The sequence below is a fragment of the Crassostrea angulata genome, chromosome 3, assembly GCF_025612915.1.
Source record: "Crassostrea angulata isolate pt1a10 chromosome 3, ASM2561291v2, whole genome shotgun sequence".
Taxonomy (NCBI): Eukaryota; Metazoa; Mollusca; class Bivalvia; order Ostreida; family Ostreidae; genus Magallana; species Magallana angulata.
The window spans coordinates 34,216,224-34,284,713 of NC_069113.1; the positions used below are offsets into that span (position 1 = coordinate 34,216,224).

Consider the following 68,490-nt stretch of genomic DNA (forward strand, 5'->3'; position numbering starts at 1 on the left):
ACTGTGAGTGGTGTGTGGAATGCATAAAAGATGGCGGCAAATTATCTCAAATAATCAGTGCAAAAACCCACAAATAGGCTGTTATTTGTTACATATCCTGCAAAAACATTGATAAAAAATGTTATCGTCCCATAACATAGCCGATTAAGTTAATGTGTACATATGGTCAACGTACATGTAATTCTAATATACAAGAAGGCGGACGTATCAGGCGGGGATCCAGAAAATTAAATTTCAAAAATGATCGGTTGAATTACATTACAGCGAATTACAGAATACCGGTAGAGTTTTCAATAGCTTGCTAGATTGATCAATAGGGTATTCAATTTGGTCAGCAAGGTATCACATTAGGTTTAAATCTAGGTCATGTGATTACTCAGGTATGACAGCAATAGAGTGAGTTAATCTGGTTAACATTTGCACGTTTGGGGCCTTTTTGTTTCTCTCTGTTATCCTACATTACTGCTATAAAAGTCTGAACTAATTAAGCAGTCAGCACAAAAAAACCTATTAGTGCTGTAAGATGCACCAGGAATCAGGGAACCAAAATGTTTAATGATTTTTTGCAGGGAAAAATATCTCCTTTTTAAAGTTATTCTTTTCTCTTTTGTTTGTTTCTTCAGAACTGCCTTTTGAATTACATTTTTTGTAAAACAAAATTCAAATTACTCCAAGCAGAATTGATGCTCTATAGAGTCCAGTGCTGTCCTGGTGAACATTCTTTTTAAAAGTCTATGAATAGAATAGCTAACAATAGGAGAGAGTGTTCTAGAGGTTTTCTTTGTGTAAAATGAATGGGTTGAGTGCAAAATAATACACTTGAGTAACCACAGGACCTAGATTTAAACCTGATGTGATACCTTGCTGACCAAATTGAATACCCTATTGAGCAATCCAACAAGCTATTGAAAACTCTACCGGTATTCTGTAATTCGCTGTAAATGCTTTGAAAATTGTTTTAAACTATCGCACGGGTCAAAATGCGTGATAGAAGCTATGTACAGTGTAATTGGAAACTTTCATTTTATGTAATATTACCTATTATAACAAATGAGAGTATAGCACAACTGCCACAAGCAATACATGTCCTTTACCGGCACCACCTCCCTACCCTTAAAAAAATGAAACAATTGCCGTTTTATTTGCTAAAATGTGTGTGGTTCAAGATTTTTCTAAAGGACATACCCGATTAGAATTGAAAAGGAGTCGTACGTTTAAAACTAATTTTGTCAAAATTTTTAGATTCATTTGGTTATATTTTGGTCCATTTGGGTAAATATATGCACCAGCGCAGCTCTAATTTATATATAATCAGGCCATAAATTCAAAATATTTTCAAAAATTAATAGCTTTAAATCCAGTGGATGAAAGAAAAGGAAAGAAAGTCGAACTCGATGAGTGCTAATACCTGTGTTGAATGAATGGTACAGTAGGATATGCGCAAAAAAGTCCCGTCTACTCTTTCCTACCCTATAATTATTGGAATATTAAATCCGATTATTAGAGTCAAATTAAAAATCAAGTACGGATATGTACCTGTTTATCAAAAGTAAAACTACTCATAATTTATCTACAGTTCATCGTTATGGAGCTACACAGAAAGTTTTATATTAATTTGCCGAGCCAAATAAAAAAAACCTGGAAAACGAAGAGAAAACAAAGTGGGGACAGAATAACTGACAAATTAATTAGGACTATATAGCCCCCCCTTCCCCCTCTTGAAATGTATATACTGAAAACAGATTATTGGCGTACAACATCCACACACAATTTAAAGAAAATTTCATGGTTTTTTTTTATCATTTTCGCTAGCCAATGTAAGACATCACAAATACCCCAAACCCCCTCACGGAAAAGGAAATGCTAGGTGATGAGAGAGAGAGAGAGAGAGAGAGAGAGAGAGAGAGAGAGAGAGAGAGAGAGAGAGAGAGAGTCGATGTCAATCACAGGTGCGCTAACACCGTTAAAATTAAAGCTTGCTAGTTGGTCTGCCGTACCCTAGCTACCTCCTCTCTTTTCTCGTTTTAAAGGCTTAATTATTGTCTATATATGCTTGTAACAAATCAATTTCAAATTCTAAATCAAACTGAATTTGACTCTACAAAACTCTCTCTGTGTCTGTCTGCCTCTCTCTTTCTCTTTCTCTTCTCTCTCTCTCTCTCTCTCTCTCTCTCTCTCTCTCTCTCTCTCTCTCATATCGACAATGGCATTGCCATACCCTACAATACACTATTCTTATCTGGATTTTTGTCTTTGAGGTTGTAAATCATTTTATCTTCAATGGTTTAAAACTTTATCATAACCTATATTTTGACATGTCGATTATTTCATTGAGTTTCGTTTCATAGCTAAAACATTTAGATTAAACAGATCTTTCTTCGCGAGCCGATTTTTACACAGTTGGGGCGAATACACTTCGGGTTAAAATTGTTCGGGGGGAAATACATACAGGGCAAACAAAACCACTTAGATTCGCAAAGCCAACAGTGTTATTTCTAATTTAATTGTTTATACTGTGTGGGGTTAATTCATCAATGTTGATTTAAACATTTTATAACCACTATATAAGAGCTATTAAGACATTTATTTGTAGGAAAGAGCATGTACGAATGATCTTTATTTAGAACAGTTTGATGTTGCTAGGATACAGGTTTCAGATCCATGATTTGATTGGTTAATTTAGATATTGAATCTCGAATTTCGAATCTCGAATCTCGTATTTCGAATCTCGTATTTCGAATCTCGAATCTCGAATGATCCTTCTCGGCTTTCGTATAAATTTACCTATCCCGCTTTTTTCATTTTTTATCCGTTGTAATAGTTGATGTTGGAGTTGGAAATTGCTGTGAATAAAACGGTTAAAAAAAAAAACAATTAAAAAATCTTATTGTACTTTTATGTTTTATTTGTATTTTGTATGTGTCATACATATCCCCTTTTCACATGTTTAAATGGGTGATCTTTTGTTTGTGTTTTATATCTATTTGTTTTTAATTCTTTTTTTATTGGTTTTGGTTGTTAGTAGTTTTATCGTTTGTAAATACACGTATTATTTAGCAATTTTAAAATATGATTACTTAAGAAATAAAGAATAATAATTTTTTTTTCATCTTTGAAAAGGTTAGCTTATGTTCTTATTCCTTTCACTCAAACGAACATAAAATATCTAGAAATAAACACAAACTCGTGAGTAGGATATGAAAAGTGCTGAAAGTTCTGAAAGTTCTGAAAGTGCAGTTTTAATTACAATCAATATAACAATAATTTTTTTTTCAAAACCCCATCATCCACATCTAAAAAATAAAATTACAAATTTTAGACAGTGCACACACCTATCATAATGCATTGTACAAGAAGAAGAAAAGGTCATTCATAACCCGTGCTATGAATATCAATGTCACCTGACTAGGTGAAAATAATAACAACCAATAGATTTAAAGAATAAACACTACCAAGTGGTTAAGTAACATCTTTGGTTGCCAGGGGCCCGTTTCACAAAGCACACTTAGGACTAAGTTGTATCTTAGGAAAGAAAGAAAGAAAAAAAGAAAGAAAGTTCATTACTTATTCCAATCTTATCTTATGAATTTCCTAAGTTATGTCTTCACTTTAAGACAGGTAAATCGATGTCTTAGGAACAAATTTAACATGGCGACTGTCTATCTTAATCAATTATATGCATATTAAAGTTGAACAAAAATACTAGAATACACGAATTATTAAAGGGCTATTATCAAGATTTTAAATCTTTTCAAAAAGACGCAATATATGTTCCTTATAATGGAAAAATTAATGACGGGCCCTAAAAATGCGAGATTTATATGGTCCAAATTATTCTTTTCAGAGCTCCGGCGATAGAGATACATGTACATTACTCTAAACTGAAAACTTAAAAATTATCAAAATATACCTATATTTCTTCATGATCAGTTAACTTTTTGGTGTAGACTTCCAATTTTTACATTTTTTAGATTATCTGATCACACACGCAGATTGATAGCGGGTATAGTTATAGCTAGTGCACTGATGTTAATTAAATTATTCACGCCCGGAAATCACTGATCTTTTAAATAGTTTGAGAAAATCAGGAATAAATGCTAAATAAATACTCAGTTACAGATTAACTGGATGAATTGTCCTATCCGTCCAAGAAATAAGCTTTTTTTACGGGAGAAAATTTAGGTGGTAGATGTGTGTGGTTTTTTTTTTGTTGGGGGGGGGGGGTGTTAATTGATTTTTTTGTTGGGGGATTGGGTAAGAATGACAGGGAAGTGTTTTAGGAATGTCGACGCTAAATCCTCCATAGGAACGCTGTTTTATACAGTCACTGAAAATCTTGCCTTATATCCTTGTTTCTTCTATCAGCCGAGATGCATTTATTTGCGAATTTCGATTTTTTCTTTTTGTAAAAACAAAACAAAACACACCATTTTTATATCAATCATTACAAGAAAACTAGCGTTATAAAAAAAACTTAGATTAAAAGTTCCACATCTGTCCATTCCAAATCCTACTTGCCACTGCATATGAGCATATGATTATTGTATTCCATTTGGAACATACCTTGTGAAACGGTAAAATCATCTGGATATTTTAACGATCGTTTTTAGATTTAGGAATAAGCATATCAGTTTACGTTAACACATGCTATTTAAAATGGACCAACTAGACAAAAAAAAAAACCACACTCGAACATTTATAAAAATAACAGAAATTATAGCAGTGACCAATGGTTCCCATTAATTTATGCAGTCCAAAAAAATATTAAAATATAAATAACGAAATATACATAGCTAAAAATATATATAGTACGATCTATCCATTCTCTCAAATTAAAAAAAATCACGTGATTTATTACGTAATTTTGATCTACTCTTGTATGCATGTGAATGTAAATATATCATACAAAATTTTAGTACATGTACATAGACACTTACTATTTACACTCTATTTACAGGTTTTACTTTTTTTCTAAGATGTTCCAAGGTGAATAAGGGAATAAATTTTTACATTCATTAAAAAAGTTTACATTCGTGTCATAATGAAATTTCAACCCCTGACTCAAAACGCCACCCCCCCCCCCCCCAAAAAAAAAACAAAAAACGATGGGCATAATGTAATTAAACTCGATTTGAATACTTCTTTAAGATGATAAGGACTTATTCATTTTTACATCATTTATTCCTTTTATTCTGTTCAGACTTTTTCAAAGTTATTTTGCGGGGGTAAAATTGAAAACATGATACTAAACACATAAGTTATAGACCTAGTTTGAATGTTCTGACAATAAAGCAATTTCTGAAAAATCTCGGTTCATTGTTGTTTTGATACACATCATCAGCACTCTAGATCTCATCTTCTGTGGTCTTTTTCGAATTGCTAATTTTGTTATTTGAAAAGCTTCCTCCCTTTACTTTTAAACCATGCGTACAAAACTAACACAGCAAAGCAATAATTATAACTAAAGTAAAATCTTTTTAATAGAAGTCGTGCCCTTTTAAACCTGAAGAGATAGAGGGGCGTTTTAAACAGTGATCTATGATTCTTTCCTTCGTAGATAGTGATTGAATAAAATTTGAACACCGAGGCACCTTGGAAAAACAAATGATTAATTAAAAAAAAAACCATATAAAGGAAACTTGTTTATTTTTTGTAACTGAAGATAATAAATTATAATATCAACAGTATTTAGGGATCAAAAAAATAATTCTTTGATGTTTATGTGGATATTAATACGGTCGAGCATGTGATCATATGCAATCAATGGGCCTTATTAACATTTTTAAATCACGTTGCGACTGTAGTGATATTCACATAAAATTCAAAAATGATTTCTTGTTTCTTATATTAACATTATTTTTGTACAATTAGAATCAAAAGTGATTTTTTTAACATTATTTTAACTGTCCTTGATTATGCAAACACCACTTTGGCCAAAACAACGTACACAGTCGGAGACCCACCATGTCAATTTTGACATGGGTTAACAGAATGTGGTATTGCCACGAAGTGCGTGATGTTATTAAACACTCCCATTTCAGACCACTGGCCAATTATTGTTTTATTGAGCATATGTGTAGAGATGAATTCACAGTTTAGGTTTTCGTGACAAAAGATCAATAATTTACATCACTTTGAGCATTAGCTTATAAACACTACATCATTATTTTGCTTGAAAAAAAAATTACGATAAAACTAATTTAAAAAAAATTATTCCAAAAGGAATCCTTTTCTAAGATGACACGAGTCTAGTTAGCGAGGAACAAAGAAGAATCGCGTAAGGGTCATGTTTCTTTATCATTAAGGAGTAGTATTTTAATGCTATTGACATTATTACCTTTATTACCTTTATACATGTAGGTAAGACTCTTAATAAGCATTAAAAGCCCTGATTAATCTTACCTCTTACCTTACGATTTCACTTTTTTAATCCTTTATCCCTTGCTGTACTGTTTAGTGAATTTTTTAATGTAATTGAATATTTTATACCTTTTGATGCATGGTTTTGATGCCAATTTAAGAAGACCGCGGCTCTTTGTTGTTTAGACGGCATCTACATATCATATCTCATCACATATATAATTTACCGTATTTACCCCCCCCCCCCTCCCCCCCCCAACCCCACTCTGCGGTTCGTTAATCCTCTCTGCGTTACACCATCGCGGTTTATTTTAAATTTGCAAACATTGACTTCGTTACATTAACCATACAAAAATGTTTATCAAAAATTTTAACACCCCCCCCCCCCCCCCCATAAAAGCGAAGTATACGGTGTATGGTAGTGGTAATGTTTGCAGTAAACTGAGATTTCCAAGAGCTCAAATTTTTTTTATAGAATTTTGCACTTCATTTCAGAAAAAAACACATTAACACATTAACAACAAGAGATGATTTACGCGTACCATTCACTTTTAAGAAGAGAAGGCTTGAAGAAGTTCACAGGGATACAATTATCAACGCAATAGACCTAGTAAACAAAACGTGTCAGCAAGAATACTATTCTCCATCCAAACAGCGATATCGATTTAAAGTAAAGACAGTTCAAATTTATAGCATTTCATGGACGATGTACGGCTTAACATTTTAATGACACATTAATTGTCTGGTAGAGCAAAAGAAAGCTAAAAACTGTAGTATCATTTTTATTCGTGGGGGTCAATGTTCGTGGGTAGCCAACATTTTCTTGGTTCGTGGGGACGTACTTTCGTTGGTAGCAAGTTCGGGGTAATTTTAATAAATATTAAGCAAATGACTGTAAACACCTTCGTAGGGGAAAAAATTTCGGGGGCAAGGGCTACCAACGAAAGGCACGAACATTGGTCCCCCACGAACAATGATGATTCCACAGTACTAGTATATACCGATGGCGTGTGTTAGTACACATGTAATTGTCTCGGAATCAAAGAATCCAATAAATAACATAACAATCTGATAACAATTATTATTTATTGAAAAAAGGTACATTGTGATATCATATTTAACAGGGACCCAAGCCAAAAATTTGCAAAAGTTTGTAAGTAAGTAAGTAAGTAAGTAAGTAAGTAAGTAAGTAAATATTTTATTATAGTGACATGTGTATGTCATGAGTATAGTACAATACAATGTTGTACATTATCAAATTACACCCGGCCCAATGGACCTATATGTCACATTGAAATCTTATAATGTACAAATATACATTTCTGAGCGCACGAGTTTACTTTGATTTGTACAGATAACTATGTCTAGCTGAATAAATCAAATTGAGATATTTGGCAGTTTGTCTTTGATTTTTTTCCATAATGACTACACAGAACACAATAACGTTCTTGAAGAGGTTCATTTCGATAACGACCAGTTTCGACTCTGAGAGGAAGGATTCCACATCTAAATTGTGCCATCAAAGACCGTTCCTGTTTGGTTATGTTCATCGTTACATAGGGTTCTAATTGGACGTTTTGTTTAAACGTTACGTATGTCCTAAGTTTCGGTAGAGACCTTGTTTTCGATTTCCATTCGTCTTCATAGAATTTAAATAATTTAGATTTCACTTCGTTTATATCACAAATACGGATAAAATCAAAATAGGAACACAAATCTAATTTATATAGAATTTCTTTCACTTGTGAGCACAAAGTGCTGTTGTTACGATAACTCCACAGGAAAACTTTTTTGGTAAGACGGTCATCATCCATTTGGATTACTCTGTTCCATCTCTTTGACATGCATATCCAGCGCTTCTGTGTCGGTGCTAACCATCCTACTTCACTATATAATGTAATTGCCGGCGCGTATCTGTGTAAACCTATGAAGTATCGGATAACACGGTTTTGGACTATTTCTATGGAGTGGTATGTTTTGAATCCCCAAACTCCGGAACAATAATCTAAAATGGGTACAACACAAGAATGAAATAGTTTTTCATAGGTATTAAATCCAACATCTTTATAGTTATGAATTTTGGAAATCATCACCCCTAATGCTCGCCCTCCGGATTTACCTAAAACCTCCGCCGTTGTATTGAAGTCCATCTTCTCGTGGAAAATAACACCAAGATATCGATACTGATTAACGTACTGTAACTCTTCATTTCCTATTCTAAAATTGAATTTACTTCGGGGAATGTTTCGTTTTCTAAAATGCATTATATTTGATTTGGCACAGTTCACATTTAACCTCCATCGCATACACCAATCTGTAAGAATATCGAGACATCTTTGCATTTCAAGTTCATTTTCACTAAGAATGGCAATGTTGCGGCATATAACAGAAGACCAATTTTTTCGTCACCAATAGGAATTCCAAAATTTAGTTGTGAAATTTCAGATGCTAAATCATTGATAAATAAAGAAAATAAGGTAGGAGATAGGTTGTCTCCTTGGCGTACACCATTTGAACAAAGAAACCAATTAGTACGGAGGTCGTTTACACATACACACGAGAATGTATCTTCATACAAACTGGAGATGGCATCATATATTGGACCATTGATTCCATTAAGTTGAAGTTTGTACTGTAGAAGGTCTCTGTTAACAAGATCAAAGGCTTTTTGGAGATCAACAAATGTAACAAATGTAGACTTGCGATTTTGAATAAGGTTTGTAAGGGTAAATATATGGTCCTCACATGATCTATCACGCCGGAATCCATTCTGTGCATCCGAGAGTATTTCATTTTCTTCTAGGTATTGTTGAACTCTATTATTAAAAACCGAACTATAACATTTTGCAACGATAGATAACAAGCTGATTCCTCTGTAATTTAAAGGTATTCTTGTGTCAATTGTAGCACCTTTTGGAATTGGACGAATTAAGGCTTTCCTCCATATGGTAGGAATTTTTCCTGTTTCAAAACAAAACATAAATAACACATGTAGAACTTCAATAACAGGGTTATTTCTTAGGACTTCGTTATATATAAGGTCGATTCCGGGGCTCTTTCCGTTCTTTAAATTGGAGATAACTTTACGCACCTCTTCTATGGAAATAGATTTGTTTAACGTATCGTTTGGCATAAATAAAGGATCCATTGAATTGTTTTCCAGGATTTTCTTATGAAGGATAACTTGATTATAGAAAACGTCATCAAAGTTTCCATTTGGATTGGTATACAAATTCTTGAAAGCAGACTCCCAATTCTGTAAAATTTTATCTTCATCGTAAATAATATTTCCGTCATCATCTTTATGCTCCATAGGAATGTTAACATTTCGTCTAGGTCCTAGTTTCTGCAGTTCCTTCCAGAAGGCGCTTGGATTCTCTGTGTTCAATGTTTCAATGTTTAAGACTGAATCACGTCTGTATTTCCTCTCATAGAATCTAAGCTGTTTATCAAAATGTCTCTGTGTAGCTAGAAATTGTATTCGTGTTTCTTGTCTTTCCTTTCACAGAAACGGAAGTGAATTTATTTGAGTTTTCCCCATATCGCCCATTCAAAACACAGAATTTAGAGTCCAATAAAAATTCAGAAAATGATTGTCCACGTAGATTTTGCGTATGGTCAGTTATGTCCCTTGATCTGATGTTGTCAATATCAACACAAAAATCTCTCAGTGAGCCCAGACGAGAATTGAAATCACCTAGCAAGAATATTGCATCTGTTTCGCTGTTGAGATAGATTTGTGATAGTGAGTGCGAAAAAAATGCAAGTGCATCTCTACCCCATGGCGAGTTTTCTGGTGGTAGATAACAAACAACTGCAATAAATTTAAAATCTGTGAATTTGTCGTTAAACTGAATTCCCAATATACCATTAATGCATTTGTCCATAATGTTCACATTGTACTGCTTCATTATATCAGTTCTGATAAGAAAACCCACACCCCCAGACGCTTTGGGGGCGTCTTTGTGAATGTGTGTTCGGTTAAACCCATACCATTCATAGCCAAAGTCCTTTAAATCAAGTCCTGTAACTCCTGACAAATGCGTCTCGCAAATACTTACAATATCTGCCCGCATAGATCTGATCAACTCACGCCTTAGATCATGATTGTTTATAGTCCATCCACCCACATTCAAATGACAAAAGGATAGTGAATGTTCAATGAACCGGCGCGAGTCCTATCCATCACTGTTGTCGCGATGCTCCGACTGTGGTCTCTCTTGTGTTTTCTTTACAATCCGCCCGTTTGACGTAATGCGAAAGTCTTTTCCATGCGGCAATTCATTCAGCATAGTACGCGCATTAAGCTCCAACAATCGTTCTGTGCGAGTTTTACTTCCACGCAAAAACACATTTTTGTATTTTTCCACCATTTTCAGTCGTTTTTTCTCTCTCAGAATCTTTATTTTATCCTGCACTGACGCAAAACTAATTTTAACTAAAGCTGGCTTTCCAAATTTCCGATTTCTAAGTCTAGCAGCAGCAACCACATCCACAGATTCGCTTAAGGTATTAATAAGTTCCTTAGATATTTCCAGTATGTTTTCTTCAGGTTCCTGTGGGATATTTGAAGCAATGATTGTTATATCCGCGTTGTTCAGAGGGTTCATATTGTCTTCAAAGAACGTGTTCGATTGGTCTGGTGACCTATATATTGAATGTAGGTGTTCTCCATTTTCAACAACCTGTAGCCTTTCGAGTATGGACGCAACAGACTGTGACAATGACTCAATTTGCGATTGTTGTTTTCCTATTTCAAGGTCAAGGTCAGTGCGGATGGCTTTCAGTTTTTCGTCAATGGACGACATGAACTCGTTTCGAAACTTGTCTAGTTTGCTGTTAAACGCTGATTTTAACTGATTCTGTCCATCTTGAAGGTTTTCTATTGCTTTTGCAATTATAGTCATTTGGTCAATCATTTTAATTTCAAAACTTTCGGACTCACTGTTTGATGCAACAGAGTCGGCCATTTTGAACATTTTGCTCGGTGGCTTGGGTGTTTGACCATCAGACGAAAGTCTTCTCCTCTCCGACTCGGACATGTTGAATCCTTAGAATAACACATACGCCAAAGAAAATCCACACAATACAGTTTTCACAACATTATTACTGCTAGTTCACAAATATTTTCACAAACTTCATCTGTTTTTCGAGAGCTCAAATTTCGTGACCACCTTTGTTCACGCATGCGCAAAAGTTTGTAAGAAGGTCAAATTGAATCTCAGGTATATATCTCGTTTAGAAGGTCACGATGCAGTTTTAGCAAAGATTAAAAGACAAAACAAAAACAAAAAAACCCAAAAACAAAAACAAAACAAAAACAACGTAGAACAAATAAAAAAAATCTTAAGAATTACATGTAGAATTATAGTACAAGAAGTGTTAAAACATAACTTTGTTCAAAGAGTGGAGGAGGGGGTCCTTATTATATACATGTATATATACTTGTGTAAGTTTGATTGTGCCGAAAATAATATGCATTAATTTCAGATTCTAAACAAGTCGAAAGGCCTTGTGTGTCTGTGTGTGTGTGTGGGGGGGGGGGGGGGGGGGGGGGGGTCATAGCCCTATTGAATTTCCTCTACAAATAACAATGGTATACATGAATTTAACATTTACTTCTCAGTATCAGATTCAAAGTTTGACTCATTTTCAGGACAAAAATCAGGATCAGAAACAATTATAATTGGAATGACGCGGAGAAAGCAAACCTGTCTAAGGCATACTGCATCAATCATATAGTCCAAGAGGTTTAGACATTTTTATGACTTTTTCGCCACTTAATTTGATTGAACAGTGTAATTTTCGTGTAAAGATTTCTAAGTGTGAAAGAATAATTATTTGTACGTTAATAGAAACTGTGTCAGAACTGGTGAATGACGTATAATTTATTTTCCCCCTCTTTCTCTGGATAAAACACCAAAGGTATGTAAATTCTGGAGAATAAAAATATATTTAATTGTATAACTTCGCAAAAAAATCCTTTTCCTTTTTTTATTCACAGATTTTTTTTCATTCACAGAAAATAAATCTTGTTAAATACTAAAACGCTTTTGTGCGTCAATCTGCACAACCGCAATCTTATAAAAAAAAGCATTTTAATAAATTAAGACTTGTCTATAAAACAAGTTTTAAATGTTTTTGATAGTATCATATTATGTTATCAAAATGCTTGTTTAATATTGTTTTCTTACACTCGCTTTTTTAATTGCATACCTGATTCTGCACCACTGAATCACATTTTAAGAGTAGTTAAAAATTAGAGAATAATGTATTTGTAAATTCTTAATATAAGGCACTAATATTAAATAAGACAGAGTTAAAATGTCTGTAATTGACCAAGGTTAATTAGTTACAAAACTTTTTTCATTTTATATACATGTATACATTAATTATGTAAATATTTCGAATCAAGATAACTGAATTGAATGAAAAATGCATTACACCTAGACCCAATGCGGACTTATTGTAAAGGTCATACAGCAATGTCTATTTCATTGTTGGTCGGCTTTTGAGCCAAGACTACGCAATCTATGCATATTTCATTCGAAACCAGCGTCATTTTGAACTTGTTTTGATTCAGGAAATAGTTGCGTCCTACCGAAAGTCCAAGGTCTAAGACTTGTCAAAATGGTTCTAAATTAAATGTGTGCATATTTTGCTTTGGACCAGCGTCATTTTTCAATTGTTTCCTTTGATGCAAGAAATTATAACACTGTATATATACATGTAGATGCACCAACCCAAAAGTTCAACTGGGTGTCTTGTTAAAATCATTATAATGGCTTTAAACGATACTAAGGACTTGATACATAATTGATATAGTATTCTCCTGCTTTCGTAGAGAGGAAAGTTTCATAGAATTGAACGATCTACGATAAACGGCGTAAAATTAAGAGGGCTAAATTGTCAAGCCCCCCCCCCCTTTCTTTTTTAGATCGTCTTGATCTCTTTAAGAAGAAGAACTCTATATATTTAGCTTGATCTATTACTTTTTGCGTCTGTATATAACAAAAATAAAAATGGAACAGCTGACAAAAGATGTCTTTGATTAATGCAAGCGACTTACTTTTGAACTTCTAGGGATTCCTTTTTCAAAAAAGAGTCTAGCCATGTGCATTATCCTTAGAAATGTAAGAATTCCATACGTCAAGATGCTTAGGATATTATTTCATCATATGATTATATAAGAATATGATTAACGATACATGAACTTCTCAGAATCAGAGAATGTTCAGTATTTAGATGTCATTATTAAGTTTGAAGTTTACCTTCCATATAATTAAGGAACCTTCAACATACGCTATTTTTTACATGTGCATGTATATATTACTATTTATAAATATCATTGCACGTAATGTATTATACTTCTGCATCCATGTGCGGATCCAGAAAATGTGTCCGGACCCCACCCCCTTCGATCTGCGCATGTGCATGGAATGATATGGATTACATAGAGAGTGCATGAAAAGAAAAAAAAATAAACGTACAGGATATACCTCGCCTGCATTCCATTAAAACTTGTACCCACGGATATTAACATTGGTTTAAACGATCCTTTATGGAGACAAAATGCAGCGAATTGTTTGTTGGTTTCTATTCTATATAATTCTTTTATCATGTTAAGACAGACTTTAAAAAAAAAATGATTGCTCAGCAAGTAAAACTGCGTACATCTATCAGAAATTATACTCAAATTCAATCACAACATGTTTATTAGGCACTCACTAAACCTGACAAAAAAGCAATGATTCTCTGCCACAAAAACCATAAAAAAAATCTACATGTGCGTCTATCTTAATGCATGATGCAATTAAGTAGCATTCAAAGGTTCATATAAACTGTTATAATTTGACACTCGCTTGTCCATATTGCGCAAATGATGTTTCAGTGTGACGTCCAGGTCCCAACAGGTAACCAAACAACAAGCATCGCCATGTTAATATCGCCAAGACGATCTTTTTAGCCTTTTTCTAAACATTGCAATAACTTTTCATTGACAAATTTTAGAAAGGTTTTGGACGTCAGCGGGAGAGATGAACCCCAAAATGAATTAATACTCCGTATAATTAATAGTCCGACTCGTTCTAATTAGTCTTGGCGTATAATTTTAGAATTTTGGTTACGCACGAGGGAGCGAGTGGACTGTCTTTTATATAAAGGGATGACGCTGTATAATTGTCACTATTAATTCGGTCGTTTGTCACCTGTAGGTTCTGTTTGTTTATAATTGTTGCTGAAGGGTCTGGATCTGTTAGGTGCACTGAAAATTTAGACATGTTTCTGTAAGAAGTGTTTGCAAAACGTTTCTCTAAAGAAAACTAGAAGTTCCAGAAGGAACGATGAGCGAAAACATCGCAAAGGAAGAGACTGCAGACAGGGACGCCTCTTCAATGGATGGTGACTCCAGCGAAGATGTTAGGATAGAGATCACCCCGCCTGAAGGAGAGGAAGAAAGAGGACCTACGCGTAAATTGGTCGTGTTCCCAATTAAAGAAAAGAGAGTGTCGTATGCTGGACTATCGTCGCTGGACAACATCTCGGAGGACGGGTCGACCACTTCCTCCCGGCACGACCGGAGCCGGAAGACGTCCATGTTCTCCAATCAGCTGACCCAACAGCAGCAGCGAAAGCTTTCTTGTGACCCGTTCCTGCTTGTGAACCAGAGGAAATATTCGGATATTTTAGCACCTACCAGAAAGTTTTCTGGCGTGAACATTCCCCCACCCCTTGTTATACCCAGTCGGAAGGTTTCCATCGAACCGCTTAATTTACCGGGAGTAGCAAAGAAGTATTCAGTGATCTCAATAGGTTCGGACTTTGATGACCAAGATACGTTCGAAACCCTTCCCCATGCGGATCATTACCGACGTGATCTCTATGAAGTGGTCGGGGAGTTACGTCAGAGGCCGACGTTGGACGAGCTTCGTGACGATGAAAGGGTAGGTCAGAATTTCTTCTTTTCTAAATTGCATTCAAGTTGCGTATTTTTGATAATAGTTAGAAATATCTAATGAATTTAATATAAAGCCACATCGGGACAAAAAGGTTTAAACATTCATTTTGGCTGTCTGGCGTCACAGCAATTACCGAAAGAATAAATGCCCAGTCTTAAGAGAAAGTAATATGTAAAATATATAATTGACGTTAAAACCGGTTTTGTCTTGTATGGAACTTGAAGTATAAACATACGATTACGTTCCTAGTTTCTTAGAATTTGGAAGTTCTTTCTTTTTGTTTCTCTTTAAGACTTTTACGGTTTGCAAACGGCTATTTGTCGACATTGGTTGAAAATGTGATTAATCGATTTAAATGCTGCAAACTTTGGAGAGAAAAAACCATTTAATCGAGTTAAGATACATGTAATTGTAATGTATAGCCGCCTTGCTGAATAATATGCCCTTGACAAAAATAGCAATTTTACACAGTAAGTATTTGCATACTTGATTAAAAACTGTACTAATACGATTCTACAAAGTATTAATTTTACCACGTTTGCTTTTCCATTCGTTTACCTACCAGGTAGAGTACATTGTGTTTACCTGTAAAAGCAACCATCTTTTTTGTATATATAAAAAAAATTAAAAATTCTCATTAGGAAAAAACATCTTTTATAAAAATTCTAGATAAACCAATTGCATCTGCCATATATTGCACAGAAACAATGCACCAACACATAACAGAAAACGCATATATGTATATGACAATCAATCTTGTGTCATGTATGTGTGTACTTCTCATCTTGCATATCTTATAAATACTGAATTAATGTCTAATTTTATAAGACGAATAACACATTTTCTATGTGCATGGACAATTTTTGAATTCATTAATAAAAGAAAGCCTTTTATTTGTTGCAAGCACTTTCTATATATCTATGTGTAACACATTGATTTAGTCAAAGAAATGTAATGCAAATCTTCATCGAAATACGTAGTTTTCTTTATAGGTATTTTTTTGACATTCAAGCAGTACTTAGATTATTGTTGCACTTTGTAATACATAAACATTCGAACGTTAAAGGCCATGTCCCTCTAAACAAATAAATAATTTCAATCCTAAATATCAGAATAAAAAGTGAAGGGAAAAATAAGGGAGAAATAGATAGTTATATTTGAGAATCATTACTTTTTTTCATTTTTTCATTTAGTAATTTCTTCATGTATTCTGAAAATGTGTTATAGTTCTGAAAACATTTTATTTGGAATATGTAGATAAAACGAACACTGCTCTTTAACAAGCAAATAAAACAGTGTGTGTGATTAATTTACTCTTCAATTAATTAACAAACTATGACCATTTACAGCAAAAAAAAATTATAGGATATAAGAATGTAGTGAATAATTACTTAGTATACGTTGCTGTTATGAGAAAATGGTTTTAATATTATTCTACGGACACCGCGTTGTCTAAATTTTTGATTTAAAAAAAGAATGTTTAACAAGAATGCATATAAACCTGTCTCGCCCCTTACGTAATGCAAATTTGGGTCAAGAGATCAACCTTGTGAAAATCAAGCAAGAACGTTTTGGTATGCATAAAATGGTATAAATATTAATCGAACGACGAAACCGCAATTCCATTCACGTAATTGTGGAAAATCTTAGTCCAACATTTGTTTATACCGCAAACCAAGTCCAGAGTCAGCTGTCTGTGGTTGCAGATGACAAATTGTTATGTTCACCTGTAAAGCAGAATGACATGCTTTGGGAACGTTTACTCCGAACAACATAAATATGCTTGAAGTTCGCGACTTGTAAACAAGTCGTCATGATATACTGCATTATATTTCTGTGTATATTTAACACTGCGGGTGTTTTTCATAAATTGTAAGTTGTCAGGGAAATACTGTGGTTTTTTGGTCGACCTTTTCTGTAAAAGTAAAAGTAAGGTGTGCACAATGTAACACAGCTATAAACTAACGTTGCTACATACCAAGTGTCAGAAAATACCTCCATCTGCAGAAGAGTTTTATTTTTCGTATATGGCTTGTAACGCACCGATTAAAAACTTCATGGAGTTTTGGAATTCAATAGTTTAAGATTTTATTACATATATACATGTTATAAATTGACAAAATGGATGCATCAATAAGACATTAATTCAAGAAATAGCTTATTATAATGTATATTTAGATGCTTTAATTTACCATTGTGTTGATACATTCAACTGTATTCTCGTCTTTAAAGTACATCAGTGTATTGTTTTCACAAAAGTTTAGTTCATGTAAATAATCATGCTTAAAATTGTAAACATGTATGAGTATAATTGTTGACAGGATAACGTAAAAAAATACTATTTGATTAATAGTGACGTTTCAAATTGCAACGTTTAACTTTACTCGCTGTGTCACAAACGCTTGAATACTTTTCCTTAATCAGGTTAATACAGTATATGGCACATGCCAAAATACTATAGTAAACAAATCTCCGACACTCTCTCTCTCTCTCTCTCTCTCTCTCTCTCTCTCTCTCTCTCTCTCTCTCTCTCAGAGATTTATTTCAACCTTTGTAAGTTAGATGCCATGCTATAATGAATTAGAACGCCATGAATTAGTATACCTTGAAATGTGTCTGGTTTCCCGCGTCAAGACAATATTTTGACAATCTGCTCTCTGCGTTCCCGTGAATTATGGAGTCACTCCATGTCAGATACCATGAATCAATGACAAAAGTATCCAACTGTTTCACTTTTCCCCAGTTTGATTTATAGGAAAAAAAAGAACATAGTTTGAGGGACAGAGTTTGCGTTTGGGTTTTCTTTTTTTTCTTTTTTATTTCTAAATGTTTTTTTTCAAGTATGTTTGTATTTTTACATACTGATACAAAACGCGTTTACAAGAAACTACGCACTTTTGTATATCAGGCAAAAAAATAAAGAATATATTTCTATCTTTTTAAAATTACATTGTACTTTAGTTTTGCAGATAATACTTTGAAAAAATAAGCGAAGTAATTCCCACAGCATGAAACCTGTGAAGATCATACTGAATAAAAGATAAATATATATATAACTAATACCTACATTTTTGATTCATATATTCAATAAATATACATTAATTTTGTGTATCATAAAGATTTATATATTAAATTGATATAAACGATAAGCCTTTACGGATTAGACTGGTAATCAAATTTGCATTATACTTACTAGACTTTGACTCGTGCGTGCACGGGTTGACATTACATATAATATCGGACATTTACGAAATAGATACATCGACACACCGTATTGTTGACATTTACATAACCAACTGAAGCTTTAAATAAGCCTACTGTCATGTTCTAAATTTTGAATTTACCGGGTGGCAGTAAATACAAAACTTACAACATGACAACTTTGTCATGTTGTAAATTTTGTATTTACTGCCACCCGGTAAATTCAAAATTTACAACATGACAATACAATTCACTACACTCTGCTTAGTTAGAATAATCTAACTGTGTATCGGGACAGGCCTTCACCACAGTTAAAATGCATCCCATATAATACCCTAATGTAGGTAAAAATTGAACGATTTTGGAGAAAATTAATGAAGCTGCATTGAAAATGACAGTCAAATTATTCATAACAAACCATTTTGAAGCTGTAAATACCTTTCATCTAAAATTTTAATTCTTATTAATGAAGAATTCAACACTTTTTGCCAACGTTTTTACTCGCTTCAAATTTACACACCATGTTGATATTCGGAACTCTAGGGATTTTTTATATTAAATACACTGAGCAAGAGTTATCTCCCGAATTTTCTTTGATAAAAAGAATATATAGTAAAATTTTAATTCTCAATGAAAATTTACACATACTTGTAATATCGTTTCTGAGTTTATCCATGCAAATGTGATATTGTAAACATAAACTAAAGAGCCTCCCGTGATTTAGCGTGAATGTAATGCATGCGCAAGATTGTAAAATCTAAAAAAAAATCCAGATGATTTCCGGATTTTTAAAAGGAATTTTCGTTGATTATTAATTAGCGAAGCTTAACTGAGAAAAAATAAAAACAAATTGGTAATCAATATAGTAGTATTAATATAGAACGGCAATGTGACGTAGGTCTGTTTATTTCATTGTTGGCCACTTAGCCATGGCTCTGTGAAATCAACAAGATTTGTCTGGCTTCTGAGCAAATACTACGCAATCGGTGTATATTTCGCTTGAAACCAGCGTCATTTTAATTTTAACTTGTTTTGACGCAAGAAAAATAGTGTCACATCCTACTGAGAGTCCAAGGTCTTGTTAAAATGGTTCTAATTGTTATTTGTTTAATATTGTTATACCTAAAGCTTTTTATAACTAAACGCGATATATGTTCCAGTAATTATAGTCCCTAGCACGTAAAACGCGCTCGCACTGTATGGTAAAAGTGTGCCAACGTTTTTACTGTACATCAATACATGTACGTGTAAATCAAAGAAGAAAGAATAAAAAAAATAAATAAACAAGTTTTATTCAACCATAAACGTTGAAATAATAAAGTGTATCCACTTAACAAGAAACTGATACTTTTGTGCACTATTATTAGAGTACCAGACAAAAATCTAGGTTATAATCGATTATAGACTTTCTTTTTCTTTTATATCACAATGTACATACGAAGCGTTGTACATTACCTGTATCACCAACTGAGCTAAGGTTCATGTTTCTGAGCTAAAATCCCGTCATTAAAAAATTCAAATATTCTTGTTTAACTTTTTGATGAATAATTATAACAAACATTATTATAATAGGAAATTTCAAAATCGAAAAACAAAGGTGTGAATGAGTTGGTCTGAATATCAGGTTTAAAACAATAACCAAATTAAACTTTCTTCTGTGCAGAAATCAGAGCCCCGCACGCCCCTTACCCCGAACAAACTGTTCGAAGACGAACTAGAAGACACACAAGCCCCACCCCCGATCCCGAAGAAGGAACCCAGCGAAGCAAACAAATTTGGATGGATACTGGGTGTACTGGTAAGTAAAACTGTACGTGTGAAATATGGCACGCGTAATTCCCCAAAATGAGCTTATATATAAATAGTGCCTGTTTGGGAGGGTAACAGTTGAAATTGACACCCCTCGAAAACCATTGTCAACCGACGCGAAGCGGAGGTTGACAATGGTTTTCGAGGGGTGTCAATTTCAACTGTTATCCTCCCAAACAGGCACTATTTATTTTGTTATACTGAATGTCTTTTTAAAATTTTTAAGAAAATTTTACTGCTTTTATATAGGAATAACGTGAATTCTACAGCGAACCGTACGCGCATAACTTTCGCGCATGTAACATTTTTTAATGTTACCCGTTGCCAAGTGCGTTGCTAACGCTGAGGGTAATAGTAAATATTATTAACTGCGTCTTAACCAATCAGATTTCAGTATTTAACATGAAAGTATAACAATAAAACATAGTGTAACAGAAGATAATACTTGGTTCATCTACTGTTAACTATAGTTTTAAGCAGTTTATTTGTCTTAAAATAAACGTTAACAATACATTTGCTGATAAATACAAATTCATATCTGTAAACTATAATTTACATTTGTTAATTAACTACATGTATAACTAAGAGTTGTTAAAAAAATCTTGTTAGTTTTACATATTGTGAAACTATATTTATCTGATAAACTACTATGGTACCTGCGTTAGTTTTGCAATCGCATAGTATTGTTCGCAGTGTTACGTTTTAGTTTACACTAATCTGAGATATACTGCGTACATGTAGATGATCGCGTTAACTATGGTTTACATAATTTATGTAAAATAGAAATTAACGTCGTATAACTACAGTTAACATTCCCTATAAAACAACAGATTACAACCAATAAACCACGTTTTAGACATTGAAACTGTATTTATTTAGCTCATTCTTGTGGATTTGGCGTGTCATAATTAGCTACCTGTTTCACGCAGAGATTATCTCTGTTTGTCATGTGACTGATTAATTTAGGTAATTATTGCTCGTTAGGACGCCATTCGGCTTTCTATGGTTTGCTAATTGAAAATAGAAACAATTCCGTTAATTGTTACAGTTGAGTTTTGAAATCTTTGATTTTAAACCTTTAATGTAACACATGTAATAGTTATTTGTTTTTCAGAAACATTTCAAAAAGACCTTGGACTTTTTAGTAGGACGTAACTATCTATTTCTTGCGTCAAAATGCGTTAAAATTGACGATGGCTTCAAGCAAAATACACCTATTGCGTAGGTCTTAGCTCAATGAGAAGCCAGCAATGAAATAAACAGGCCTTCGTCAAAATGCTGTTTTACAAAACTACCCAAAGTCCAAGCTCTTGTTAAAATGGTTCTAAACTGTTACAAAGACTGAATGCTTCAGTATTCTCTTAAATGGAATAAAAAAAAAAAGAAAGAAAAAAACTTTCAAAAACATTTCAATTTTGCAAATCAAACAATTGTTCCGTTTCATTTTATGATTGCTTAATCAGGTGCGATGCTTGCTAAACATCTTCGGGGTGATGTTGTTCCTGCGTCTGACGTGGATTACGGGGCAGGCTGGGATAGGCCTAACGTCTGTCATCATTCTGCTGTCCTCTGTCGTTACCACCATAACAACCGTCTCCATGTCCGCTATCTGTACCAACGGAGAAGTCAAGGGAGGTAAATCACTTCTACAATCTTTTCCCTGATTGGTTGAATCTCAGAGACTATGTTCTTTTGGACACAAAACTCTAACAAAGAGAAAATTATACGGCTCCAAAAATACCCCCCCCCCCCCAAAAAAAAAACCCAAACAAACAACAAAACAACCCCCGTTTCTTGCGACATACAAATGAGAATATTTTTTTTAATTTGGTTTTTATCATCGAAGTATATTCAAGGGTTAAGATTAATAAGGGAAGCATAGTTTATTTATGTTTCTTCTAAAATACACGTTTTTCTGAAGAAATGTTATTTTTTTAAAAATTCATTATAATTACATACTTGAAAGTACATGGAGTGATATTTCTACAAGCAATGTATTTGATTGGTTAACGACTTCAAATTTCTACGCGGGTTACTATGATTAAGAGTAATGGCATTGAACAGTACATGAACTATACATGTATGTATTATGCCATAGGGACTTTGGTACAGTACATTACGACAAAAACAGTTTTCGTTAGACTTTTAATTCGTTTCTTGATAACTAGGTTGGAACCCATGTATTTACATGTACATGTATACAGCCATATACTGCCTCACTAGTAACGAACTATAATTATAGAGTTTGAGAAGATTATGTGGTTAGGTATATATTACTTGTACCAAAACTTTACTACAATATTTTCAAAACAGAAAAAGAAAAAAGAGATCGAAATAGTTTTATGCTGATTACATTAATTAAGATAATTCAACGAAGTATATTTGTATTATATATATATTAATATACCTAAGATCACCCTTTTCTACCAATTCTGACCGACGCAGATGAATGAAAAAAAAACCCACATTTTTTTCATTTCCTTTAAAACACATGCATATTTACCGTAGGTACGTCAAATCAAAACGGCCGATCTTACAATTTCCAGAATTAAGGTACAGTTTATTGTTGAAATACAATGGTTTTTCGTCCTTTTGCCTCTAGGTGGTGCTTATTACATGATATCCAGAAGTCTGGGACCGGAGTTTGGTGGTTCTATAGGAGTGGTATTCTCTCTCGCTAATGCCATTGGAGCCGCTATGTACATTGTCGGTTTTGCGGAAACTGTTCAAGCTCTTATGTTCGTAAGTATGTTGTACTATAATGTACATGTACATGTATTATATAATTATATAACTAGTATTTCAGTAACGGATTTCTGCGCGTTAAAATATCTAAGAAAAATAAAACCCTTTAAATTTATTTTGCTTTGGATTTAAGATGATTTTTGTATAAAGTACTACCGAGATGAAAAAAAAACCTTTTGGTCTTAAGGCCTGGTTGAACATGATATGGAAATCTCATCTATACATAAGCGTGTAGGTAACACTGTTATATTTACATTTTCCAGTGTCTTTGCCTTTGATAACACTACGTATCGGTTTTGTACTATAAAACCCATAACTTCAAATGATGTATACTTGAGGCGCCAGCGGGGTTTTCTTATTTATATTTAAATATTTGATTGTACAAAGACATAAAATTATATAAATATAAGTACTAAAGAATCATTTTTTGAAAATTATGAGGCGATAATTTCGGTCGGGGCGTGATTAAATCTATCATAAAGCCCTTCTGGCTTTATTGGATTTAATCACGCCCCGACCGAAATTATAACCTCATAATACCCAAAGAATGATTCCTTATTACTTAGATATCTACCTCTATTTGTATAGGAGCACGGGGCAGTGATCACTGGGCACGCCCTGAACGACGTACGCATCATTGGGACCGCCACCAGCGTTCTTCTGATCGCTGTTGTCATCATCGGCATGGACTGGGAGGCCAAGGTTGGAGGGATATATTTGTTTTTACTTTTAATTTATTATTCTTATTTTTTATCGCATTACTATTCATTCTCATCACCAGAATAATCATCATCGAATAACATCATCATTTTCATCATAACAACGTATATCACCACCACCACCACCACCATCATCATCATCATCATCATTACCACCAGCATTGACATCATCCTCATCTCATTAAAATTACCATCGTTATCAATATTTTTTCCCAATTATGAACTTTTCATTTTGATATTCATTGTATTCAAATTCATCGCCTTCATCCATACCAAAGACATCATCATCACTCTTATTCTCCAAAGTTCAATATTAATAAAAACAATCCATGTAATATATCCTATCACTGGTTTGTTTATTTTATCTTTGAACAATGTTTCAGCATTTTTAGAAAACGAGGCAGACCTACTGTTATTGTCATATTGTTTTTCTCAACGCGATTTCTTTTGAAAACAGCATTTAGTATGTTTTAATATCCTTGACAGTAGTAAAAAGAAAATGGTGAACCCATTAAGTACTGCAATAGATATTTTATGTCTTTTGAGGGACTGAGTTTCCTGGAATACCGCTTCATTAATTAGTTCTAAATCATAATTTGATAAAAAAAAATTGTATCATGTAGGATGTAATTAGCGTACGCCTTCAACATTACAGACAAGTTTTTGTGTTTTTAAATGTCTAATACTGCAGAGTGCAGACAGCAGACATGAAATGAAATGGTACTTGTCTATTATATAGTGTACGTACATGTACTTTAAGTTTTTTGGTAATAAAATTTTTTCTATTAAATTTTTGAATCTCGATATTCCCTCAGGCGCAGGTTGGATTGCTTGTGATATTGACGATCGCCATCATAAATTATTTTGTTGGAACCTTCATTCCGGCATCAGCCGAAAAACAGTGGAAAGGAATTGTGGGATATAATGGTAGGAAAGTGTGCCCATCTATTTCAATAATAGGGTCACTATACTCGTAATTGCATTAATGAGCGTTCTATTCTAAAACTCATGGTTGAGGATGTGGTTTGCATCAATCAATATTCGCGACAGAGACTTAATGAGAGTGAACTTCCAGATTATTTATCGAATACGTAAATCGAACACATAATTAATAATGTTTGTCAGCAGCATATATAATTTCTAGATCTATTAATTTGTTTGTGTCAGTGAGAGCTTATGATTTAATTATAAAGTCACGGGTAAAGTTTTAAATCATAACAAAGCAATACTGTATGCGTTTATGCATTATACAGCTGATGTCTTCGTTACCAACTTTGGTCCGGATTTTAGACAGGGGGAGTCATTCTTCTCCGTCTTTGCCATATTTTTCCCTGCAGCCACCGGTATTTTAGCTGGGGCCAATATTTCTGGCGATCTTAAGGTATATAGTTTTTACTTTAGCAATGACTTTTATTTCAGCATTGAAATTGCAAGCAATTGTTGATATTTTCCATAAATTAAACATTAAGAATTCGTATAAAATTATAAATTTGTATCCACTATTCATGACAAAATTAATTCTATTGGACGCTGCTACCTGATTAAAGTTCTTTACTTCGGACGCTTTGCACCAATGACCTTTTCTTAAATTTGTCTCCCCCAAGTACGTACTCGATTGCAGTGGCCATTTTAGACTGTATTGTTCTCCTTTAAAAAAGAGCTGTTTAAAAATGTGTCCATTTTTAGACTGTATTATTCTCCTTTAAAAGGAGAGCTCTGTATCAAAATACATGTATAGACAAATACCCAAATTTTAAAGGCAAAATAAATATAGGATCTCTCATGATTTGCGATGGTATATGATTTTTATCCAACGAGTTGTGTGTTTTCTATCCCCGAGCCTTGGCGAGGGGATAGAAAACACACAACGAGTTGGATAAAAATCATATACCATCTCAAATCATGAGAGATTCTTTTTATCACATGTTTTAGCAAGTATTTTGTTAATCCCAACTTTTTCTGTAAAAATTGTGATTGTGAGCCGCACAACACATTATTTACAACACGTCAACAACGTTACGCATGGAAAAAAAGTTCCTTGAAGTTTAACAAACAGACATTCATTTTCTAACATTTTTTTATGAATTCATGACAAATAACTGAAACAACATTAAATGTTTCAAATTTATATCTCAACACCCCTAAAACTGAATTAATTATTTACTTTTTCATTCTACGTCAATCAACCGTCTAAACCTACGTAATGATTAACTATGACGTCACGTGGCGTAAGAACACACAGTGGAATATCAAAAATTTATCCCATGAGTGATATCCACCGTATATTGGGATAAACATGTGATAAAAGGATTTATTCTTCACTAATTAATATTTTACAGCTAATCAAATCATGTCTTAAGACTTTTGGCAGATCTGATGGTTTGATTGTTGACCATTTAGCCACCTTAAATTATATATATCCTTTTTGGGTGATTTTTTCTTCAAAAAAAAAAATATATATATGTAATTTTATGACATTATTAAATACAGGATCCCCAAATGGCCATACCGAAGGGGACAATCCTGGCCATCATTATCACAACGATAGTGTACCTCGCCATAGCATGGACCAGCGGCGCAGGCGTGGTCAGGGAAGCTGTGGGGGCCCAAGTTCTGGATTTTCTCTTTGATCCATCCACGAATACAACCCTGCAGCCAACACTGGAACTCATACAGGACTGTCAGAGATTCAACATGACGTGTAAAGGGGGACTGTTGCCAGACAAGGGGGTACGATAAAGTTTAAGTACCATATACTACAGTATAGTATTGGTGTGCATATTGTTCAGCCCAAACTTGTCCCCAAGGGGCTTGTTAAATAATTTCCTTATTGAAATTGGTTCACAAAATAGTGTTAATGCTAGGCCACTATCACTCATCGAGCATTGCGATCAACTTGGGATAAATCAATTTAGAAGATCTTTCAAATAATTCCTATGAGGATTGAACGTTCTAACCTAATCAAATCCTACTAAAATTAACAAGGGCTTAGTTTGAGGCCATACAATTAACAGCACGTATTTTTTGGATTTGAAAATTCAGTAGTGTTCCGTTTACGTTTCACTGTAATTTCCTATTGATAACCAGATGTGAACGTGAACGCTAAGCTTTCATTTGTAGGCTATTGGAATCGCCTCAGCATTCGAACCTCTTATTTTGGCGGGTATTTTCTCGGCAACGCTGTCCTCAGCTCTTGCCAGCATGGTCGGGGCTCCAAAAGTTTTCCAGGTATCTTCATTGTCTTCTTTTTCTGCTGCTGGAATATATATTGCATAAAATACAACAATTTCCGCCAAAATCCCAAACGTCTATGTTTTTAAATTCAGGCTCTCGGTAAAGACAAGCTCTTCCCTTTTCTGAAATTCTTCGCCAAGGGATATGGTAAAGGCGATGAACCAAGACGGGGGTATATTCTGACCTTCTTTATCTGTGTGGCTATGGTGTGTATTGGTGAGTTGATTTCAAAATCGAAGAATTCAGGGACTCTGAACCGACAAAAAGAGAGATAACTCATACAGGATTTTTTTTTCTGTTTGTATATATATATATATATATATATATATATATATATATATATATATATATATATATATATATATATATATATATATATATATAGTGGTGGTAGTTCTATGATTTTACGTTTTTATCATTGGGAGTGGGGGATTTCTCTCGTTAAAAAAAATTTTTATTGAAAAAAAAAATTAATAAATTTGAATTCAGAATTCAGAAATTGAATTTTATATTCTTCCATTGAGTTGTAGTTTTTGAAATAAAAAAAAATGTATGTATCTTTAATTACAGGCGAATTGGATTTGATTGCACCTATTATTTCCAATTTCTTCTTGATGGCCTATGCTCTCATCAACTATTCCTGTTTTGACGCTTCACTCGCGGACTCCCCAGGATTCAGACCCAGTTTTAAGTACTACAATATGTGGATCAGTTTTGTTGGAGCTCTTCTGTGTATCGCAGTCATGTTTCTGATAAACTGGTGGGCGGCCCTCATAACGTTTGTTGTCGTGGGATCTCTCTATCTTTACGTCCGAACCAAAAAACCTGGTAATTTTTTTTTTGTTTTTTTTTTTTGTTTCCATTTTTCAAATTCAAACGTACAAAATTTCAATTAACATAATGTCAATTTATTAAATATTTTTTATCACTCTCTTTCCATACCACTTTCACTCACGCACTAATTCAAAAACCAAAAGTAAATGAGGTTGTATATTAAAATAGATAGAAAAAAACATAAAGAAAATAATGGAAAAATTATGGTACTTAGTTTTTTTTCATTAAGGCACAGCGTTTTTTTTTTTTTTTTTAAAAAGAGATAACTCTTATAAGCACGTTTTTATTTTACCATTATCGTTACAAAATAAGAAATTCAAATGATATTGAAAGAGGTACAAAGATACAAATGATTCCCTAAATCTGCATGTTCATGTTTTCAGGTGGAAAATTAAACAGATTCGCCTTTTGTAAAATAACAGTTTGTGTGCATAAAGCATTGAGTTTGGTCTAATTTTTTTTGGTAGACGTGAATTGGGGATCGTCAACACAAGCCCACGTCTATAAGGAGGCACTCCAACGCACCCTGCGTCTTGTCAAGATAGAGGAGCACGTGAAGAATTTCAGGTAAAGAATTAATATTTTTTCTTTTTAAGTACCATGATCTGAGTAATTCAAAACTTCATGCGAAAACAAAATGCAATATATAAAGATAAAGTTTTATACAATATTGAGCTGATTTTCAAATTAAGTCTATTATAATTAACACCACAGGAAGCCAGAGACTAAAATTGAAAAGTAAAAATCTTCATTTGACGTCACTGGAGCCTAAGAAATTTTAAATCTTTATTTAATTGAATTCTTATTTTATTAAAAGGGAACGTCTTCTATAGAACACACAACATGAGATTATTTTGGATTGAAATGTGTTGAAAACTCTTATTAAGTGTTCATGTTATAAATGTAATAGAAATGAATGAAATATGAAGCATTTTATTAGATTTGAAAAAAATAGCTCGTATATCTTTGTAAATTTTGCACGACCCACGGATATAATTGATGATTTTCGTATGGATTTGGGAATACAATATTAAATTTCAGGTCTTTACTTGTTTGCAGTATATATTGTTTGAAAGACAGAAAAGGGAACATATTATTGACTTTAACTTTCTAAATAGCCACAACGAAACATTCCAATTAAAAGCACTGTGTCTGTGATCAAATTTGGAAAATAGAAAAAGCATATCACCAAATCGAAACCTACCCCCCCCCCAAAAAAAAAAAACCAAAAAAACCAGAACAAATATAAAACAATCTTAATTGGTGAATATCATTTTAATTTTCTTTCTATTCCTTTCAGACCCCAAATCCTGGTTTTGTCCGGATACCCACGAAATAGACCTGCCCTGATAGACTTTGCTTCCAGCATCACAAAGAAACAGAGCCTTCTTATAACGGGCCACGTGTTCACAGTGAGTACAAAATCAAAATTCACTGACACTGAATACAATGTATATATCTTTGGACTTTTCTTCATAAAGAAAATATATCAATCATAAATACATAATGTTTCCTAGATAGAGCATGTATTGTGAATAATTATATCTGGACGACATAATTAACTAGATGCTAATTGTTAGTCTCCTTGAGTTTCTAGGGTGAGATGTCTGATCATGTGAAGAACCTACGATCTCACGGCGCATACAAGTGGTTTGAGAGCCGAAAAATCAAGGCGTTTTATAATGCAGTGGTTACGCCAACTCTTCGAATTGGAACTCAAGTGCTTCTCCAGGTATACATTTATTAATTACTGAATCTAATAAAGGGCTAACGCAATTTAATCGCATAATGGAGTTTAGTTGAACGCACTGCTACATGTACATGTAGTATTTACATTTAAGAACAGAAAAATAAAACGCATTTAGGGCGTTGTTCAGGTGGCTCGACACACTATTTGATGGACCTATCAAGTACTGAAAAATGATTTCACAAAAATCTGATGTAAGCTCTATTATTTCATATGCTTGGGGTTTTCAATTAATAAAGAGACACTGGAAAAAATTGTTCCTGGTACAAAGAAGGCATTTTAGAGCCTAAAATTTCGTATCAATCAATGCTTCATAAAATTATAGATGCAATAATACATATCAAGAGGGTTAAGTAATTTCTTTAATTTTTAAAATAAATATTTTTGAAAATGGAAATCTTAATTTGTTTTTAAGTAATGTAGGAAAACTCCGTGTATAACATCGATTAAGTAGTTAGTGTACATGGGTTAAAGTTACCTCTTTGTTGAGTGTGTTAGAATAAGAGTTTTTTTTATTTTTTACCTTTTTTTCAATTCCAGGCTCTTGGTATCGGCAAACTCCGACCCAATACGCTGTTCTTGGGATACAAGTCGAACTGGCGGAAGTCCGAACCCGAGGATTTAGAAGACTATTTCAATATCATTGAGTTAGTACCCGGTATTCTGTAAAATTAATGCGAACAATTTAAGAAAAGTTGTGTTATAATGTTAATACTTCAGACATATACTGCAGTAGTTATAAAAAATCTTATCAACTGTATTAAAGAAGAAATAGATTAAACAAATTGTCTGAAATAACTTTCCTACGGCAAAACATTTTTCATAGACACGCAGCAATATTGGGTTGGGGGGGGGGGGTGCTTTCCACCTTCTGCTTTATCCTATAAATTGGTATATCCCATGTAGAACCTTAGTTTGTTGCAAGAGCGATGACTCTTGATATTACTTTTTATTGGACATAAAAACCAAAATATTGAGTTTACCCCAACAGATTTATATTTTTTTTCTTATCTTATTTATGAAAAGACACTTATTAAGGAGGATGGATGGTCGAAAAATTTGCTATCAGATCTTCCTTAAATTAAAGATATGATGTCTTTAGCTATATACTATTATTTGGTAAAGAAAATACACGTGCACATGTATATTTAACATTTTGAATTTGGTAATTTTACTATATTCTTATATAGGGCTCTCCTATCAAAGGGGATCAATACAGTCTAAAAATGGCCACGACCATTGAGCCCTCTTAGAATTAATTATTCATTTAGGAATTGAAAACAAATCAGATTTTGGCATCCATTCTTAAGTTGTAAATGCACTTTTTCCGTCGTCTTTTTTTTAAAGTAACTTTATTCCATACAAACCTACTTATTTCGCAATCGTTTTATAGAGATGCGTTCGATTTGAAATACGGGGTGGGTATTCTGAGAATTCCGGAAGGACTGGATATTAACAAGATTCCCGACGAAAGCGAGACAAATGATGATGACGACGACGATTCCGACAGAGAAGAACATTATGATGACTCGGACGAGGAGGAAGGTGGGTGATGGTGTCCATCTTTGGCATTTTTTCTTTTCAATTAGAGTTTCCCTTCCTCTTTTATAACAAAACATTATTCATTCAATGGTCGAAATATTTACAAACTGTCATTTTGTTCTTCTGACAGCATGCTTCAATTTTATGAGGAAAAAAAATTTCAATAGGAGTGACTATCAATAATTGCAATTGTTTCAGTTATTTTCAATAATTGAATTAAAATATGTCACTTTGGAGGGTAAACTATTCTAACAGCGAATTGATAATTTATCTATAATTCAGAGTTTTTTAAGGCAATTACGAAAGAATTTCTTTTTAAGATGAAGATGGTGATAAAACAAAGCAGCATGGGTCTTCTCATCCAGATGAGAGAAAAGTATCCGGGGGATCATACAAGTATGTAATGTTGTTTCTCCTCCCATAATGGTACTTTTCTGTACACGTCGGGGTTATAATGAGATATATTTTTCATAAGAAGGAGAAGGGTTGTCAAAAAATAATTGTTTGGTTAACAAATTACCAGTTCATGTATTGGCAAATTATTGATATATTTTGAATATTTAATTAAAAGACAAATGTTTGCCTAAATAATCATTCGTCAAATTTCGTTCGTTTTCCTATTCAGCTTTAGAGAAGCCTCCAAAGGCGCGGTAGGACCGATAAAACTAAAGCGCTTAAATACAGTGGAAGAGGGGACTGAAAACCCGGCGTTTGACCCAGACGCCCCCAACGGCAACACGAAGGGGGTCAGGCCAAAACTCAGAACCATGCTGTCTTCAATGTCCACGGCGACATTGTCCTCCAGATTCCAGGAGGTCCAATACGGCACCATTGATGTTTGGTGGCTCTTCGATGATGGAGGTACAAATTGTGCTTAATGTTTCAAACGTTTGCTTTTATAGATAGTATAACATTCATTAAAATATCATAGAATTTAATATATTCCTTTTGAAGTATTGGATATTAGTAAAAAAACAATTTCAAAATGATAAATTGTGCATTTTTAACTACAGGTCTGACGCTTTTGATACCTTACATTTTGTCTAAGAGAAAAATTTGGAAGAACTGTAAATTACGAATATTTTGTGCTGGCACAAAGAAAGGAAACCAGTACCAGGATGAAGTCAGGTAAGGGCACACGAAATTCAAGGATGGAATCTAATCAATAACCTAAGCAGGGACAATCATGTTTGAATTACTTTGTTTGGATTTAACGCATGTCATATACAATGTAATTTGAACTATACTACTTCGTTTTGGTTTAATGCATGTTATTGTAATACATTATTAACCCTGTGTCTTCGTTTTTATTCTGTCAGAATGTCATCTTTACTCACCAAGTTCCGAATAGAATACTCTCAGCTGACTGTTATTCCAGACATGTGGAAAAAGCCAACCCTTACAATGTAAGCAATGCTTAGCCTAGTATTGGGAATGGGACGCCAAATATTCGTTATAATTCAGCAAAGAACGGTTACAAAAGAAATAAATATTGCTGCATGAATATTTTTTCTTTTCTTTTTTCCCGATTTTTAAATAAATTAATAAAATGCTCCTCCCGGAATAATTAGCCTATACCGAAATACAAGCATGAAAGATATCCCATCTTTGCATCAATGTATTACCAAAGTTAAACTACTGTATACAGGGTTATTTTCGCCCTTTTTCACTTGCAAATGGTTCGGCCCCGTCTTGAATTCGCCAAAACAAAGGTGTGCTTAAGAGATATTATTTAAGACGTTAGAATTCGCCCAGTCTTAAATTCGCCCGCTGACAACTAGGGCGAAAGGGGCAAAAATAAACCGGGGGCGAATAATTCCCTGTATACGGTATTTTTGTTTGCTTTTTTGGGCATGATTTCAACAAAAATGTCCGTCAATATTCAACAGGTACAAAGATTTCGAGAGTCTGATACACCAGCACCGTCTGAGACCCCACGAGTCCCCGGATGATTATCCCTGGAAGATCTCAGATGCAGATCTCCTCGCAAACAAGCAGAAGGTAATGGTGATCATCCATTCATGAAATCTTAAACGAGGTTGTTGTTCGAAACATAAAGCGCTGTTCAAAGGGAATTTAATTTCCCAAAGAACAGCTTACTAAAAATATGAAGAATCCTCCTCGAAGAGCGCTGGCTATCATTTGATTGTTGTTGTTTTTTTTAAAGTTTTTACTTAAATGCATACTTTTTTAAAACAATTTCATCATCTCATTTCTTTCTCAAAAACTGATTTGAAATTTTTGCTTTACTTGTATTTCTTAAAAATCTCATACCGGTATCCTCTTTCAGAGTGTTGTTACTCTTTGAATGTTATTGAGATGTTTTCAATTTATTATTAAAAGTCCCTTATTGGTACTTTATGTATTCTACCTGAATTGTAGATCGATATAAAAATAAAACAAATACAATAATGGTCTTAGGAAAAATAGTTTAACTAATATGACAACACAAGTTAGCAAAAACAAAATTTTTATACAGTTAAACAGACTCAGATGTTTTGATAAGGATATCTCACGTACTGAGCATAGATTAAAATCAGCATGCCATCTTTTTATAATATGTATGTTTAATAACAAAGTACGACATGATTTTAACTTTGGGAATTTTTCAATTAAAACAGTCAATGTTCAACTGGCAAAAGGTCTTTTTACATGACCTGCATGTATGGGATATTATGCCCTGACCAGTATTTTCCGAATATTTGACAGATTTACAGAAACATCAAGCTAAAGGAACAGCTTTTGATTCATTCTCCGGAGGCGTCACTCATTGTCCTGTAAGTACTCTCTACTCTTTAGAGGTGCAATCAACTGTTTATTACGTATTATCCCCTCAGTTGTAAACTAGGAGAATTTGTAGTCGAAATAAATTTTTCTCTACTTTCACTTTAGAACACTTCCGGTACCAAAGCGAGAAGCGTGTCCAGCAGCGCTATTCATGGCGTGGTTAGAAATGATATCAAGTGGAATGCCGCCATTACTGTTCCTGAGAGGAAATCAAGAAAATGTGCTTACCTATTACTCCTAAGTTAGATAACATCGATGATATGCACCAATCACATATTGGTGAATTAGAACTATCAAACTTAGACTTGCGTACCGGCACACGTACATGTAAGATTAAGAATTTTGATATGCATATATGTTCAAATAGTTTTTGAAGTAGTTTATCCCAAAGTATACGTGGAAATATCAGGATTGAATTGTATATAGATCAAACAGCAGGCAAAAATAGCCTATATATCAATTCCCTTCGTTAAAGGTGTATATACAGATACACAAAGAAAAAAAATATAAATTGTATATCTATGCCAATTGTGCTGCTTATTAATGGTTGTAATTACTGTAATATGTTGAATGATGTAATTTATGACCAATTTACTAGATATTCATGTAATATTATTGGTGGTTGCTGTTGTATTATTTACTTCTGTACGTAAACATATTAATATCATTTTCGCTTCACTTTGCACATGTGCCAAATATACAATTAAAATACAAAAAATCAAAAATATTACGTTTAGAAGCTTTAAATTTGTGTTTGTTTTCATTTGTATCTTGTCGAAATTACGTTGCCAATCCAAACTGATCTGGACTTATTTCTTGTCCGCCTCTGTTAAGAAAAACGACCAGTAATAAACATTAAATAGCAAAAATAGCACAGCATATATTAGAGATGATATCCTATCTATAGTTTCTGGCGTAATATGAACGTTTTTAGGGTTCCGAAGAACTTCGTTGGCATCAGACCCCACTTCAACGACATGGATTCGCTCAGGAGATACTTTCCTTTTGGACAGATTTTTCTTCCCTGGTAATTGTTTGGCTTTTAAATGGGTTGAGACATTTTTTGTTTCCGACGAGCTACCCTGAAAATATTAATTTATAAAATTATTATACGATCTGAATTAGTAACAGATATATTCTAAAAGTCAGACTGCATGATGCCATTTCAGTAGCCAACCTGTCTTGAAAGGTTGGACGATGTAATTTTTTTGGTAAACCTTTAAGTTATTTTAATACCTGTGTTGTCTGCATAGGTTGAACTATAGGATCATTCGCCATTCTCCGTCTATGATAATTGTGAACGATGACAAACTCAAGAAAAGCGAGAGTAATTAGAATCATACACCCAGAATTCCAAGCTTCTATGGCAGCAATGTGGACTTGATCTGGATTAATTATTAGGACAGCTACGCTTTCTGCAACTATAGCAGTCAATGATATGGTCGAGATACGAGTTCTCCCTGATACCTCTGTGTGGTGAATCCAAAACCCCAACCACGTGATCACAACAATACAGGTGCTAGGTAGATATACTTGTACTATCATCACTTGATGCTTTCTCTGGACGTGTAAAACCATGTGCACACATGGGACGTTATCCTCTGTCATTTAAATGATCATAATGATTATCATATATTGAAGAAAATTATTTGTTTCAATAGTTCTTGATATTAGATTTAAAAAAAATGTTTCTAGATTAAAAAAGATACTTTACCTAAATATTTTAAAATAGAAACCAGAAGTAACAAATGTATCTTAAATTTCAGATCATTGACCGTAGAATTCCATACATAACAAATAATGACTTGTACATTTATACAAAAAATTCATATATAATATATTTAAAAATGATACTTATAAAAAAACCCACCTTGAGGACAAAGTTGGGATTCCGTTTTGTGAATTTTGACTGCATAAGTTTCCATGTTTTGGGAATACAGGACAGGGTTTACATGTTTCCAAATCAGTTTCAAATTCTTGGACGAATAGGATGCTAGAAATAAGAATTGTTGACATGTCCTTGAGTAGATTTTACATCTCTGTTGGTCTGTACATGGTATAACGGATATAAAGAATAATAAATCTTAACAGGTTAGTAGCCCGATATAAGATATATATATATATATATATATATATATATATATATATATATATATATATATATATATATATATATATATATATATATACTTTCAATACATCTTTGATATAACGTTTAAATCACAATGCTACAATGCTACTCATTCATGTTCACTGAAGACAGTTTTATGGGATATTGGTTAAAATACAACATAATGCAAAGTACAGGTAGGTGTTATCACGATTCCATATCCATAAATAGGTTAAGCATCTACCTTTGTGATTTGTACATGTTCATCAGAAGGGAAGTATAAAAAGGTCCCTTGGTACGTTTATTCACTTCGTAAGTGTTGATATGAAAAATGGTGGTTTAGGCAATGTCTTATTTTAATTTCTTTTTTTCCGAACAAATAAGATTTTTTCGAATTGGATTGCTATTTGACGTATAATTTTACACGATGTAGAAAAAAGAATACTTATGAATTCTTACTTCTGCTTTTAAAGTGACAAAATATCGATTGTGATAAGACAAGTAATAAGTAAGAAGTTCATGAAATTCATCACTTGAAAGTATACGACTAGTATTCTCTGTCCATTGTTTTTGTTTCCACCACTTTCTGCTTGATATTTTCATTTTCATGATTTTGATAATCAAACATATAAATATCCGTGTGCCCTAACTACATTCATTGACTAAAATGAAAAAAGTCAAGATTATCTGTTTTGAAACGCCCATTAGAAAGTCACATTATAAATCTCTGTAAGAAATCTGTTTTCATTCCTGAGATTTTTTCAGAGTAAAAATTGTTAATGTGTCAATGAAGATATCTTGGATACACTCCCTTTCAATTAAACTTCTATGACAGATATGTGTAACTTTCAAAAAAAAAAAGTCGTCCAAATGTGATGGGAGCAATAACTTGGGACAGACTGTAATAACCTCAGAAGTAAAATAAAACAACCCAATATAGGCTAGTTACTTTCTCAGCAAACTTTCGAGGAAAAAGCAAATAGGTTATTGTTAACCGACCTGCCTTAATTAATGCTAGTCAAATTATTATTATTTTTTTGGAGGGGGAGGGGGTGTCATCGTTTTGCTTTCTTTAATGTGTTGTATATATTTTGACAAATATTGTTGATCTATAAATTATGGGTTCAACATTTGGATAGGTTGCTCGTGTATTATGAGAATAGTGTTTAGTCTGTTATTTTCCATTTTTTAAAAAAGAATTTGAATAAATGACATATTTTATCTATATTTATTGGAATTGGCATTGCTTTAAATTTTACTTGACAACGGCGGTGAGATTGTGCAGCATGAGAAAACATAAAAACTTTATTTTTCTTAATAAGTTGGTCTCGTTCGACATGAGGTGTGAGATACTTCCAAGGTTGTCAGACATTAAATATCTGCCAAATCAACAATCAAAATTTTTCTATAACAGGAAAGTGTATTTCAAACTGTACATGTATATTTGATAATCCTATTTCAATCACAATATTGAATATAAAGGGATTCTCTTTAAATCTAGTAAATCATTCATACCACTTTTGAAATACAAGGAGCACGTCTCATCTTTTATTGGTAATGCAAACAACTTCACGTCACAATGGAAAATTATCGAGTGGCTGAAATGAAATACAATGTCGCATATCATAAGGGTTAATCCGGAAGTACATGTATATCAAAATTTGCCTTATCAAACTTTTAATTTAAATTAATATTTTGATTAAATTTGGTTGAATAAGATACCAATATATATAACAGGAGATACACGTGACATCGCCGAGTTTTAATTTCTGAGTAAATATTATGCTTGAAAATATTTGAAAAAAGCTCCAAACAACACAATATTTTGAAACATATAAAACATAGACCTTTTCTTACTATTTAAAAAAAATAGGGAACGTTACCGTCAATTTCGGATAACTAACTTTTTTTCTATATCAAGTAATAAAAAAGCCGGACTTGCGAAATGTGATACAATGCTTCCATTGATTCGATTGACAAAAATAACTGGAAAATGCACTGATATTGATATCTCAATCGTAAGGTGAGAGTGGGTGACAGGGTACGTACCCTCAACGTGGTTTCCATATTTTATTTGAAAAATATGTCATGTTAATGAATTAAATTTTGCACCCTGAAGGAAAAATCAATGTTTAATTCATATTTATGCAAACCGTTTTTCAAACCCCTACCATTTATTACATAAAAGAACATATAACATAAAAGAAAAAGTAAAAATTGTACGCTATTGAAATTTTATATACAGAATGATGCTATCCTCGAGGACATTTTCCTCATTTTTGGAATGAATCCATTATACTAATCATCATTTGTTATGATCCAAATATATAGCAAAATTTGGCGCATTTTAATATTTTGAGATGGTCCCCACTAAAAACCAGACGGTAGAATTTTGTGTTTTTTACAGTTAAGGTAGGAAATGATATTACTAATCATATATAACAATTTGAGAAAAAAAGCTATTGTAGTATTTTTTTTAACAGCTTTGATGTGCGGAAAATGACAGTTTCCTATATAATCCTATAGTAAATGTACCTCTACTTTGAGATGGTCCCTAAAAAGAACCAGACGGTCGATTTTCATGAACTTTCGCAAATAAACTAGAGTTGGTTTAAATTACATATGGTTAAAAAATAAAGAGTTATGCTATTGTAGTTTTTCCGCAAAAAAACCCTAATCGGTCTCCTTAAAAGAGCATTAGGATATTCTTTTTAAAAATTTGATCTATTTGAAAACAAACTAATTCACTTACAAATAAAAACTAATTTATATATCTTACAGGAAATGAAAAAATAATGTCATCAAAATCTATGAATATAGAAATTCTGGAGAATATAGTCTTCATATATGACCGCAAACGTTTGAAATGATCAATGTAACTCACTTAGTTTTTTCTCAAGTATTAATATTCAGAACGAATGAGGACATAATAGAAATACGATAAAGTTGACAGATTATAAATCCTTAAAAAATATAATCGATCCTGATTTGGTTAAACGAATGGAAATCGATATTCATAAACTAACCGAGTTGTCAAGAACAGGCTTCCATTGAAATAGGCGTAGATATTGTCAGTGGGCGTGGTCTCAAACACCCCATTTGGCATTTCGTTGGCGATGTAGGTGTCGGGTCGCCATATATTCTCAAATTCCTCCGCTTTGTATATATCATAGTCGTTTGGGTTCCGTGAGGTGTTTTTAAATCTTGGATCCGCCCACGACTGATGAATGTCAAATGTCATCTCTGCGTCCTAAAACAATACATTTTCTTATATTAAATCGATCGACACTTCGGCAATAACAACATGTACTTATATATTAATATATATGGAGATTTTTTAAAGAAGGTAGAGTCAAAATCATATATACTATCACCATTTTAATATTTTTTGTTCCGTTAAATGCATCTCAAGTATTTGACGCGAAAAAAAAATCGTAATTTAAACTTTCAAAAATTTATTCTTGTTTCGCATTTTCTAAGATTTATATAACGTGTTTAGTATATTGATTGATAAAATCAAAAACTTTACTTTTGATAAAAACTGATAAAAAAGGACTTTGAAATTCTCTTATTATTGCTTTTTCAGGTATGTCATTCTTTTCATTCTCAGATAACTACATGGTATCCCGCGCAAGCGTGGAAATAATGAACACTTTACTCATTAATATGATAAGATGCTAAATATATTGAACAAATATATTTTTTGTTCATTTTTCTGTATACTGTACTCGAATGTTTTTTTTTAAATTGCTTCCTTAATCTACCCTATAAAATTGAAATAACTAAAACCAACTGCATGACTTGACATATTTAGACAAGGGCGTATATACGTCCCTGATTTAGATCAAGAAGATCAAATGCAAGCAGGGATGAAAAATCTTAACTAAATAAGTACTGAAAAATTGTATAACTGTCCCAAAAAAGAGTTCCAGATTGAAAACTGCTTTGAAAAACAATTGGGAATGGAGTCACCCCTTTAACTACCCAGTTTCATGCATACACCATTTATTCATATACTCGTAGAACACAATTTGTTCATTGATAACAAATTAATGTATAATGCTTACTACCAAATTGTCGTAGTTAAAAAATTAGGGATGTCAACGAGTACTCGAGTACTCGACTATCGCTCGGTCACACCGATCATCGACTATAATTTTCTTAGTCGATTACTCGTAATAAAGTGAATAGAATTTAAAAATATTAATTATTTTTTCTTAACGCGGCAGGTTTTTTGTTTTTTTTTGGCTACGAATGTAAAAAAAAATCCAAAACAATGCAGTCTTCTTTTCTCGACATGTTTGATCCGTAAGTTAAACTCTTTTCCATCGGTGTCCCTGGTGTATTTTTAAAGCGGCTACTAAATGATCTCTTTTGATTTACATGGGCAGACATGTACTTGAGAACAATTTGTGTTTCCACTAATCAGTTATTTATTGGATAAGATATTTCATAATCAAAAATTTAATCATCAATGATTTTGTCAAGGCGTTTGTTTTTATAATCATTAATCTTTGATTATTGATTAGACATGGACAATTCTTAAATGAACATTGAACAGGTCATATCTGATTTGCCATTCAAGATGATATGGAGATCAATTATGTGTAAGCGTCACAAGAAAAAAAGGAAAAGCCAGGACATTTTCTAACGGATATTTGAATAAAATACTTTTCAATTTATTTTAAATCAAATACATCTAGTACATACATGTATTATCATAAGTTTTGATTTTTTTTTTTAAGTTAAGGTGTATATGACAGTAACATTATTTGATTTAACAAGGACACCCATTTTCAAATAAATCATCGAGTACTCGACCATCGCTCGACTAAAGACTCCGATTAATCGACTAAGCCAATCGAAATTGACATTCCTATTAAAAATGTCTGAATAATTTGTTTGTATATTTCAAACTGAAGTTGTCAGATCCGATGTATCTGTCCGATGGTTAACTCGTCTTACACTTTCCCCCATGACGTTAAATAGTCAACCCGCGTTCCTGGGCACCTAGTTCTAGAAGGGTTTTTTTTTCATCAAAATTAAAATCACATCAAATTGTTTTGTTTTTGATTATCAACTTTTTTGAATTAACTAAAGATGTCCGATCCAAGGTATCTGCCCCCGATGCATGATGAACTCGTCCTTCATTTTTCACCATGACGTTAATTTATTTAGTCAACCCGCATTCTTGGTCGTTCTTAAAAGTTTATCCCACTGTCTCACCAGCAAGCATTCTATACATCAAAACTAAAATCGCACATTCGAAAAAACGAATTGACTTACTTTTATTATTTAACGTTTGTCTAATCTTGGATTCTATGTGCGCAAAAAATTCACAGTAAAATATTCACTCTTTATGTAATCGTTTAATATCTCATTGCAAGTATATATATTTTGATGCAAACTCCCACTGACTTGGATCCGCCAAAGCGTGCCAACCCTTTACTCTCATTTTTGCTAATTCGAGCTAGTTTATCGAATATGAAGGTAGGTTTTATATTAATTTTATAATAATTACTTATCATGTATTAATCAACTCAAGCTTACGGACATCATCTCACATAGCTGTATGTCAAAATATCAAATGTATAAGCAGTTACACCAGTGCAGCCATTTCGTAGTTTACTGGCAAAAATTCTTAGTATAACCGTCATGCATTGTCAATATAAAATGAGAAATTCTTTACAGCCATTCTTACAAATGAAAATATTATCTATAAACAGAATATCAACAAATTTACTCACAAACATTACACTTCTAAACTGTGAAACAAACAAAGACACTGTAACTGTTGTTTCATTGCCGCCATTGTCTGAAAAAGTAAAATCAGTTTTTTAATAAAATTAGGTCCTGTGTAACATGGCATATCTCGGAATATACTCTTTGTCTTTTCATATGCAGATGGTAGCCTTTTCAATTCATGATTTAACTTGAAAATAGATACATTGTATCATGTACATGTATGGAATTTTAGAATATTGCATCCAATATACAGATTAACTACATGTAAATAAATGGCATGATGAGAAAGTTACCGGTAGATTAGAGCCGATAATACATAGATCTGTAGCATTTATAATAAACATCACAGCCACACATATAGATGATACTAAGATACACACGATTAGTCTTAGTACTTGATTTGAATGTACATTATGTTAATGTAATCCTATAATATCAGGAAGGTATAAAAACCCTGTATAACAATTTCATAGTACCATTTGACAATATATAGTTACATTTGGCAACTAACACAATGATAGATAATTTACTTACCTGCTACTTCCCATGGCGGTGGTATTACTGCTCCAGAACATTTGATCAGTTCCTGATACAGCACGATGAAGGTAATTACAGAAATGCACATGTACCACGTAGAAACCTAAAAACAAAAGTATGGCAGAAATGTTCATGTACCGTATAATTTAAAAAAAAAATGGATTTCATAATCAGTTTGTTCATACCTGAATACAGTTATGATTTAAAATTAACAATCTCAATATCTAAATTCATATAGAGGGATGCTATTAAAAATTGTACATCATCCATAACTTATGAGAATATGATCAAGAATTACCATTCTGCTCGCTTCTGTAAATTGAAGTAACTGAACCAAAGAAAACATTTGTTAACATATATACATTGAAACAATGTGCTGAGGTAAGCAAGCACTTTAACCAATCATTTTCAAGTATATGCTCAAATGAAGCCGATTCCGACAAGGAAGTGTCCATGATCAATGAAAGCTAAATTTATGACATGGTATACAATACAAACAAACTCTTGAAACTGTAAATCGACTTTAAACAAAATGTAATGAAAATGGATTTGGCATTTGGAGTTTTGATGCGTTGGGTAGAAATTATTAAAAGAAGAATATTTCCCTTAACATTTACCTTTGATGGTACATGATCTAAATATATCATTATCTTCAAAATATATTTATAAAACTTTGGGAATGCTTCTGAGGCTCTCATTATACTGCAGAATATAATGAGAAAAACAGCTCTTTCTGATTTTGAGATGCATGTATTATATGTGTTTTAACAGTGCAATTTGTTCATAACATCACTTCAGGATTACTAGTAATATTGACCCATTGGAAAGTTGCAAATTAATGTAAAATAAAATGCAAAATTAATAGCCAATTGCTAATTTTTTTATTTTACTTTTCAATCATAAAACATGTGATATAGTAAAAAATGAAGTTTCAAAGAGATCCGTCAATGATTTTTAATACAAGTAATTGTTTTCTTCAGTAAGTTTTTTAAAAACTACGAGAAAAGCATACATATCTTTTTCATTTTTGCAGTTAAAAGTTTACTGTCGATTTTGTACATTTAGAATATAAATCATATTGAAAACAAAACTGCAAGAAATCCTGTCGAGACACTAATCGGCATGTTTTACTGGATCTAACCGTCATGTTTTATTGAATCTTTAGGTGTAGTGTATCTAACAAGAAGTTATTTAAAGTGATTTACATATTATTGAAGTTCAGACCACCTCAAAGATACCGAAAAAGTTTTCCTTAATTTTATCAAAGTTTGAAAAAATGCACTTAAACGTGAGACAGCACATACAGGGAAATTTTCTATATTTTTAGATTTGATGTTCTATCTTTGTACATGTATATGATATCTAAGTCTATGTCATTTTAGGGGAAACGGGGATCTCTGTATAAATATGAATAAAAATAGATAATGCTACATTTGTAAAAATTGTAAATGAATTTAACGTGTCAAACATTCAACATCTGAATGATAGAAATGTGATGTATATAATGGGCGGGCAATCTCGATAAAAGTGGTTTGTAAAGGCAAGTGATATTTTTGCAAGCCAAGGATTTTGAATCAACTGCACACCAACCTCCCCATCCCACCCTGCCCCGTAGTGGAGGAGACTTAAAACCCTTTGCTTGCTAGGATGGCTAGGTCAAAGAATATCTCTACTTCTGATGAAATGTAATCCTTTTTTTTTACTTCTTGTCATGGGAAATTGCTTTTATGAGTTGAATGATCCTTGCGTTGTACAATGGGTTATTTTCACACCAGATGGCCATACATGTGCGGGTAAAATGCAAATGAATTTACCGTCATTTAAAAAGCAAGTACAAATGTCCTTTTAGTAGTAATCTATTACTAGCAATTATCAAACAGTTTACTATACAGCGCTATCATAATGACAACTTACAGTCAGTATACTAGTACATGTCAGGGAATTAAGGACATATCTTCAACCTTTATGGAGATAAATGAAGATAAAATCGTTTTACTTATATTCGAAGGATTTCAATACACAAAAGTTATATGTATTAGAAATCAAGAAATATTTTGTAAATATTTGTGAATTAAAAAAAAAATCTAGTGAACAAAAAATTCCAATTAATGTAATTGTGCGACAATTGCATGCGGTTTCTTTTAACGTAAATTACCTACATGTAATACATGATTGACTTTGTACTTTGAGGCCCCTTTCCTCTTTCCACCATGTCTTTACACGTATCGATAACAAGGAATACGTGATTTCAGTTCACATTTGAAGAAGGCAGAATTTTTGTATCCCTTGCATAGTGGTTTGCAAAGTAGCAATTGTTACGGTTAGTTTGTTATTTTCAAGATTTCATTTTATGACAATGTTGAAGTATGTAATGCACGAGGTTGTATATTTAAGATACAGACAGAAAAATTCCAAAATGACAGAGATATAATTCTACTGGTTATTGTTTATCACGAAGACATTGTTTACTTTTTATAAGGAAGTTCATAAATGATCCTTTGTATTCTTTTACCTACCAGAATGATATATGAATTACAACACTGCCCGTCAATTTGTGACGACCAAGACATCCTAACAGAACTCAGTCAGATGAATAGTGTGTAAAACACAAGAAAAGAATATCAAATATCAGGTATGTTGCTACCTAAAAGCATAAAAATTCAAGCATCACATCTATGTAGCTTTAAATGATGATATGGTGAAGCGAAGAACATAATTTTGGTCTAATCTTACTAGGCCATTGACGATGTAATTCTTCAATGAAAACTCCTGTCTATTGTAAAATCTTATAATTAACCTAAAAACCTATGTTCAAGAATATCTACTTTTAAATCAGAAAGATTTCAGTTGGTAAGTTTACTTTGAGCGGAATGGGGCCATACTTGGTGGAATTAATAAAAAAAAAATAAAAAAAAATGTCATGAGCAATTACCTAGTTTATGTTCTATGTTCTCCTTTTAATTACAAATAGTTCGTATGATAATAACTAATCCAAAATACCTTGCATAGATGTCATTAATTTAAAGGTGTGAAAATATGCAGTGTAATGGAATACCAGTACCTTATTTAAACTTTTGATTAAGGGAATTTATTGCAACAGCATTTTAAGTTCGATCATAAAAGAAAGAGCCATCACCTGAACACTCGAACTTTAAAATTACGCGTACATTACATAAAGATTTAAAACATTTATTTACAGGCAAAATTGACTGTATTGAAAATGTTAAGTGGTTGGGACCAATTGCACTTATCGGCTCGCTCCAGCTCGCTTGATAAGCCGTCAAATGTTAATTTTTTGTACCGAGCATGGATAGTACCAGAGGAAACGCAGTTAACATGATCTTAATCTTTACAGAGGATTGCAACTTCCATTGGGCATATTCTCACATTCTGTTCTAACAAAATTGATCTGTACTTGTTGTTAAAGTGCATAATGCCATGTCAATGAAATAATCATATGATTCAGATACAAAACTCTAAAACAGCTACTATTATTTACTATTTTGAAACTGAGGCATGCTAACTACTGGTTTCTATGTCAGACATGAATCAACCAATAATGTTGTGAAGTTGTAAATCTATCAATCGATCACAGTATTAGAAGGTGTACAACAGGATGGCACAATGGAATTACCAATTGTCATTATGCAATTCACATTTGGTGGCATATTTTATTTTTGAGGTGCCATCTTTTTGCTGGTTTTGTATATAATTTTGAACAAAATATTGTTTTTCTGTAATTTAAGGGGATCAGCATATTGATAAGTTATTTAACATTTTGTGTGAACAGTTTTGGGGTCTGATCCCCTACTATGCTGTTTATATTTTTCTTTACTTTCGTCATTTTTAATAAATGACATATTTCATCATGCAGAAGTGTTGAGTTCATTTATCAGACAGCAAAAACAGAGCTGCGGTGAGGTTGTGCAGCATGAGAAAACATAAAAAGAGGTTATTATCAGGGAGGCATTGAGAGGTTTGGTGGTTTGTAAGGAGAGCTGAACATGATGGATCTGCCTGTACTAATTGTTCTGAAAGGGGCAATATCATCATTGTTACAAATTAGGATGAAAAAAAAAATCAAATTGTATTTATTTTTATAATATTTGCAATACTTCAACAAATTTGGTTTTGTCTTGGATATGAATGTCAGTTGTCGAGTTTTTAAAAACAGAGCTTACAGTTCTTTGTTATGAAAACAAGACTTGTGCCACGTTTCTGTTTACCTGCAGTTGGTTAAATAATATGTTTCAGGCATTTTTTTAAAAATTTTATATCGTAGTGAACAAAAAAAAATATAGGTTGCAGTGTTTGTCACATTTTAACTTTATATTTTCTCTGAAGAATTTGAAAAATATGTAAATGTAAACAAAAACAAGGCCTTGAATTTTTTTGTACAGAACAAAAACAATATAAGCTCTCTATCTCGATTATAGCTGAACAACACAACAAATGACGCATTCTTAACTTAGAAAATAGAAAAAGAATTCAGATTACACTATTTGCAAAACGTCTATTTTGAATTGAATGGTTGCCATTGTTCACATTTTGGAGGTAATTTTGGCAAGTGGGTAGTTTACAAATTGTCTATTTCTTTATCAGAGTAGCCTCTCTTTGACAAGCGTGTTTTACAATTATATCTTAGTATATTGCTCCCTGTGTATAAACATTGTAAATATATACAAAAAGCAATTATCCCTGAGCCTTTATTCAAACTCTTGCTTGACAAATTTTGATTGAGAAATCAAATAAAGTCGGCGATTTGGTAAAATAGTGTACCTGAAAATAGGTACGAATTTGATCAATTGTAAAAATATTCAAAATTTAATATGATTGGTCGTGGTGTAAAATTTTGAGAGATGTTTATGCAAATATTCAGCGGCTACGACCATAAAAAGGTTAGTAATATAAAAAATATATTGGAACACGTACGTAAAGATTGCAATAATAAAATGAAAGTAAGAGTAAAATAAGTGGAAAAAATGTCTATTATAATTTTCAAGTAATCAAAATTGAAAGCACAAATAAAAATAGTTTGATTCTTGATTACAATAGAATCGTTAAAATTCGTGGGGACAAATTTCCGTGGATTGCTTCAATTTTCCTGCTTAAAATTCGTGGGGACATATCGTAGTGTATTACGATACATCTCAAAAGGGAGATCTGGCTTCATAACCATAATTTAATAATTCGTGGAAGATGTCAATTCGTGGATGAGAGGTACCCTACGAATTCAATCGTAAATTGAGCCACTACGAAATCTAATGATTCCATAATAACTTTTCCTTTATTGTATAAAACTTGGGTTGTTAACACGAAATTAATAGAATTGTACTGAAATGTTTACTAAGTTATTGTTTTTTATATATTTACATGTACATATACTGCTACAAAACTATTTTTTGGGTCAAACATAATATAGCAAAATTAGAAACAAGTTAAGGCTTAAAGAGGTATTTCAGATATTGCACAGCTCTTATTGGTAATGCACCCCAATCCTCATAATACATGTCAAATGTAGACAGTGTTTTACTTACAAAATATGTAAGCTTATAAATGTATATGTATAAACCAATAAAAAAGTGTATAATTGTTTACTTTCTATTCATCTTTGTATAAAAATACTGTGTATAACAAAGTAAAATCCTATATGATCTAAAATTATTGCTTGTCCGCTTCAGTTAAGAAAAATGACCAGTAATAAACATTGAATAACACAAATAATAAAATGTATATCACAGATGATATTTTGTCGATAGTTTCTGGAGTTATACGACGGGTTTTTCGATTCTCACGAGTTTTGTTTGCACCAGCTTCCATCTCAACGATATAAATCCGTTCTTTGGATAAGTTAGGTTTGGTTCTATTTTTCTTGTTGTTGGCTTTAAAGTTGGCAGAGATGTTAATTGGCCGAGATGAAGTACCCTAAAATAGTTTAATAATCACACTTTTAAGTTGTATCATCAAACATTGATACTATTATTAATATTCAAATTGGTTATGGTTGAATAAAATTGTATTTCGAAAACCAAAAATACAATACCTTTTTTGTTTGTATAGATTTAGGAACAGAATTAGTCCTAATCTCTCTTCTGTGATAGTTGTGAACAATGACAAACTCCAAAAATGCCAGAGTAATGAGAACCATACACCCAGAATTCCATGCTTCAATGGCGGCCATGTGAACTTGGTCCGGGTTAATAATGAGAACAGCGACGCTCTCTGTGACTATTGCAGTCAATGAAATGGTCGAAATACGAGTTCGACTCGATACTTCTGTGTGGTGAATCCAAAACCCCAACCACGTGATCACAACAATACAGGTGCTTGGTAGATATACCTGTACGATCATCACTTGATAGGTCCTCTGGACGTGCAACAGAAGGTGGACACATGGTCCATCTTTTTCTATTCATATGCAAAATTTCATAGTATGGTAACAAATCTATAATGATCGATAATGTATTTGATCTATATACGAGGGTTGTTTCAAAATTTCATACACAGAACACAATACCAAAAGTCCGTTCGGTGCCATTTCACGCGACAGCTAAACATATTACAAGTTTCAATTTTCTGTGTTTTTGTTAACTGAAAAACTTTACTTGTCTTCGTTATTTTGGTACAATCCTCGTGTTTTTTGTTTTCTATTTTCATCACGTACAGAATTGCAGAGGAGGTTTTTTTTACGGTGAATGATAGCCGAAGATTAGATTTATTTGAGTTTAAAACATTACAGCTGATAATTCTTTTACATCAAACTTCACATGTCATATTACAAAGCAAATTAAATACAATGACAGTTTCATGTACCAAGGTACATGTATTATATTATAATACATAGTACGGATAATTTTTCGGTTATTTTAATATCGTTAATAAGAAAAAAACAAGCATATCTAATTACAAAATCTGAAACCTGGAACTAACCTAAAGGACAACGCTTGGGTTCCGTCTTATGAATTTTGACAGCATACGTTTCCATGTTTTGGGAATATAAAACTGGGTTTACTTGTTCCCAGGTAAGTTTCAAATTCTTGGACACATATGAAGCTGGAATGGTTACAAGTTAGTTCTTCAATATGAAATACAGCAAATATCATAATATTATATGATACTAGTATATAATACATAAATATGTTACAAATGTATACATGGAATCTCATTTTGATGTCTTTCCGAACATGATAAATTGCAAATTGAGTTTACAGCTAAAGCAACATGGATGGGATGATTGAATGAAATAGGACTAGGGTAGCAAATAACGATGTAAATGGTGGCGTTACGAAAAACAACGATTTTATTCCCCAAACTTGAATCCTTGATTCTCATGACTGTGGTTTTAGGGCAAATATTTGACGAAATATGACTGACAATTAAAATTATATTATCAAAGAAAACTTTAACAATTCAATTTTTAACGTATTTGCAACGGATAGTTACGCCTGAATCAAGATGTATATTACATTTGTTGATTCCTTTTTTATTTAGTGAATTGTATCATAAACTTTCAGGTTCAGTATCCTCTTTTAGCAATTAATTAATACCGGTATCTTTCAAGAAAATTAATAATTCCCATGGAAAATCCCCATTTGTATTGGACCTACAGATTTTCTTCCTAGAATAACCTGAAGTCCTATAGGACTTTCAACTTTTGAAGGAATTTTTAAAAAAGTAGTATTTGAACGTACCGATAAGCAAAATAAAAATAAATTTCCCTCATGAAAACTACTTGCCTTAAATAAATTCTACTTAAATCACGTATATCCTATTAGAAAGAATATTTAAGAGTTTTAATAAAGCCATGCAAAATGTTTCCTACAGGAAAAGTATTTTTTCTCCCATAAGTAAGAATTATGTTGCATTTTTTAAAAGGCAGATGTTTGATCAATCGAAGTTGTTTTAACTCTCTTTGTTGTAGTCTGCATTTTAAGCACTTGTATAATGGTCATCTACGTGCTGATAAGATTTTCCAGCATAGTCCTTTAATTTTTACACTAAATATTCATCTCATTTTAAAAAAATTACAATTAAGTTTGTAGATATAAAATTTCAAATTTTATAAGATATAAAATTTGAAAATTATAAATTCAAAATTTTTTTGAAATTGTTTAAAATTTAAAAAGGTTTAAAAATCTAAAGAGTTTTCAAAACTGCTAACACAGAATAGAAATAGAACTAGAGAAATATAAAGAGAGACAATGGAGATTTTGGCTGAAAGAGTACCGATATCCCCTTTAAATGTGTATGTAACTAATGAGCCATACCGCTTTTGAAATACAAGGAACACGTCTCGTCTTTGATTGGTAATGCAAACAACTTCACGTCACAATGGAAAATTATCGAGTGGCTGAAAGTATATAAAAATCAAATAAATACCTTTAAAAACCCATTTATTTGACTTTTTAAAAAATACATTAAAACGATGTTCCAAACAAATGTATTTAAAATAAATTATTATCCGTTATATTCTATGATCATTGTTCTTCGGTATTAATGTCTTTCTCCTTTACAGCAATCTTAGAGTGTCATTGTGACATATATATGTAGTTATCCACACGAAAATCCTACGATTTTAATAAACTTTCATGAACCAACGAATAATAATAGTAAATGTTTGTAGCAAATTCGACACCTAAACTAACCGAGTTGTCAAGAACAGGCTTCCATTGAAATAGGCGTAGATATTGTCAGTGGGCGTGGTCTCAAACACGCCGTTTGGCATTTCGTTAGCGATGTAGGTGTCGGGTCGCCATATATTCTCAAATTCCTCCGCTCTGTATATATTATAGTCGTTTGGGTTCCTTGATGTGTTTTTAAATCTTGGATCAGTCCACGACTGATGAATGTCAAATGTCATCTCTGCGTCCTAAAACAATAAAAGGACAAAAAAAATTGAGCTGAATATTACATACTAATAATGAGTATAGTTCTTAAATATTAATTACTGGTTATATTTAATCTTCACTAAGTAAATCTCTTTGGTAATATCATAAGTGGAATGGAAAAACCAAAGAGGAAAAAATTGCTATTTTCAGTACTTAAAAAGATGATTTTTTCAGTCTTATATATTTTTCCAAAATATAAATCCTTCTTTATCTCTTATCCTTCGTTCCCTTTTTGAAAAAAGACATAAATACGAGGCAAGTGTTTTATTTTACTGAGAAATTGTGATATACATGTACTTACAAACAATACACTTCTAAACTGTGTAACGTACAAGGACATGGTCACTTTTGTTTCTTTGCCGCCATTGTCTGAAAAAGTTAATTTTTAACAGTTCAGTCGTCTAATGTTAAAAGTGAAGTGCTTCTTTGTATAAGGAATAAGGAATCATTCTTTGAGTATTATGAGGTGATAATTTCGGTCGGGGCGTGATCAAATCCAATAAAGCCCGAAGGGCTTTATGATAGATTTGATCACGCCCCGACCGAAATTATCACTTCATAATATTCAAAGAATGATTCCTTATTACTTATATTTATATTATTTTAAGCTATCGTACAATTGAAATATTTAAATATGAATAAGCAAACCCCGCTGGCGCCTCAATTTGGCGTCATTTGTAATATGGGTTATATAGTACAAAATCGATACGTAGTGTTATCACAGGCAAAGGCACTGGAAAATGTAAATATAATCATATAATTGTTGCAAAAACTTTAACTCATATGTATGTCAAATTTTTCACGGCAAACTTAATTGGGACCCATTTTATTTAATTGTTTGTAGCGAAGATTTTTGAAAAGTCCAAAAATATTTACTTGTGAATGAAAAAAATATAACTCTCTCAAAAACTTGTAGAAAAATCTTTTGAAAAGTCGAAATTTTTATTTTCTTGACTGTGCAGAAAATATGTTACTCTCAAAATAAATTACCCCGTTCGACATTTACAGTTTACCACGTGTTGTATAGAAGTAATTAACAACCAATTCCATTTCTTTGAATTCAGGTTCGGTATACTGACTGAGTGTCCCAGACATCGGTGCGTTTTTAATTGCTAGTTCTAAATAGTATACAGTTATTTAATGCTTGAGCAGTCAATAGACCAGAATATTTTTCCCGAGGTGCAGGGACAACGGCCGAGGGCAATAGATCATACTGAGCTGTTCCCTGCACCAAGGGAAACAATTCTGGTCTATTGACTGTTCAAGCATTAAATAATTGTTTTATTACCTAATTCCTTTTTTAGTTCTCGGGGTTTACAATTTGCATATTGCAGATGGTTTTCGTGCCATTATGCAATATACTAGGATTTTTTTTTATCTTTAACATGCACCAAACCTGTTGCATGCTTTACAACATCTCAATTTAATATTAGTTTACACAAAGAAGGTGGATTCTTCAACCCATTGGATTTTGAATAGTCTTTTACCTTATATGAGTCTTTAAAACTGTTGATTATTTGATATTCCATTTTGATAACATTGAATCTGGTTTCACCCGCTTGTACTAAAATCAGCGTCTATGTAAAGGAATATATTATACATTCCCTGAGAACTATCGAAAGGATGAAACATTAACATACACGCGTTCTGAATGGTTTGTTCCCGTTTTGCACACATTTGAAAATTAGGTATCGAAAAAATGTGTGCGAAACGGGAATTTGACCAGGTGAGATAATTGCTTAATTGCTATAGTCTATATCACAATTCCTGCGAGTGCAATTGACAATAAAATAAATAAAACATCTCTACTTGCAATTGAAATTAACATGTATTTTATGTTACAATATAACTTGCATAAAAGCACATTTACATAATAATTGACATCCATATTCGTGAATTTGATTTCAAACATCAATTTGGTCATGAACAATTTCATTATTTTTTTTTTAAACAAGAAAGATTATTGCAAAAATGTTGAATACTTTGTTTAACTTACCCCCTATAGGAATACATGTACATGCTAAAAAATACGTTGCCGGTCTAATAGATCATAGTCTATACGACAGCCGGTCTAATAGATCGCAGTCTATTGACCGGCAGTTAAAAATAGACGCAAATATTTAATTTGTAATAAAACAACAAAATCCATTTGATTAGGTAATAATTCTAAATAATACACTTGTGTAAGTGCATACTTCTTGTCATTTAGTTCTATTTGAAAAGATGATTCTAAGTGTAAAACACTACTGTTAGAATATATTGAAAACCGTCTTCCCAATTGATTAGAGACGTATTGCCACGGAAGAGAGTGTAAATAAAGTTAAAGTATTAAATATTTTCTTTAACACCTTGATTGATTTTCCCCAGGCCTCTTTCATTTCGTTTCAATGATTCAACATTTTAAAGATATACTATGCAATATTTTTTTTTCATTTGGGACCTCATTCTGCTAAGAAATTGATACAAATATAAGGAATACCTGAATGTTTTTCTTGCCAACTTGCCAAACAGTTTATTTCTATAGTCGTGAACACAATTATTAAATAATAAACACGAGATGGAACACTTCATCACTACAGTCTGTCCCACGTTATTGCTTCCATCATTTTAATGATTTTTAATTAAAATACACATACTTGTGAAAGAAATAAAATTGAAATTGATAAAAGGGAAATTATTCAAGGCATCTTCTTTGACAAACTATCATTATTTTTTACTCATAATAGTTCACAGGAACGAAAACAAATTTCTTACGGAGATTTATAATGGGAAATGTTTACTTTTTTTCGCCATTCGGAACTCACTCGGAATACCTCGCACAATTTTTCAACGTTGTCATCTGGGATATTTCCAGAAAATCCCCGTAGACACATTGAAACCTGAAGCGGTAGAGGGGGCGTTTCAAAACAGATAATTTGGAAATTTTTCTCAGTGGATGCATTTAGTTTGAGCCCAAAGGTATTTATTATCATCAAAATATCAAGCAAAAACTGGTGGAAGCAAAAATAGCAAGTAATACAATGCATAAAATGGTCAAAGTATGCTTTTCTTTAGATTTTTTTCTAGTGATTATATTATGGCATGCGCTCTTAATATACTTTTAAATTTAGCATCATGCGACATTGATGATATGGAGAGGTAAATTTAAAAACTTAATCTGATAAGTTTAGTGTATTTTTTAGAACAAAGGTACGAAGTGAATAACAAAAATCGTTTTCATTGTAGACATTCCAGCGTATAACAAGAACCATTTAGAACCATTTAAACAAGACCTTGAACTTTCGGTAGGATGTGTCCTTTACAAAAATTTAGATTATTGATAATTCAAATTTAGTTGTCATGTACAAATTTGGATTATCAATAATCTAAAATTTTGTAAAGGACAGATGTAACTATCTTTTTTTCGCATCAAATCAACTTAAAAATGATGCTTGTACACAGATTGCGACGTCTTTGCTCAAAATCCACTCAGATCGTGTTGAGGACTTGTGCCTGATCCCATTGTAATCATATTACAATAAAGTAAGTTCAAAGAGCTGAGTGGCCAGCGATGAAATAGACTTGCCTACGTCACATTGCAGTTAGACAGCTGTACAGTGCCCCCAGTCCAAGCTCCTTTTTTCTGGTTCTATTTGATTTCACATGTTTGTGTGTTGAGATATTTTCTTTTTTCTTGACAACAGGTTTACGCATTTGGAAGAATTGGAAGAGGCCGGGGGTGTACCATGTACACCTCAATATGGTACACTCCAATTTTACTGTGGTTTTTGTTAATCAGGAATTGCTACTTATAATAAAAATTGATACCTGGAACTTCCCATGGCGGAAGTATGACTGTTCCGGAAGATGTAATTAAATCCAAAGAAAATACCAAAAACGTCATAAAATAAGAGTAACATGAAGGCGCCTGGATCAAAAATAAAATAAATATTTGCAATATATACACATGTACATTGCAATACCTAATTTTAATTTTAATTCATCAATTCATTTTGGAATTGTGATCCAAACGATTTAAAATAAAATCAACTTACAATTTAAAAAATATGTGAAATTACCATGATAATTCTGTTCGTCTCCACCTCCTAGTCAAAGTGACTGTAGAAAAGAAAAGATATAACTTCTGGACAGACTTGGAAAATGTGTGCTATAATTAGCCATGAACCCAACCAATCGCGTTAAAATGTTTTTTTCTGATATTGAATGGATTCCAAGAAGGAAGTTTAAATAACCATAAGCCATGACGGCTAGTGAATGGTGAATGTAAATTATTCTTAGTAGTCTCTTTAATAAGAAATCCAGCAGTTTTAAAATTTAAATCCACGTTCAACAAGTTATTGAACAGAAACAAAAACATGAATAAAGAAGTGGAAATTCCCGTTTATGAGTAAAAAAAAATGTTTTAAAAGCACTTTTACGTAATAGATCCGAATTGTCTTCATATTTTTGTCCTCTAAGCAAACGTCTTAAAGAACACTCCCTGTATACATTTTAGAAATACTCTTTTATTCAATGCTCTGTCTATTATTTATTTTACTAGATATTCGGTCAACATCTGCTCCAAGAGAGAGGAAAAGAATCAAAGCGTATTTTGTTAATTGCTTTGTAACGTCTAACCTTGTTGCAACTTGGAAAGGAGGTTAAACTCTCTACAACTCATTTACCCTTGAACAACGTTGTTTAACTTTAGTTAGTTATATACTGGTATGTATGTGTACGTCGAAGAAGAACATTTAGCAGGTTGCATCTACATGTACATACCTGTTAACCTTTCAAAGCTGTTATGTGGGGAGATTTTGCGTAAACGACGTTTTTTCACGTAAAATGCAAATTAATATATATTAAAATACTGTTAGATACCTTATTTTACCATTGTATTTAATGCATTTGCAATCATTTTAAAGTTTATTATTTCTATGACATTGACTACCAGTGTGCAATTACAACTTGTGTTGCTGTACATTTTCAGAAAACTATTATTTTGTTTGCATGGTACAATACAAGAAGTCAATAGTGCCACTTTTTATATTAAGTCTTCTTATTGTTCAGTATTGAACCATCACTGCATGCTGACATCTTGGGTAAACACTGACAATTTATTTAGCGTATTTTGAATTTGCAGTGAAACCCAGTTAAGAAAATACCAGTAAATAATATTCATTAAAATTATTTTGTGCCTAATATATAGGATACACTGGCGTCGGAAGCAAATTAAAAGTGGGGGAGGGGGGGGGGGCTAGATTAATCCTCAGAAATATTGAGAAAAAAGGAATTCCCAAAATCATGGAAATCCTAATCCGTGGGGGGGGGGGGGGGGGGATTACCTTTACTTCCAAAAGAAAAAAACTCAATTTTTTTTTCCATAATCATGAAATTCCTAATCCGTGGGGGGGGGGGGGGGGGGGGGGGGCAAGTATGCTTCTGAATCCAACTTCTCAATCTTTCAAGGTAAATTTAGGAACAATAATCTTTCCTGCGAGAAAAAGTGGGGGGGCTGAACCCTCTATCATGCTATGTTTCTAATGGTTAGGTATAACTTTGCAAAAAAAGGGGGGGGGGGCTAAGCCCACCCTGTTCCGACGCATATGGGATAGATTTTTAATTCACAAAACAACATGTCTCCAGTATCATTTAAAACTGATCTCTGTTGTAATGTCTATATAATAGCATCCCTGTAATTCATAGTACCGGTACTATAAACTTTAAAAACTCTTGTGAAATGCTTTTACACTTTTTCCTCGAGCTTCACTTTTATTGGTAGCTTGTATAAACACTCAGTGTTCCAAACTCACTTTGATTTTTACCGACCGTGCTTGCCAGACAGAATTAGTCACGACTCACTGCACGTGGCTTGGGTGCTTTACCTGTGCACCTGTTAAGTGACGCCACTGGCTGTGTATTGTTTTCTTTGGTGTTACAGAATAAAATCAAGATGTTTTAAGAATTCACCTATTTTTTAATAAGGCCTAGTATGCATAACTAAATACGTAACTGATTTAAGTCAAAACCGGAAGTAATCGTAAAAAGAAAACTGGACTATAACATGTCATACCATGATCACAGTAGACAGTACTTGGATGGATTTTGATATATTCAAGCTACACAGCAGCTTTTTAAGCTCAAAATCAGAGAAAAACCCGCAGTGGTTGTTGAAATTTGCATGTACAGATTCAGAATTGGGGGGGGGGGGTATGAGGAAGACAAATACGATTGCGGGAAAAATTTGTCTCCCGCGCGGGAGATAGGTTGGATGCTGGAGATCTTAGATTTTTAGGCCGTTTGCGGGAGTCTCCCGCGCAGTGCGGGAGGGTTAACAGGTATGTGTACTTGTAACCCCCAAACTAATAAAGGGGAGCACTGTGTGGTGCTTTTTCATTAGTCTGGTCCCGCCCCCGCCACTTCCAACAAGGAAGTTTAAATAACCATAAGCCATGACGGCTAGTGAATGGTGAATGTAAATTATTCTTAGTAGTCTCTTTAACAAGAAATCCAGGATTAAAATTTAGATCCACGTTCAACAAAAGTAAAACGAATAGTTATTGAACAAAAACATGAATAAAGAAGTGGAAATTCCCGTTTATGAGTAAAAAAAAATGTTTTAAAAGCACTTTTACGCTATAGATCCGAATTGTCTTCATAATTTTGTCCTCTAAGCAAACGTCTTAAAGAACACTCCCTGTATACACTTTAGAAATACTCTTTTATTCAATGCTCTATTATTTATTTTACTAGATATTCGGTCAACATCTGCTCCAAGAGAGGGGAAAAGAATCAAAGCGTATTTTGTTAATTGCTTTGTAACGTCTAACCTTGTTGCAACTTGGAAAGGAGGTTAAACTCTCTACAACTCATTTACCCTTGAACAACGTTGTTTAACTTTAGTTAGTTATATACTGGTATGTATGTGTACGTCAAAGAAGAACATTTAGCAGGTTACATCTACATGTACATACCTGTTAACCTTTCAAAGCTATTATGTGGGGAGATTTTGCGTAAACGACGTTTTTTCACGTAAAATGCAAATACTAGTATATATTAAAATACTGTTAGATACCTTATTTTACCATTGTAATTAATGCATTTGCAATCATTTTAAATTTTATTATTTCTCTGACATTGACTACCAGTGTGCAATTACAACTTGTGTTGCTGTACATGTTCAGAAAACTATTATTTTGTTTGCATGGTACAATACAAGAAGTCAATAGTGCCACTTTTTATATTAAGTCTTCTTATTGTTCAGTATTGAACCATCACTGCATGCTGACATCTTGGGTAAACACTGACAATTTATTTAGCGTATTTTGAATTTGCAGTGAAACCCAGTTAAGAAAATACCAGTAAATAATATTCATTAAAATTATTTTGTGCCTTATATATAGGATACACTGGCGTCGGAAGCAAATTAAAAGTGGGGGGGGGGGGCTAGATTAATCCTCAGAAATATTGAGAAAAAAAGGAATTCCCAAAATCATGGAAATCCTAATCCGTGGGGGGGGGGGATTACCTTTACTTCCAAAAGAAAAAAACTCAATTTTTTTTTTCCAAAATCATGAAATTCCTAATCCGTTGGGGGGGGGGGGGGGGGTGGGGGCCAAGTATGCTTCTGAATCCAACTTCTCAATCTTTCAAGGTAAATTTAGGAACAATAATCTTTCCTGCGATAAAAAGTGGGGGGCTGAACCCTCTATCATGCTATGTTTCTAATGGTTAGGTATAACTTTGCAAAAGAAAGGGGGGGGGCTAAGCCCCCCCCCCCCTGTTCCGACGCCTATGGGGTAGATTTTTAATTTACAAAACAACATGTCTCCAGTATCATTTAAAAATGATCTCTGTTGTAATGTCTATATAATTATAGCATCCCTGTAATTCATAGTACCGGTACTATAAACTTTAAAAACTCTTGTGAAATGCTTTTACACTTTTTCCTCGAGCTTCACTTTTATTGGTAGCTTGTATAAACACTCAGTGTTCCAAACTCACTTTGATTTTTACCGACCGTGCTTGCCAGACAGAATTAGTCACGACTCACTGCACGTGGCTTGGGTGCTTTACCTGTGCACCTGTTAAGTGACGCCACTGGCTGTGTATTGTTTTCTTTGGTGTTACAGAGTAAAATCAAGATGTTTTAAGCTTTCACCTATTTTTTTATAAGGCCTAGTATGCATAACTAAATACGTAACTGATTTAAGTCAAAACCGGAAGTAATCGTAAAAAGTAAACTGGACTATAACATGTCATACCATGATCACGGTAGACAGTACTTGGATGGATATTGATATATTCAAGCTACACAGCAGCTTTTTAAGCTCAAAATCAGAGAAAAACCCGCAGTGGTTGTTGAAATTTGCATGTAAAAATTCAGAATTGGGGGGGGGGGGGTATGAGGAAGACAAATACGATTGCGGGAAAAATTTGTCTCCCGCGCGGGAGATAGGTTGGATGCGGGAGATCTTAGATTTTTAGGCCGTTTTGCGGGAGTCTCCCGCGCAGTGCGGGAGGGTTAACAGGTATGTGTACTTGTAACCCCCAAACTAATAAAGGGGAGCACTGAGTGGTGCTTTTTCATTAGTCTGGTCCCGCCCCCGCCACTTCCAACAAGGAAGTTTAAATAAGCATATGCCATGACGGCTAGTGAATGGTGAATGTAAATTATTCTTAGTAGTGTCTGTAATAAGAAATCCAGTATTAAAATTTAAATCCACGTTCAACAAAAGTAAAACGAATAGTTATTGAACAAAAACATGAATAAAGAAGTGGAAATTCCCGTTTATGAGTAAAAAAATGTTTTAAAGCACTTTTACGCAATAGATCCGAATTGTCTTCATATTTTTGTTCTCTAAGCAAACGTCTTAAAGAACACTCCCTGTATACACTTTAGAAATACTCTTTTATTCAATGCTCTGTCTCTTATTTATTTTACTAGATATTCGGTCAACATCTGCTCCAAGAGAGGGGAAAAGAATCAAAGCGTATTTTTTTAATTGCTTTGTAACGTCTAACCTTGTTGCAACTTGGAAAGGAGGTTAAACTCTCTACAACTCATTTACCCTTGAACAACGTTGTTTAACTTTAGTTAGTTATATACTGGTATGTATGTGTACGTCGAAGAAGAACATTTAGCAGGTTGCATCTACATGTACATACCTGTTAACCTTTCAAAGCTGTTATGTGGGGAGATTTTGCGTAAACGACGTTTTTTCACGTAAAATGCAAATATATATTAAAATACTGTTAGATACCTTATTTTACCATTGTAATTAATGCATTTGCAATCATTTTAAATTTTATTATTTCTATGACATTGACTACCAGTGTGCAATTACAACTTGTGTTGCTGTACATGTTCAGAAAACTATTATTTTGTTTGCATGGTACAATGAAAGAAGTCAATAGTGCCACTTTTTATATTAAGTCTTCTTATTGTTCAGTATTGAACCATCACTGCATGCTGACATCTTGGGTAAACACTGACAATTTATTTAGCGTATTTTGAATTTGCAGTGAAACCCAGTTAAAAAAATACCAGTAAATAATATTCATTAAAATTATTTTTTGCCTTATATATAGGATACACTGGCGTCGGAAGCAAATTAAAAGTGGGGGGGGGGGGGCTAGATTAATCCTCAGAAATATTGAGAAAAAAGGAATTCCCAAAATCATGGAAATCCTAATCCGTGGGGGGATTACCTTTACTTCCAAAAGAAAAAAACCCAATTTTTTTTTCCAAAATCATGAAATTCCTAATCCGTGGTGGGGGGGGGGGGGGGGGGCAAGTATGCTTCTGAATCCAACTTCTCAATCTTTCAAGGTAAATTTAGGAACAATAATCTTTCCTGCGAGAAAAAGTGGGGGGGGGGGGGGCGCTGAACCCTCTATCATGCTATGTTTCTAATGGTTAGGTATAACTTTGCAAAAAAAGGGGGGGGGGGGCTAAGCCCCCCCCCTCCTGTTCCGACGCCTATGGGATAGATTTTTAATTCACAAAACAACATGTCTCCAGTATCATTTAAAACTGATCTCTGTTTTAATGTCTATATAATAGCATCCCTGTAATTCATAGTACCGGTACTATAAACTTTAAAAACTCTTGTGAAATGCTTTTACACTTTTTCCTCGAGCTTCACTTTTATTGGTAGCTTGTATAAACACTCAGTGTTCCAAACTCACTTTGATTTTTACCGACCGTGCTTGCCAGACAGAATTAGTCACGACTCACTGCACGTGGCTTGGGTGCTTTACCTGCGCACCTGTTAAGTGACGCCACTGGCTGTGTATTGTTTTCTTTGGTGTTACAAAGTAAAATCAAGATGTTTTAAGCTTTCACCTATTTTTTTTATAAGGCCTAGTATGCATAACTAAATACGTAACTGATTAAAGTCAAAACCGGAAGTAATCGTAAAAAGTAAACTGGACTATAACATGTCATACCATGATCACGGTAGACAGTACTTGGATGGATTTTGATATATTCAAGCTACACAGCAGCTTTTAAAGCTCAAAATCAGAGAAAAACCCGCAGTGGTTGTTGAAATTTGCATGTAAAGATTCAGAATTGGGGGGGGGGGGGGGGGTGGTATGAGGAAGACAAATACGATTGCGGGAAAAATTTGTCTCCCGCGCGGGAGATAGGTTGGATGCGGGAGATCTTTGATTTTTAGGCCGTTTTGCGGGAGTCTCCCGCGCAGTGCGGGAGGGTTAACAGGTATGTGTACTTGTAACCCCCAAACTAATAAAGGGGAGCACTGAGTGGTGCTTTTTCATTAGTCTGGTCCCGCCCCCGCCACTTCCAATAAGGAAGTTTAAACAGGGGGCCCATGGGCCACATCGCTCACCTGAGGAACAATAGGTATGATAAAGTCAGCTTAATGGAGTCATAATACAATCTGGACAATGAACATTAATACATGTAGATCCTGTATAAATAAAATCCATTTTTCCCCCTTGGAACTCGGATAGCCCTGATTGCTGAAAATATTTACAAGAGCAGACTTTAATCACCGCTCCTGTACATATATAGGGACTCAACGTTATGCAGGCAGGGATGACCGCACACCTACGCAACTCAACAGGTACCAACGTTAATGCAAGCAGAGATAACGCAAGCAGGGATGACCTCATCCTTGCGCGAACAGCTCAACCTAACGCAGGGAGTGCTGCACACTTGCGCTAGAAAGGCCAGAACACCAGCAGGGATGACCATACACTAGTGCTCCGCCGCAACCACCACCAATACAAGCAGGTATGACCGCACACTTGTATTAATGCGATACAGGGCAGAAATGACCGCACATTCTGTATCGTTGGTTAGAAAAACACGAAGATTAGAAAGAGCAGGGATGTCAACACCCTCAATCTCTCCGCACCTGTTCAAGTTTAACCCCAAACAGTCGCTCGTCGCAATGCAATAGACACTGTCCCTATACATGTGCCGGCCTAAAATAATTCATAGTATCTAAAAATTGGAAATCAAAAATAAACAAACTAATCCAGCCTAACCAAAATCTACTTATGCAGAACAACTTATATACATTGAATATTTATTATTGCATAAAAATAATCATCACAATAAATGGTTAACAGTGGATGCATTAATTAAAATAATCAAGAATCAATAAATCAAGGGCAATAACCCAAAACAGTAATACAAAAAGATTCTAATGAAAAAATAGCTGCCTGCTTCAATTTTATAGTCATATCACATGTTGAGTATTGCAGTTCTCAAAAAGATCCTTTACAATTGTTTATATATGGGATATTTAGCTACATCAAACTCTGAACCTTCTTGTGAGGCCGAAGAATTGTCCTGGAGCCAAAGTCTTAACAATTATAAAGAATCATCTTGCTGATTAGTTTCTGAGAAGAAGATTTTTAAAGATTTACTCTTTATTCCTATGTAAAACTTTATCACCCCCCCCCCCCTATGTGGCCTCACCCTACCCCCAGGGGTCATGATTTTCACAACTTTGAATCTACACTACCTGAGGATGCTTCCACACAAGTTTAAGCTTTCCTGGCTGATTAGTTTCTGAGAAGAAGATTTTTAAAGATTTACTCTATATATTCCTATGTTAAACTTCAACCCCCCATTGTGGCCCCAACCTAACCCCAGGGGTCATGATTTTCACAACTTTGAATCTACACTACCTGAGGATGCTTCCACACAAGTTTCAGCTTTCCTGGCTGATTAGTTTCTGAGAAGAAGATTTTTAAAGATTTATTCTATATATTCCTATGTAAAACTTCGACCCCCCATTGTGGCCCCAACCTACCCCCGGGGGTCATGATTTTCACAACTTTGAAATTACACTACCTGAGGATGCTTCCACACAAGTTTCAGCTTTCCTGGCTGATTAGTTTCTGCGAAGAAGATTTTTAAAGATTTACTCTATATATTCCTATATATAACTTCGACCCCCCCCCCATTGTGGCCCCAACCTAACCCCAATTGTCATGATTTTCACAACTTTGAATCTACACTACCTGAGGATGCTTCCACACAAGTTTCAGCTTTCCTGGCTGATTAGTTTCTGAGAAGAAGATTTTTAAAGATTTATTCTATATATTCCTATGTAAAACTTCGACCCCCCATTGTGGCCCCACCCTACCCCCGGGGGTCATGAATTTCACAACTTTGAATCTACACTACCTGAAGATGCTTCCACACAAGTTTCAGCTTTCCTGGCTTTCTGGTTCTTGAGAAGAAGATTTTTGAAAATTTCTCGAAATTTTTCATTAATTTCTAATTATCTCCCCTTGAAAACGGGTGTGACCCTTAATTTTCACAACTTTGAATCCCCTTTGCCTAAGAATGATTTGTGCCAAGTTTGGTTGAAATTGGCCTAGTAGTTCTTGAGAAGATGTTGAAAATGTGAAAAGTTTACGGACAGACGGACGGACAGACAGACGGACAGACGGACGACAGACAAAATGTGATCAGAATAGCTCACTTGAGCTTTCAGCTCAGGTGAGCTAAAAACCATAAGCCATGACGGCTAGTGAATGGTGAATGTAAATTATTCTTAGTAGTCTCCTTAATAAGAAATCCAGGATTAAAATTTAAATCCACGTTCAACAAAAGTAAAACGAAAAGTTATTGAACCATAAAAAACATGAATAAAGAAGTGGAAATTCCCGTTTATGAGTAAAAAAAATGTTTTAAAGCACTTTTACGCAATAGATCCGAATTGTCTTCATATTTTTGTTCTCTAAGCAAACGTCTTAAAGAACACTCCCTGTATACACTTTTAATTAGAAATACTCTTTTATTCAATGCTCTGTCTATTATTTATTTTACTAGATATTCGGTCAACATCTGCTCCAAGAGAGGGGAAAAGAATCAAAGCGTATTTTTTTAATTGCTTTGTAACGTCTAACCTTGTTGCAACTTGGAAAGGAGGTTAAACTCTCTACAACTCATTTACCCTTGAACAACGTTGTTTAACTTTAGTTAGTTATATACTGGTATGTATGTGTACGTCGAAGAAGAACATTTAGCAGGTTGCATCTACATGTACATACCTGTTAACCTTTCAAAGCTGTTATGTGGGGAGATTTTGCGTAAACGACGTTTTTTCACGTAAAATGCAAATATATATCAAAATACTGTTAGATACCTTATTTTACCATTGTAATTAATGCATTTGCAATCATTTTAAATTTTATTATTTCTATGACATTGACTACCAGTGTGCAGTTACAACTTGTGTTGCTGTACATGTTCAGAAAACTATTATTTTGTTTGCATGGTACAATACAAGAAGTCAATAGTGCCACTTTTTATATTAAGTCTTCTTATTGTTCAGTATTGAACCATCACTGCATGCTGACATCTTGGGTAAACACTGACAATTTATTTAGCGTATTTTGAATTTGCAGTGAAACCCAGTGAAGAAAATACCAGTAAATAATATTCATTAAAATTATTTTTTGCCTTATATATAGGATACACCATCTTCGCTAGCCAAGGGTTTTCGGTCCACTTTGCTCCCCATAAATGGGGAGCAAAGTGGACCGTAAACCCTTGGCTAGCGAAGATGAGGATACACTGGCATCGGAAGCAAATTAAAAGTGGGGGGGGGGCTAGACTAATCCTCAGAAATATTGAGAAAAAAGTAATTCCCAAAAATCATGGAAATCCTTATCCGTGGGGGGGGGGGGGGGGGGGAGGGGGATTACCTTTACTTCCAAAAGAAAAAAACCCAATTTTTTTTTTCCAAAATCATATTATTCCTAATCCGTGGTGGGGGGGGGGGGGGTAGTAGTATGCTTCTGAATCCAACTTCTCAATCTTTCAAGGTAAATTTAGGAACAATAATCTTTCCTGCGAGAAAAAGTGGGGGACTGAACCCTCTATCATGCTATGTTTCTAATGGTTAGGTATAACTTTGCAAAAAAGGGGGGGCTAAGCCCCCCCCTGTTCCGACGCCTATGGGATAGATTTTTAATTCACAAAACAACATGTCTCCAGTATCATTTAAAAATGATCTCTGTTGTAATGTCTATATAATTATAGCATCCCTGTAATTCATAGTACCGGTACTATAAACTTTAAAAACTCTTGTGAAATGCTTTAATTTACACTTTTTCCTCGAGCTTCACTTTTATTGGTAGCTTGTATAAACACTCAGTGTTCCAAACTCACTTTGATTTTTACCGACCGTGCTTGCCAGACAGAATTAGTCACGACTCACTACACGTGGCTTGGGTGCTTTACCTGTGCACCTGTTAAGTGACGCCACTGGCTGTGTATTGTTTTCTTTGGTGTTACAGAGTAAAATCGAGATGTTTTAAGCTTTCACCTATTTTTAAAGCGCTAAGCATAGCTCAGCGCTTTATTGTCGTTAGACTTCTATTTCCGGTGCAAGGAATAACTGCCCTCTATGAACAGAAATATACATCATTTAAACTGGTTAGAGGTAAAGGGAACCAGTTATCTGGGTGACGGAAATGGCCGAGTAGATACGATTGGTTTGCGGGGCTTACGTATATCAGCACGGGATGCTACGCAGTGATGAAAAAATATAGTGCGTATTCAGAAGCTAAAATATAGAAAAATAAAATCGATTCTTTGCAAGAAAATGTCAAAAACTGTGAAAAATTACTGTTCAAAAGGTATAATTTGTGATTTTAACATATCTTTTTTCAGGCAAGTATCCATATACAAGTCCAGCTTGTAATTCACATCATCTTAAGAAAGTAACATATATTTATAGAAATCTGGCCTTCGATACTTTAAATTGATATTCATTAAACATAAACCAAAATTTCAATAAGGCTCATTTCCGCCTACGCTTGCACACAGTAAATTTTCTTTGAACCAAGCTAGTTTTTATAAGGCCTAGTATACATAACTAATTACGTAACTGATTTAAGTCAAAACCGGAAGTAATCGTAAAAAGTAAACGGGACTATAACATGTCATACCATGATCACGGTAGACAGTAATTGGATGGATTTTGATATATTCAAGCTACACAGCAGCTTTTAAAGCTCAAAATCAGAGAAAAACCCGCAGTGGTTGTTGAAATTTGCATGTAAAGATTCAGAATGGGGGGGGGGGGGGGTATGAGGAAGACAAAATACGATTGCGGGAAAAATTTGTCTCCCGCGCGGGAGATAGGTTGGATGCGGGAGATCTTAGATTTTTAGGCCGTTTTGTGGGAGTCTCCCGCGCAATGCGGGAGGGTTAACATGGGTGTACATGTAACCCCCAAACTAATAAAGGGGAGCACTGAGTGGTGCTTTTTCACTAGTCTGGTCCCGCCCCCCGCCACTGCGTTTTGACTACGTTTTGGGGTCTCCGAAAGGAAGTGAAATGAAAACGCTGTGGCGGGGGCGGGAACCAGACTAATTTTCATTCACAAACACCAATAGTACAGTTTGTAATTTTACAAAAGAAGCACCCTGATGTGTCTTGGATTCAAGTTTATTCAAACTATAATCCTCCTTCGATGTACACATATATATGACTGTGCATGTGAAAGGCGTAATATCTACCCCGCCTTGCCATGCTTTTTTTCGCTTTAGCTGCTGAACTGTAGATCTGCGGAAAATTTGGATCTATAGACAGACCGAAGAGCCAAAGTACCACTAAGTTTAATAATTCCAAATCCCTGCGCAGCTTTCTGAGCGTAATAAAAGGATGGAGCTGTAACTCAACAGTCTGTCAACCCGAATTTCCCGTAGCGCTACTGTAACAGCTATGAATGAAATGTACAATTGATATGAATGTCTTTGTTTAACACATTCTGTTTTAACATGTAGCTGAACTTAGATTAGTATTATACGTGATGATAATGATAATGTAGATAAAGATACTTAATTACTGTTTTCTTTATCAATAAAAATCAGCATCATATGTCTGCATCTTCAGTTCTCAGCAATGACCTTTCGGCCAAAACTAATTTAAGATTACAACAATACTGTGTTGTGCAATACACCTTAGTTTGAAATATTGTATACACTTTAATATATATAAAATGTATATGAATAATCTTATATCGCAGCGTTTATGACTTATATAAAAAGTAAAACTGAAACTTATTTAAACATGAGATCGAGTATGCATATTGCTTATCTATGGAGGGTAATCGTGTTCAAAAATCCAGACATGTAAACTTGTAAATCCGAATATGCAATGATAATCGTGTTGATGTGTGAGCCTGAGTATGAATATGTGTAATTCTGATCGTGTAACCTATAAAACTCGGGCATAAACACGTGTAAGATTTGACTCAGTTCCTTCGTATGATGCACATTTTGCAACTTTATTGTTTACATTAGCAGGCACGTAGCATCAGGGGGGGGGGGGGGGCCAGGGGGGGCCTGGCCCCCCCACTTTTTTGGACAGCAAAGGTTTTTCTTAAATTTACATACAAAATATTGAATTAAGATGGAGTTGGCCCCCCCCCCCCCCACTTTTAAGGGACCATGTAAAAATTTGAATTGAAAATAAGTTAAATGAAGTAAAAAGTAACTTTTTCTTTCTGCCCCCCCCCCCCCACCCCCCCCCCCCCCCCCCCCCCGGTTTAGGATTTTCAGGATTTTGGAAAGTAACTTTTTTTCTTTTTTTTTTTTTTTTTTTTTGCTTGTCAAGATTTTTTGGATGAGTCTGGCCCCCCCACTTTCAAAAACGATGCTACGTGCCTGATTAGTGAATTGAACCTTCAACTTTGCACACTTTTAATCCGTAGTTTCTGCATTTGTAACTTCAGGCTCGGCAATAGCACATCTGACATGATACAAATTGACAAATGTAAAGTCTACAAGTTTG

The 68,490-nt window shown here is 33.7% G+C and overlaps 2 protein-coding genes across 6 annotated transcripts; one reads left to right on the forward strand and one right to left on the reverse strand.

Annotated features, from left to right (window-relative positions):
* The first annotated feature begins 14,505 nt into the window (after positions 1-14,505).
* On the forward strand, positions 14,506-34,176 carry LOC128176515 (solute carrier family 12 member 3-like). Its single transcript, XM_052842917.1, has 23 exons — positions 14,506-15,302; positions 20,182-20,316; positions 21,791-21,962; positions 22,930-23,069; positions 23,661-23,774; positions 24,607-24,718; positions 25,045-25,172; positions 26,282-26,521; positions 26,912-27,019; positions 27,118-27,241; positions 27,596-27,853; positions 28,327-28,426; positions 29,160-29,271; positions 29,457-29,591; positions 30,147-30,253; positions 31,000-31,151; positions 31,469-31,544; positions 31,774-32,009; positions 32,162-32,276; positions 32,468-32,554; positions 33,038-33,149; positions 33,858-33,925; positions 34,041-34,176. Exons 1-23 carry the CDS (start codon positions 14,703-14,705, stop codon positions 34,174-34,176), a joined length of 3,567 nt encoding a protein of 1,188 aa, XP_052698877.1. The 5' UTR covers positions 14,506-14,702.
* LOC128176516 (glutamate-gated chloride channel alpha-like) lies at positions 34,177-55,409 on the reverse strand. 5 transcript variants are annotated; one of them, XR_008242791.1, is made up of 9 exons: positions 55,274-55,332; positions 55,023-55,122; positions 51,517-51,584; positions 50,973-51,196; positions 50,595-50,677; positions 49,258-49,380; positions 42,325-42,430; positions 41,793-41,860; positions 39,156-39,295 (listed from the first exon to the last, which is right to left on the reverse strand). XR_008242791.1 is itself a non-coding variant. In XM_052842918.1 (8 exons), the coding sequence occupies exons 1-8, from the start codon at positions 55,274-55,276 to the stop codon at positions 34,745-34,747; spliced, it is 1,239 nt and encodes a 412-aa protein (XP_052698878.1). In that variant the 5' UTR covers positions 55,277-55,409; the 3' UTR covers positions 34,177-34,744. The 5 variants fall into 5 exon arrangements, 4 of the variants coding, with proteins under 4 accessions (XP_052698878.1, XP_052698881.1, XP_052698880.1 ...); XM_052842918.1 differs by lacking the exons at positions 39,156-39,295; positions 41,793-41,860; positions 42,325-42,430; positions 49,258-49,380 and adding exons at positions 34,177-35,017; positions 35,172-35,536; positions 35,806-35,928 and having other exon boundaries at positions 55,274-55,409; XM_052842921.1 differs by lacking the exons at positions 39,156-39,295; positions 41,793-41,860; positions 42,325-42,430; positions 49,258-49,380 and adding exons at positions 34,177-35,017; positions 35,172-35,536; positions 35,806-35,928 and having other exon boundaries at positions 55,250-55,353.
* Positions 55,410-68,490: the final 13,081 nt, after the last annotated feature.

Bases quoted from the DNA above. Each gene is read 5' to 3' on its own strand.
- LOC128176515 (XM_052842917.1), top strand. From the start codon at position 14,703: ATGAGCGAAAACATCGCAAAGGAAGAGACTGCAGACAGGGACGCCTCT. The intron at 27,242-27,595 runs GTGAGTTGATTT...CTTTAATTACAG, and splicing joins TGTGGCTATGGTGTGTATTG to GCGAATTGGATTTGATTGCA. The intron at 29,272-29,456 runs GTGAGTACAAAA...TTGAGTTTCTAG, and splicing joins TAACGGGCCACGTGTTCACA to GGTGAGATGTCTGATCATGT.
- LOC128176516 (XM_052842918.1), bottom strand. The intron at 51,585-55,022 runs GTATCAATTTTT...TAACTTTTTCAG, and splicing joins TCCGCCATGGGAAGTTCCAG to ACAATGGCGGCAAAGAAACA. The intron at 35,929-50,594 runs GTATGGCTCATT...TCTTATTTCTAG, and splicing joins TTCCTTGTATTTCAAAAGCG to CATCCTATTCGTCCAAGAAT.